Source organism: Homo sapiens, chromosome X, assembly GCF_000001405.40.
Source record: "Homo sapiens chromosome X, GRCh38.p14 Primary Assembly".
Taxonomy (NCBI): domain Eukaryota; kingdom Metazoa; phylum Chordata; class Mammalia; order Primates; family Hominidae; genus Homo; species Homo sapiens.
In genome coordinates, this window is record NC_000023.11 from 52727139 (window position 1) to 52798923 (window position 71785).

The window sequence follows — 71785 nt, forward strand, 5'->3', positions numbered from 1 at the left end:
GGTTCTTCTAGTCCTTCCCCCTATCCCAAATCCTCAAATTGTCCATTTCCTTATTGGGATAATTTTCCTCTGCCCAGATCTGGGTCCTCCACAACACTTAACCCTGTCTTCGGGTGTTTGAATGCCCATTGTTTTAGCTCAGGTTCCCAAGGAAACAGGCTTTGGGCCATACAGGACACATCTAGGCAGACTATACTGAGAAACCATGCCTGGAACGGTGCAGGGGGAGAGGAGAGGAGAGGCAATTTACGTACCTGACTCTCACTCCTGGTTCCTATTCTTATTGGTCAAAATTTACCGCACAGGCACGAGCTCCCCCACACTTCTAGATTGCATTAGCTGCCCCTTTGGCAGCTGTCTGGGAGCCCAGATCCCACACTTTGAAGTGTAGTGTTTCATACAATCCAAAAGTGGTAGCAGAGGCCAGGCATGGTGCCTTACTCTGTAATTCAATGCCATCCCCATCAAGCTACAAATGACTTTCTTCACAGAATTGGAAAAAACTACTTTAAAGTTCATATGGAACCAAAAAAGAGCCCACATTGCCAAGTCAATCCTAAGCCAAAAGAACAAAGCCAGAGGCATCATGCTACCTGACTTCAAACTATACTACAAGGCTACAGTAACCAAAACAGCATGGTACTGGTACCAAAACAGAGATATAGATCAATGGAACAGAACAGAGCCCTTAGAAATAATGCCACATATCTACAACCATCTGATCTTTGACAAACCTGACAAAAACAGGCAAAGGGGAAAGGATTCCCTATTTAATAAATGGTGCTGGGAAAACTGGCTAGCCATATGTAGAAAGCTGAAACTGGATCCCTTCCTTACACCTTATACAAAAATTAATTCAAGATGGATGAAAGACTTAAATGTTAGACCTAAAACCATAAAAACCCTAGAAGAAAACCTAGGCAATACCATTCAGGACATAGCATGGGCAAGGACTTCATGTCTGAAACACCAAAAGCAACGACAACAAAAGCCATAATTGACAAATGGGATCTAATTAAACTCAAGAGCTTCTGCACAGCAAAAGAAACTACCATCAGAGTGAACAGGCAGCCTACAGAATGGGAGAAAATTTTCGCAACCTACTCATCTGACAAAGGGCTAATATCCAGAATCTACAATGAACTCAAATAAATTTACAAGAAAAAAACAAACAACCCCATCAAAAAGTCGGCAAAGGATATGAACAGACACTTCTCAAAAGAAGACATTTATGCAGCCAGAAGACACATGAAAAAATGCTCATCATCACTGGCCATCAGAGAAATGCAAATCAAAACCACAATGAGATACCATCTCACACCAGTTAGAATGGCAATCATTAAAAAGTCAGGAAACAACAGGTGCTGGAGAGGATGTGGAGAAATAGGAACACTTTTACACTGTTGGTGGGACTGGAAACTAGTTCAACCATTGTGGAAGTCAGTGCGGCAGTTCCTCAGGGATCTAGAACTAGAAATACCGTTTGACCCAGCCATCCCATTACTGGGTATATACCCAAAGGATTATAAATCATGCTGCTATAAAGACACATGCACACGTATGTTTATTGTGGCACTATTCACAATAGCAAAGAGTTGGAACCAACCCAAATGTCCAACAATGATAGACTGGATTAAGAAAATGTGGCATATATACACCATGGAATACTATGCAGCCATAAAAAATGATGAGTTCATGTCCTTTGTAGGGACATGGATGACACTGGAAACCATCATTCTCAGTAAGCTATCACAAGGACAAAAAACCAAGCACCGCATGTTCTCACTCATAGGTGGGAAGTGAACAATGAGAACACATGGACACAGGAAGGAGAACATCACATTCCGGGGACTGTTATGGGGTGCGGGGAGGGCGCAGGGGGGAGGGATAGCATTAGGAGATATACTTAATGAGAAATGACAAGTTAATGGGTGCAGCACACCAACATGGCACATGTATACATATGTAACAAACCTGCACATTGTACACATGTACCCTAAAACTTAAAGTACAATAATAATAAAATTTAAAAAAATGTTTTCAAGGATCAATTCTTAACAGTAGAGGAAAATAGGAAAGCGTGTCAGTGGTCCACCAGAAATATTGAGGCATTCCTGGGAGATAGAGTAGATGGGGTCAGACTGATAGAGAAACCCAAGGAGACAAGACCACAGCTCAAATCACTGTAGGCGAGAGATGCTGTTTGTTTTTTGAGACGGAGACTTACTCTGTCGCCCAGGCTGAGTAAGTTTTAGGGGATCCTCTAGAGACGACGGGCATGCATGCACCCCATACCAGTCCCCGGAATGTGATGTCTTCCTTCCTGTGTCCATGTGTTCTCATTGTTCACTTCCCACCTATGAGTGAGAACATGCGGTGCTTGGTTTTTTGTCTTTGTGATAGCTTACTGAGAATGATGGTTTCCAGTGTCATCCATGTCCCTACAAAGGACATGAACTCATCATTTTTTATGGCTGCATAGTATTCCATGGTGTATATATGCCACATTTTCTTAATCCAGTCTATCATTGTTGGACATTTGGGTTGGTTCCAACTCTTTGCTATTGTGAATAGTGCCACAATAAACATACGTGTGCATGTGTCTTTATAGCAGCATGATTTATAATCCTTTGGGTATATACCCAGTAATGGGATGGCTGGGTCAAACGGTATTTCTAGTTCTAGATCCCTGAGGAACTGCCGCACTGACTTCCACAATGGTTGAACTAGTTTCCAGTCCCACCAACAGTGTAAAAGTGTTCCTATTTCTCCACATCCTCTCCAGCACCTGTTGTTTCCTGACTTTTTAATGATTGCCATTCTAACTGGTGTGAGATGGTATCTCATTGTGGTTTTGATTTGCATTTCTCTGATGGCCAGTGATGATGAGCATTTTTTCATGTGTCTTCTGGCTGCATAAATGTCTTCTTTTGAGAAGTGTCTGTTCATATCCTTTGCCGACTTTTTGATGGGGTTGTTTGTTTTTTTCTTGTAAATTTATTTGAGTTCATTGTAGATTCTGGATATTAGCCCTTTGTCAGATGAGTAGGTTGCGAAAATTTTCTCCCATTCTGTAGGCTGCCTGTTCACTCTGATGGTAGTTTCTTTTGCTGTGCAGAAGCTCTTGAGTTTAATTAGATCCCATTTGTCAATTATGGCTTTTGTTGTCGTTGCTTTTGGTGTTTCAGACATGAAGTCCTTGCCCATGCTATGTCCTGAATGGTATTGCCTAGGTTTTCTTCTAGGGATTTTATGGTTTTAGGTCTAACATTTAAGTCTTTCATCCATCTTGAATTAATTTTTGTATAAGGTGTAAGGAAGGGATCCAGTTTCAGCTTTCTACATATGGCTAGCCAGTTTTCCCAGCACCATTTATTAAATAGGGAATCCTTTCCCCTTTGCCTGTTTTTGTCAGGTTTGTCAAAGATCAGATGGTTGTAGATATGTGGCATTATTTCTAAGGGCTCTGTTCTGTTCCATTGATCTATATCTCTGTTTTGGTACCAGTACCATGCTGTTTTGGTTACTGTAGCCTTGTAGTATAGTTTGAAGTCAGGTAGCATGATGCCTCTGGCTTTGTTCTTTTGGCTTAGGATTGACTTGGCAATGTGGGCTCTTTTTTGGTTCCATATGAACTTTAAAGTAGTTTTTTCCAATTCTGTGAAGAAAGTCATTTGTAGCTTGATGGGGATGGCATTGAATTACAGAGTAAGGCACCATGCCTGGCCTCTGCTACCACTTTTGGATTGTATGAAACACTACACTTCAAAGTGTGGGATCTGGGCTCCCAGACAGCTGCCAAAGGGGCAGCTAATGCAATCTAGAAGTGTGGGGGAGCTCGTGCCTGTGCGGTAAATTTTGACCAATAAGAATAGGAACCAGGAGTGAGAGTCAGGTACGTAAATTGCCTCTCCTCTCCTCTCCCCCTGCACCGTTCCAGGCATGGTTTCTCAGTATAGTCTGCCTAGATGTGTCCTGTATGGCCCAAAGCCTGTTTCCTTGGGAACCTGAGCTAAAACAATGGGCATTCAAACACCCGAAGACAGGGTTAAGTGTTGTGGAGGACCCAGATCTGGGCAGAGGAAAATTATCCCAATAAGGAAATGGACAATTTGAGGATTTGGGATAGGGGGAAGGACTAGAAGAACCAGTAGTAATATAGCTTAGGGGTACTATTTTTGGAGAAAAAGGCAGTTCCGTTGATTTTTGCAGTGAACTGCTTAGCTCTGTAAGATATATACTTCTTTCTTTCCATCAGTCTCTCCTGTGAAATCTTTCATAAAGTATCCTTTTATAGCTATCTATTGCCTGTGATGTGAATTTTCTTTTTTTCTTTTTCGTTTCTTTTTTTTTTTTTTTAAAGAGATAGAATTGCTGTCGCCCAGGCTGGAGTGCAGTGGCGTGATCTCGGCTCACTGCACCCTCCGTCTCCCAGGTTCAAGGGATTCTCCTGCCTCAGCCCCTGCAGTAACTGGAATTCACAGGAGCCCGCCACCACGGCTGGCTAATTTTTGTATTTTTAGTAGAGACGGGGGTTTCACCCTGTTGGCCAGGCTGGTCTCAAACTCCTGACGTCAAGTGATCTGCCTGCCTCGGCCTCCCAAAGTGCTGGCACTACAGCGTGAGTCACTGTGCCCGACCAGGAGATGCTCTTTGTAACAAAGCCTCTGAAAAACTCCAAACCCTGAATCAAAAAAACACGGAGGAGGAAACGGCCTTAGGATAATCATCATGTAGGTTAATTTAAAAGTTCATTTGAAACGTCTGAATCAGCCAGATTCCCCTCCAACACCACAGACAGATTGGCTGGCAGTAGCCACTTTTGCCTCTAAGATGAAACTCTGATAATTGTTCATTAAAGAAAGTGAAGGCCTGGCGAGGTGGCTCACACTTGTCATCCCAGCACTTTGGGAGGCCGAGGCAGGCAGATTACCTGAGATCAGGAGTTCGAGACCAGCCTGTCCAACATGGCAAAACCCTGTCTCTACTAAAAATACAAAAATTAGCCCGGTGTGGTGGTGGGCATCTGAAATCCCAGCTACTTGGGCGGCTGAGGCAGGAGAATCAGTTGAACCTGGGAAGCGGAGGTTGCAGTGAGCTGAGGTCTTGCCACTGCACTACACCCTGGGTGGCAGAGCAAAACTACGTCACAAAAATGAAAAACATAAAAAAAAGAATATTAAGACTGGGGAGAAGGCAGTACTTGAAGAAATAATGTTCTAGAATTTTCTGAACTGAACAAAGACACTTTGGGAGGCCGAGATGGGTGGATCGCTTGAGGTCAGGAGTTTGAGACGAGCCTGGCTAACATGGAGAAACACCGTCTCTACTAAAAATACAAAAATTAGCTGGGTGTGGTGACGGGTACCTGAAATTCCAGCTACTTGGGAAGCTGAGACAGGAGAATCGCTTGAACATGGGAGGCAGAGACAGCAGTGAGCCGAGATCACCCCACTGCCCTCCAGCTTGGGCGACAAAAGTGAGACTCCTTCTCAAAAAATGTATATGTAGCTAAGACAATTTTTGAAAAAGAAGAATAAGGTGGGAGGAATGGCTCTACCATATTTCAATACTTCTTGTATAGCTACAGGAATCAAGACTGTGTAGTATTGGGAGAAGAATAGACACATAGATCACTGGAACAAAACAGAGAACCTGGAAATAGTCCCACACTGATTTTCCCCAAGAGACAAAAAGAAGGAAGGATCGTCTGCTTAACAAATAGTGCTGGAGCAGTTGCATATCCATAGACAAGAAACAACAACAACAAAAAACAAACAACAACAACAAAAAAAAACACCTAATCTTCATATATATATACGTATATATATATGTGTATATATACACATATGTGTATATATGTGTATATACGTATATACACATATGTGTATATACGTATACACACACATATATACATATGTATATATGTACGTGTATATATACACATATATACATATGTGTATATATACACGTACATATATATGTATATGTATACGTGTATATGTGTGTAATATTTACGTGTATATATATACATATATGTGTATATATATACTATATATGTGTATATATATATATATATAAAACTCAAGTGGATCATAGATTTAAATCTAAAATATAACACTAAAAAAACTTTTACAAGAAAGCGTAGGAGAAACGTCTGAGATCTAGGCATGGTGAATGGTTCAAAAAACATAATCCATAAGGAAAAAAATAAATTAGATTTCATCCAATTTAAAACTTTTGCTCTGTAGAAACCGTGTTAAAAGGATGAAAAAACAGGGTGTAAACTGGGAGAAAATGTTTGCAAACCACGTATCCAAGAAAGGACTCACATCCAGAATATATAACGGATACGTATAGTACTCTCAAAACTCAACGGTATGCCAGGCGTGGTGGCTCACGCTTGTAATCCCAGCACTTTGGGAGGTCGAGGTGGATGGAGGGTAGATCCCTTGAGGCCAGGAGCTCGAGACCAGCCTGGGCAACATGGCAAAACCCATCTCTACTAAACATACAAAAATTAGACAGGCATGATGGTTCGCACCTGTAATCCCAGCTACACCGGAGGCTGAGGCACGAGAATCGCTTGAACCTGGGAGGCAGAGGTTGGAGTGAGCCAAGATCATGCCACTGTATTCCAGCCTTGGTAACAGAGCGAGACTCTGTCTCAAAAACAAAACAAAACAACGGTAAAAAAAAACAAACAAATAATTCAATTAGAAAATTATGAAGATATATGAACATACATTTCACTGAAGAGGAAATAAGCAAATAAGCACATGAGAGGCTGTTCAACACTTACTTGCTTCACTAGATGCAAATTAAGACCACGATGAGGCAGCACTACACACTTATTACAACAGCTAAAATAAAAGACATAGTGACAATACGAAATGCTGGAAAGGATGCAGAGAAACTGGACATCTAATAAAATGCTACTGGGAAGGTAAAATCTTACAGCCACTCTGGAAAGCAGTTTGGTAGTTTCTTATAAAACTAAACATGCAGTGACCATACAATTCATCAATTACACTTCAGAGAAATTAAAATGTATGCCTATCCAGAAACTTGTACATAATTGTTCATAGCAACTTTACTTGTAATAGCCAAATAGCCGGATATAATCAATATGTCCAACAATAGGTGAATGGTGAAACTGTGGTACATCCATACCATGTAATACTACTCAGTAATAAAAATGAACCATTGGCCGTGCGCGGTGGCTCACACTTGTAATCCCGGTATTTTGGGAAGCCGAGGCAGGCAGATCATGAGGTCAGGAGGCAAGTAGATCATGAGATCAGGAGTTTGAGACCAGCCTGGCTAATATGGTGAAACCCTGTCTCTACTAATAATACAAAAATTAACTGGGCGTGGCGGCGTGCACCTGTAGTCCCAGCTACTTGGGAGGCTGAGGCACGAGAATCGCTTAAACCCGGGAGGCAGAGGTTGCAGTGAGCCAAAACCGCGCCACTGCGCTCCAGCCTGGGTGACATAGTGAGACTCCATCTCAACAACAACAACAACAAAAATATGAACTATTGATACACAAATATTAATAGCTTGGATGAATCTCCAGGGAATTATGCTGAGTAGAAATAAGCCTCTAAAATGTTATATACCATGAGATTTCATTCGTATAGCATTGTAGAAAATATAAAATAGTAGAAATGAAAAATAGATTAGTGGTTGTCAGGGGTTAGGGATGGCGGATGGGAGGAGAGTGAGTATTACTAAAAATGAGTAGCACAAGGGATGGCACTGTGGTGATGGAAATGGTCTGTACCATTTTTTTTTTTAAATTCCAAGATTGAGTCTCACTTTGTCACCCAGGCTGGAATGCAGTGGCAGGATCTCTCGGCTCACTGCAACCTCTGCCTCCCAGGTTTGAGCCATTCACCTGTCTCACACTCCCATGGATCTGGGTATACAGGCACGTGCCACCACGCCTGGCTAATTTTTGTATTTTTAGTAGAGAGGGGGTTTCACCATCTTGACAGGCTGGTCTCGAACTCCTGACCTCAAGTGATCTGCCTACCTTGGCCTACCAATGCGCTGGGATTACAGGCGTGAACCACTGCACCTGGCCATGTTCTGTATCTTTTTTTTGTTTTTTCCTGAAATATAAGCCTTATTTTAAATTTAAAGAAATATTAAAAATAAACTTTTTTTACAAATTATAATCAAGCACTCAAAACAATTTAGGAATTTTAATCACTAATTCTTAATTCAAAATAATGACAACCATAGAATACATTCTGGTGTTTGCCAATATGAAGTTTACTTAATATTAGTATTTTACATATGACTAACCATTCGCCCTTCCTAAAATTTAATGATAGCAGTGATTTGACTTTACAAGATGAAGCCTTTTATGCAATACCCCAGAGATAACTTTTTCAAATACAAAAAATTTTTACCAGCAAGGAAATTATAAAAACATATATAAAGTATACTGAAGGACGTGATTTAAAGGCTGTTCTGTATACATAGATATGTTTTACCTTAGAAAGTACAGATGCACATCAAAACACTTTCACTGAATATAGATGCCACTACATTCTCTTACTTACGTTACGAAGCAAAAGGCAGGTTCATAAACGTTGTTCTATTGTGTATCAACTGAAAATAATGGATATTCCACACAAAGGCTTTGAAGACACATGGGAGTAGAATGTGCCTACATTTAGAGCAGAGCTTTTACAGGACCACCTGTCTCCAGCCGGCTCCCAGGGACCACTGAAAACAGCTGCTACCCTCAGAAAGACAAGATGGTCTTGTTAATGATTTCACTGGACTCTCGAATCTCATCCTCCTTGATCACCAGTGGAGGCGCAAACCTGACGATGTCACCATGGGTTGGCTTGGCCAGAAGTCCATTATCTCGAGTCTTAGAATCACCTTCCAAGCATCACGATCTTTGGTTTCTTTAATAACAATAGCGTTTAATACTTCTTTTCCTCACTGGGCATGGTGGCTCACACCTGTAATCCCAGCATTTTGGAAGGCCTAGGCAGGTGATCCATTGTTTTCTTAGTTGGACATGATCCTGGCATTTAGTGAGTACCTATTACTTAATCTAACATAACACAACTTTAATATTTCATCTCCATATGGTAAGAGCAAGAGAAAAAAACATTTCAAATTACATGAAAAGTTCACTTATAAACATGTATCTCACAGTTACCTCATTTATTCATTTTAACTATTATACCTAGATTACTTATGAAAACTGACATATTAAACAAAGCCAGTCGGCCGGGGTCGGTGGCTCACGCCTGTAATCCCAGCACTTAGGGAGGCCAAGAAGGGCAGATCACTTGAGGTCAGGAGTTCAAGACCAGCCTGGCCAACAAGGTGAAACCCCATCTCTACCAAAAATACAAAAATTATCCAGGCATGGGGGCGCACGCCTAGAGTCCCAGCTACTTGGGAGGCTGAGACAGGACAATCTCTTGAACCTGGGAGGCAGAGGCTGCAGCGAGCCGAGATAGCACCACTGCACTCCAGCCTGGGCGACAGAGGGAGACTCTGCTCTAAATAAATAAATAAATAAATAAATAAATAAATAAATAAAGCTAGTCATTTGGAGTTATTTTCCTATTAAAACATTTTTATAGCCTGTAAATGTCAGGTATCCACCTGAGCAAAAACCTTAAATATATGAGTATTTTGCCAATAACTCAGAAAATACAGCTGTTTTATTACACCCACAATATTAAATTAGTCTTACTTATCAAAGAATTGCACATAAAAGACCATTCTGTTTTTAGGTTAGGTTTATGTTTCATAACCTTAAAACATCCAACAGAGACAAATATAGAACCAGTAAACCCAGCCAAAAATGTGTGGTCACAATTTTGAAAACATTTCTCATTTTATTTTACCAACAATTTTAAAACCAGCTTATTTTTCAACTACTTAATTAAGTTGCATGAACTAAATGCGTTTTAGTTAATTACTGTGTATTTATATGAGTACCTAGTTAAGCCAATCTGAATAGGATTCTTTAAATAATTGTTTGCCAACGATTCCAGATTTTACCACGTAGACACATTTAACATAACACATGTACATACGTATGAATACGCCCAAACACAGATACGTACATAAACAAAGATAACTTTCATTTTAGAATTTTGATTATGGGACAGTAAAACATACAAACTCACCAATTTATAAAAGACGTTGGATCTAAATTATATTTCTGACAAAATGGAAGAAGGCTAAACTTTATTTAAGATTTTTCTCCTCAATAGGTAATCCTATGAAGGTGGTGACCCAAATTTTGGGTAAAGCAGTTTGAGTCAGTTACCAACATGTTGAATTAGACAAAGAATTGTTAACTGTAAAAATGTGACTGAATTATGTGAGAAGGCCCAAAAGATAAGTGGTATTCCAATAAGCTTTGTATAGTGTTCTCTTGGTCTCAATTCCTCATCCTTGAAGATAAGAGTGTTGTCTTCCCTTTTAGTATAGGAAGGAGATCTTTTACATGGGAATTTCATCTTTTGCTTTTAAGAAACACTACAAAGGTCAGTGATTTTATTTTATTTGTATCTGATGTCTTTCAACTGTCTTTATTTTAATAGTCAGTATGTCAGAGTAGCTGAGGAGTTTTGGAAAAAGAGTTTTGCTTAAAGAAGGATAAAGAGGAAGAGGTAAACAAAGGAGAGGGGAAGGCTTTGGAGAAGAAAATCTCAGCTAGCTTTAGACAGTATCTTGCAGTGAGGCAGCCTTTGAGTCTTGAATGTGTTCTGGAGCCTCAAGATACCAACTGAGATAGGAGTCCCATTTGGACTGTATTATTTTAGTTCAGTTTGAGGAAAACAGACTGCGTGAATGATCCCCATAATGTTGGCACATATTACCAGCTGGCGTCCCAGAAAGAGGGAACTATGTTGGCATGCCTTTGAACTTTGAGAGCCTGTGTGTAAATAAATTAATCTAGGTGATTCGGTTTAATGCCTAATACACAAAAGCCAAATTAAACTCTAAGCATGCAAACGATTCAGAAAATAAAGTACAAACTTACCAGGAAGCATGAGAAGCCTTCTCTAACAGAAAAATCTCTGTAACCAGGCCTCATAACCAGGAGGGAGAAAATCCCTCTTAAACAGGCCGTCTCTGGCTGGGTGTAGTGGCTCATGCCTGTAATCCCAGCACTTTGGGAGGCCGAGGCGGGCAGATCACTCGAGCTCAGGACTTCAAGACCAGCCTGGCTAACAGGGTGAAACCACATGTCTACTAAAAAACACAAAAATTATCCAGGCGTAGTGGCGCACACCTGTAATCCCAGTTACTCGGGAGGACGATGCACGAGAATCAGTTGAGCCTGGGAGGTGAAGGTTGCAGTGAGCCCAGATCACACCACTGCACTGCAGCCTGGGCGACAGAGCGAAACACTGTCTCAAAAAAAGAAGAAAAGAGAAAGACAAGATAAAAAAGACAAGACAAGAAAAGAAAGGAAAAGAAAAGAGGAGGTTTCATAACCAGGAGAGAGAGAAAGACCCTTCCTAACAAATTCCCAAATAAAACTGAACTCAACTCCTCAGCAAATGGCAGTTTGATCCAAGAAAGACTCACCAGGGGGGAAAGAGGCAACCAGAAAAGCAAAAGCTCAAGGGGACCAAGTGTGCAGACCTCACGCCATAGTTCCAGAGGTCATTGATATCTCCAAGGTGAGTCAGCTTCGGACCCCACTTCTGACACCACAAATATCAAAGTCAAAACCTATGGAGACGAGTCTCTTTTTTTAACTACAATATTAAGGATGTTATATTATGTTTTTGTTTTTGTTTTTTGTTTTGAGACCGGGTCTCACTCTGTCGCCCACCCCGGAGTGCAGTGGCACAATCTCGGCTCACTGCAACCTCTGCCTCCCCGACTCAGCCTCTGGAATAGCTGGGATTACAGGCATGCACCACCACATCCAGCTAATTTTTGTATTTTTTTGTGGTGACAGGGTTTCACCACGTTGTCCAGGCAGGTCACGAACCCCTGGGCTCAAGCGATCCACCGGCCTCAGCCTCCCACAGGGCTGGGATTACAGGGTGAGCCACCACGCCAGGCCATGAATCTCTAAACATTTTACTTGAGAATCACAGAATTGTGATGTGAGGCATACACCCAAACTGGCTGGTCTTTGGTATGTCCAAAGAACAAAGAGAAAGTTGAGAGTTTTATTAGAAACAGAAATGTTACCTATAGTTTTTAAAGCAAGTCCATTGGCACCAGAGAAGCTTTCAGGAGCTGGAAGCTCTGATTGGTGAGTGTGGACAATAGGTAAAACAAGCCTTAGAGTCATTGCAGGTTGTTTCAGCAGTTACTAGGTAAAAGTGCTCTTAGGGTGGCAGCAGGCCATTTCAGCCACCAGCCTTGTGGAAAATTCAATTCTTAGAGCAGGTGCAATGTGCCCTGAGTGCTTTTTCCCCTGGCCACACAACTCTGACATAGTTGTGTATGTCAAGAATGAGTCAATTCAGTGGGTTGCGGTGGAGCACGCCTGTAATCACAGCACTTTGGGAGGCCAAGGCGGACAGATGGCTTGAGGTCAGGAGTTTGAGACCAGCCTGGTCAACATGGCAAAACCCTGTCTCCGGTAAAAATACAAAATTAGTCGGGTGTGGTGGCACGTGGCTGTAGTCCCAGCTGCTCGGGAGGCTGAGGCGGGAGAATCGCTTCAACCCAGGAAGCTGAGGTTTCAGTGAGCCGAGATCACGCATGGCACTCCAGCCTGGGTGACACAGAGAGACTTCATCTCAAAAACAAAAAAAAAAACAAAAAAAAAAACAAAAAAACAAACAAAAAACAAAACAAAACAAACAAAAAAAACAACTAAGAGTGACTCACTTCACATAATCAACTTTCACAATGTTTAAAGCAGAGTCCTGTTTAGCAATGCACAAAAATTCTCCTTTGTGACCCATTCATTTTACTGCTGTTGGCTTTCTTGCTTTTGCTTTCAGACAGAGACACTCTCCTTTGACCAAACTTGAATCGGGCTCCTCTGAGTCCTGTTTCTGACTAGGTCCCAACCTCGGGCTCTGTCCTTCATCCAGGGACTCTGCCCATTTAGCCTGTTTCAGCAAAAATCCTGTCAAGTCAGTTTAGCCAGAATTCCCCTGCACCTGAGGTTTCCTCCAAGTAATTTCCCATCTTCTGACCCCCCGACCCTACTCCTTGACTACAAATCCCCACTTGTCCTTGTGGAGTTGAAGTCGATCCCAATATCACTCTCCCACCGCAAGACCCCATTACGGTGGTCCCTGTACCTATCACAGTAGTCCCCCCTCTGAGTAAAATCGTCCTTACGATCTTTTTTTTTTTTTTTTTTTTTTTTCAGAGACAAAGTCTCACTCTGTAACTCAGGCTGGAGTGCAGTGACCCAATCCTAGCTCACTGCAGCCTCAAACTCCAGGGCCCAAGCAATCTTCCTGCCCCAGCCTCCCGAATAGCTGGGACTACAGGTACGCACCACCAAATCCAACCATATATATATATATATATACACATATATTTTTTTTTTTTTTTAATTCTCTACAGACCCAGGAACTTGATATGCCCGTCTAATTTTTGAATTTTTTGTAGAGACGGCGTTTTGCCATGTTGCCCAGGCTGGTCTTGAACTCCCGGGCTCAATCAATCCTCTTGCCTCAGGCTCCCAAAGTGCTGGGATTACAGGCACGAGCCACTGCAGCTGGCCCTTCCTTACAGTCTCTAATAAGTGCAGTAAATACTTGTTTGCTTTAACATTTCCCTGTGTCTTCAATCTCCTGAAGTCATGTGGCTGACATTGTCTTTACTCCACCCGGTATAAAAATTCCTTTCTTTCGTCGGGTGCAGTGGCTTACGCCTGTAATCCCAGCGCTTTGGGAGGCCGAGGCAGGCAGATAACCTGAGGTCAGGAGTTCCAGACCAGCTTGGCCAACATGGCAAGACCCCATCTCTACTAAAAGTACAAAAATTAGCCGGGTGTGGTGGTGTGCGCCTGTAGCCCCAGCTACTCAGGAGGCTGAGGCAGGAGATTTGCTTGAACCCAGGAGGCAGAGGTTGCAGTGAGCTGAGATCATGCCACTGCACTCCAGCCTGGGTGAGAAAGCGAGACTCTGTCTCAAAAAAAAAATCATTTTTTTCAACAGCTTGGAGTTATTACACCATTGTATCCTTGCCTCCAGTGTGGTATTTGAGAGATCCGGTGTCAGTTTATTTTTCCTCCGTAAGTAACCTGCTATTTCTCTCTGATCGTTTTTAAAATATTTTTTCTTTGTCTTTCACAATTTTACATTTCACTTTTCCTGTGTGTATGTGTGTACTATAATACCTTTAAACCTTAAGTCATTTTTTTAAATCTGAGGAATTCTCATTGATTGCTTATTTAAGTACACTCTCCTTTTTAATAACTGTATTCTCTTCTTATAAGGCTACTATTAGATGTGTTTTGACATTTATTCTTCTATCCTCTCTATTAATTAACTTTTCTTTCATTTACTTCTTCTCTATCCATTACTGATTACTTTTATGAATTCTTTAGACGCATTTCCTCAGCTCAGTAATTGCTTTTTCAACTATATCGGTTTTAACATCCAATCTATTCCGCTGAATTATTTATTTGAGCAGTTAATGTTTTCATATCCAATCTATCCAATAGGTTTTCTATTTATTTATTTATTTATTTATTTATTTATTTATTTATTTATTTATCTGAGACAGAGTCTTCCTCTGTCGCCCAGGTTGGAGCACAGTGGCACGATCTTGGCTCACTGAACCTCTGCCTCCCGAGTCCAAGCAATTCTCCTGCCTCAGCCTCTTGAGTAGCTGGAACCACAGGCATGTGACACTGTGCCAGGCTAATTTTTGAATTTTTAGTAGAGATGGAGTTTCACCTTGTTGGCCAGACTGGTCTCGAACTCCTGAACTCAAGGGATCCACCTGTCTCGGCCTCCCAAAGTGCTGGGATTACAGGCTTGAGCCACTGTGCCTGGCCTTTTTTTTTTTTTCTTTTTCCAGAGTTTCACTCTTGTTTCCCAGGCTGGAGTGCAATGGTGTGATCTCACCTCAATGCAACCTCCACCTCCCAGGTTCAAGTGATTCTCCTGCCCCAGCCTCCTGAATAGCTCAGGTTACAGGCGTGCACCACCGCATTCTATCATTCATTAGCATCTGTATCCCTTCCTTGAACACCAAAAAAACTTATCTTTTCTTTCCTGTCCCTGCTCCCGTCTTCCAAGTTTATAATACTGGGAATTTTAGTTCAAGACTGTAATTTTAAAATTTTTCAATCTAAAGCTTACACTTTTCAATAAATTTTACTATTTTTCTGCTCGCCATTGCTTACTGAAATCACCTCCTTCCTCCTAAATTTAGTTTTCCCTTCTCACAGGACTGGATACCAATAATTATTTCTGAAGGGTATATGCGTCATGAATTTTCTGAAATATTTTTCCCCTCATTCTGGATTATTCTGGCTGTATATAGATATCTAGGTTCAACTTTTTTATTGTTTGTTCTTGTTTTGTTTTTTTGAGACAGTGCCTGGCTCTGTCACCCAGGCTGGAATGCAATGGCACAATCTCGGCTCACTGCAATCTCCACCTCCCGGACTCAAGCAATTCTCCTGCCTCAGCCTCCCAAGTAGCTGGGACTACAGGCATGTGGCACCACACCTGGTTACTTGTATTTTTTGTAGAAGTGGGTTTCGCCTTGTTGGCCAGGCTGGTCTCAAACTCCTGAGCTCAAGTGAGCATCTGGTCTTGGCGCCGAAAGTGCTGGGACTACAGGCATGAGCCACTGCGCCTGGCCCAAAGTTATTTTAAATCAGCTCCTTGAAAAACCTCTCCATTGCATTCTCTCTTCTCTTTTTCTCTCTGGGACCTTTCAGGATTTTATCTTTATCCTAGAAATTTTACCCCGAGGGGGTGTGTGTGTGTGTGCGCTCCTGCGTGCGCAGGTGTGTGTGCACATGTGTGTTAATCAGGCTCAGAACTAGGTGGCTCTTTTCAGGTTGAAGATTCATGTCTTTGTTCAACTGGGAAAATTCTAGAACATTATTTCTTCAAGTAGTGCCTTCTCTCCAGTCTTTTTTTTTTTTTTTTTTTTTTCATTTTTGAGATGGAGTTTTGCTCTGACACCGAGGTTGGAGTGCTGTGGCAGGACCTCAGCTCACTGCAACATCTGTTTCCCGGGTTCAAGTGATTCCCCTGCCTCAGCCTCCCAAGTAGCTGGGATTTCAGGCGCCCACCACCACACTGGGCTAATTTTTGTATTTTTAGTAGAGACAGGGTTTCACCATGTTGGACAGGCTGGTCTCGAACTCCTGACCTCATGTAATCTGCCTGCCTTGGCCTCCCAAAGTGTTGGAATAACAGGCGTGAGCCACCGCGCCCGTCCCAGTCTTTCTATTCTCTACCTCTGGATCTTCTACTGGATGAACGTTGAAAGTTCTTGGATCTCTTCTCCATTTCCTTTACTATTTTCCTTTCATAATTTCTATTCTGTAATTCTTTTCTGCTATACGATAAAGTAGTGCCATGCCTGAACACATTTTTTCATTTGGTTGTTCCAGTTTCTCTTATTGATATGGAAAAGCTTTGTTACATATTAGAGATGGTTACTGTTAATTTATTGGGGATGCTTCATTTTCCCCAAAATTTGCCTTTTTTTTTTTTTTTTTTTTTGAGACGGAGTCTCACTCTATTGCCCAGGATGGAGTGCAGTGGTGCAATCTCGGCTCACTGCAAGCTCCGCCTCCCAGGTTCACGCCATTCTCCTGCCGGGTTCATACCATTCTCCTGCCTCAGCCTCCCGAGCAGCTGGGACTACAGGCACCCACCACCACACCCGGCTAATTTTTTGTACTTTTAGTAGAGACAGGGTTTCACCGTGGTAGCCAGGATGGTCTCGATCTGCTGACCTCGTGATCTGCCCGCCTTGGCCTCCCAAAGTACTGAGATTACAGGCATGAGCCACTGTGCCTGGCCTAATATTTGCCTTTTTAAACAGTTTTTTTATGGTGTCTTTTGACTTAGATGATACTTTACTTTTTACATCTTTAAATATGTCAGATTCATTGTTTATAGCCTTGGTGTAATGTCAGGAAGTGCCTATGCCAACTCAAGATGTCTTACGCTGTAATATTTTCCTAAAATTTCATCTAGTTCTTTATGACTTCACGTTTTCACATTTAAGTCTCTGAATTTTTAGAATTTATTATTTTATGTGGTTGAAAGTAAGGATTTAATGTTTATTTTTCCAAATGGATAGACAACAATCCTTTATTATACAATCCTTTATTATACACCCCATCTTTTGCCCACTGTTTGGAAATGCATGCTGAAGTTTGTATATAAATTAGTCTGTTTCTTGACTTTTTATTTTGTTTCACTAATTAATCTATTTCTATGTGTATTCATTTTTGATTGCTGCTGTAACAAATTGTCAACAGCTAAGACAACACTGGGCCCCGTGTCTCACGCCTGTATTCCCAGCACTTTGGGAGGCTGAGAGGGGCAGATCGCTTGAGGTAAGGAGTTTGAGACCAGCCTGGCCAACATGGCGAAACCCTGTCTCTACTAAAAATACAAAAATTAGCCGGGTGTGGTGGCGTGCACCTGAAATCCCAGCTACTCGGGAAGCTGAGACAGGAGAACCGCTTGAACACAGTAGACAGAAGTTGCAGTGAGCCAAGATCACCCCACTGCCCTCCAGCTTGGGCGACAAAAGTGAGACTCCATCTCAAAAAATATTTATATAGCTAAGACAATTTTTGAAAAAGAAGAAGAATAAGGTGGGAGGAATTGCTCTACCATATTTCAATACTTCTTATATAGCTACAGGAATCAAGACTATATACCATTGGGAGAAAAATAGACACATAGATCGCTGTAACAAAATAGAAAACCTAGAAATAGCCCACACTGATTTTTTACCAAGAGACAAAAATAGGGAAAGATCATCTGCTTAACAAATGGTGCTGGGGCAGTTGCAGAGCCATAGGCCAAAAAAAAAAAAATAATAATAATAAGGCCTAGTCTTCATACCTTTATACAAAAAAGTAAGTCAAGTGGATCATAGATTTAAATCTAAAATATAAAACTAAAAAAGGCCGGGCACGGTGGCTCACGCCTGTAATCCCAGCACTTTGGGAGGCCGAGGTGGGCGGATCACGAGGTCAGGAGATCGAGACCATCCTGGCTAACACAGTGAAACCCTGTCTCTACTAAAAATACAAACAAGTTAGCTGGGCGTGGTGGCAGGCGCCTGTAGTCCCAGCTACTCGGGAGGCTGAGGCAGGAGAATGGGGTGAACCTGGGAGGTGGAGCTTGCAGTGAGCCGAGATCGTGCCACTGCACTCCATCCTGGGCAACAGAGCGAGACTGCATCTCAAAAAACAAACAAACAAACAAACAAACAAATGAACTAAAAACAAAGTTTTACAAGAAAATATAGGAGAAACGTCTGAGATCTAGGGCATAGTGAATGGTTCAAAAAGCATAATACATAAGAAAAAAATAAATTAGATTTTATCCAATTTAAAACTTTTGCTCTGCAAGAAATCTTGTTAAAAGGATGAAAAAATAGGGTACGATCTGAAAGAAAATGTTTGCAAACCACATATCCAAGAAAGGACTCACATCCAGAATATACAATGGATACGTATAGTACTCTCAAAACTCAACAGTAGGCTGAGCGTGGTGGCTCACGCTTGTAATCCCAGCACTTTGAAAGGTCGAGGTGGACGGAGGGCAGATCCCTTGAGGCCAGGAGTTCAAGACCAGCCTGGGCAACATGGCAAAAAACCCATCTCTACTAAAAATACAAAAATTAGACAAGCATGATGATGCATGCCTGTAATCCCAGCTACTCTGGAGGCTGAGGCACGAGAATCACTTGAACCTCGGAGGTGGAGGTCGGAGCGAGCCAAGATCGTGCCACTGCACTCCAGCCTGGGTAACAGAGCAAGACTCTGTCTCAAGAAAAAAAAAAATAATAAAAACCTCAATGGTAAAAAATACAAACAAATAATCCAATTAGAAAATCATGAAAAGATATGAACATACATTTCACTGAAGAGGAAATAAGCAAATAAGCACATGAAAAGATGTTCAACACTCATTTGCTTCACTAGATGCAGAATAACACCACGATGAGGTATCACTACACACTTATTACAATAGCTAAAATAAAAGACATAGTGACAACACCAAATGGTGACAAGGATGCAGAGAAACTGGACACCTCATTAAGTGCTGCTGGGAAGGTAAAATCTTACAGCCACTCTGGAAAGCAGTTTGGTAGTTTCTTATAAAACTAAACAATGCAGTGACCATACAATTCAACAATTACACTTCAGAGAAATTAAAATGTATGCCCATCCAGAAACTTGTACATAATTGTTCATAGCAGCTTTACTTGTAATAGCCAATAGCTGGAAATAATCAATATGTCCTAAAATAAGTGAATGGTCAAACTGTGGTATATCCATCCCCTGGAATGCTACTCAGCAATAAAAATGAACTATCGTCAGGGCACAGTGGCTCACCCTGTTATCACAGCACTTTGGGAGGTCGAGGCGGGTGGATGATGATGTCAGGAGTTCAAGACCAGCCTTGCCAGTATGTTGAAACCCCATCTTTACTACTGATACAAAAATTACCCGGGTGTGGTGGCGCGCACCTGTAGTCAGAGCTACTCGGGAGGCTGAGGCTGGAAAATTGCTTGAACCCGGGAGGCAGACAGTTGCAGTGAGCCGAGACACTGCACTCTAGCCTGGGTGACAGAGTGAGACTCTGTCTCAACAACAACAACAACAACAATGAACTATTGATACACAAATATCAATATCTTGGAGGAATCTCCATGGAATTACGCTGAGTGAAATAAGCCCGTAAAACGTTATATACTGTAAGATTTCACTTGTACAGCATTGTAGAAAAGACAAAATTGTGGAAACGAAAAACAGATTTGTGGTTGCCAGGGATTAGGGATGGCGGATGGGAGGAGAGTATTACTAAAAATGAGTAGCACAAGGGATAGCATTGCGGTGATGAAAATGTACTGTACATTTTTTTTTTCAAGAGGGATTCTCACTCTGTCTCCTAGGCTGTAGTGCAGTGGCACACTCTCGAGCTCACTGCAGCCTCTGCCTCCCGGGTTCGAGCTATTCTGTCTCAGCCTCCCATGTAGCTGGGACTACAGGCGGGTGCCACCATGCCTGGCTAATTTTTGTACTTTTAGTAGAGACGGGGTTTCTCCATGTTGGCCAGGCTGGTCTCAAACTCCTGACCTCAAGTGATCTGCCCACCTCGACCCTCCCAAAAGTGCTGGGATTACAAGCGTGAACCACTGCACCCGGCCCATGTTCTGTCTCTTTTTTTTTTTTTTCTGAAATATAAGCTTTGTTTAAAATGTAAAGAAATATTAAAAATAAACTTTTTTTTACAAATTATAATCAAGCACTCAAAACAATTTAGGGATGTTAAACACTAATTCTTAATTCAAAATAATGACATCCATAGAATATATCCTGGTGTTGGTCAACATAAAGTTTACTTAATATTAGTAATTTATAGGCCAGGCTCAGTGGCTCACACCTGTAATCCCAACACTTTGGGAGGTCGAGGCGGGCGGATCACGAGGTCAGGAGATCGAGACCATCCTGGCTAACACGATGAAACCCCGTCTCTACTAAGAATACAAAAAATTAGCCAGGCGTTTTGGTGGGCACCTGTAGTCCCAGCCACTCGGGAGGCTGAGGCAGGAGAATGGCGTGAACCCAGGAGGCGGAGCTTGCAGTGAGCGGAGATCGAGCCACTGCACTCCAGCCTGGGCGACAGAGCGAGACTCCGTCTCAAAACAAAAACAAAAACAAAAAACAAAAGAAAACAAAAGAACTAGTATTTTTTATATGCTTAACCATTGATCCTTCCTAAAATTCAATGAAAACAATGATTTGACTTTATAAGGTGCAGCCTTTTATGTAATACGCTAGAGATACTTTTTCAAATACAAAACCTTTATACCAGCAAGGAAATTATAAAAGCATATATAAAGTATACTGAAGGATGTGATTTAAAGGCTGTCTGTATATACAGATGCATTTCACCTTATAAAGTACACGTGCACATCAAAACGCTTTCACTGAATATAGATGCCATTACATTCTCTTAACACTACAAAGCAAATGTCAGGTTCATGAACATTGTTCCATTGTGTATCAACTGAAAAAAACATATATACACAAAAAGATTTTGACGGCACATGGGAGTGGAATGTGCCTACATTTAGAGCAGAGCTTTTACAGGACCACCTGTCTCCAGCCGGCTCCCAGGGACCACTGAAAACAGCTGCTACCCTCAGAACGACAAGATGGTCTTGTTAATGATTTCACTGGACTCTCGAATCTCATCCTCCTTGATCACCAGCAGAGGTGAAACCTGATGATGTCACCATGGGTGGGCTTGGCCAGAAGTCCATAATCTCAAAGTCATAGACACACCTCCCAAGCATTACAGTCTATGGTTTCTTTAATAACAATAGCATTTAATAATTATTTTCCTCCCGGGCACAGTGGCTCACGCCTGTAATCCCAACACTTTGGGAGGCTGAGGCGGGTGGATCGCCTGAGGTCAGGAGTTCGAGACCAGCCTGGCCAACATGGCGAAACCCCGTCTCTACTAAAAATACAAAAATTAGCCGGGCATAGTGGCGCGTGCCTGTAATCCCAGCTACTCAGGAGGCTGAGGCAGGAGAATCGCTAGAACCCAGCAGGCAGAGGTTGCAGTGAGCCAAGATCGCGCCATTGCACTCCAACCTGGGCAACCAGAATGAACCTCTGACTCAAAATAATAGCAATAATAATAATTCTGTTCCTCTTATGGCAGTTACAACATCAAAAGGTAGCTTCATGGGTTCACTTCTCACGATAATACCCATTTTTTTTTCTGCATTTTCAGCAAGATTTTCTTGTTCTAAAACCTCAAGGGCTGCGATGGTCACTCAGCAGCCTAGTGGATTGCCACCGTATGTGGACCCATGTTCCCCTGGCTTAATGGTCAGCATTATGCCATCGTCCCACAGCACTGCAGACACAGAGTATCAACCTCCAGAAAGGGCCTTTCCAAGGAGGACTATATCAGGACTGACATTTTCATGATCAACAGCCAGCCATCTACCAGTTCTGGCCAATCCTATCTGTATTTCATCAACAATGAACAGAACCAAGCTGGGAGCATGAGATGGGACGAGGGCAAGTAAAAATACCACAAAGCTCACTGTTCTTACGGAGATTCAGCTGGTCTCTCTCTCGCTCTTTCTTTCTTTCTTTCTTTCTTTTTCAGTCTTGCTCTGTCGCCCAAGCTGGAGTGCAGTGGTGTGATCTCAGCTCAATGCAACCTCCACTTCCCGGGTTCAAATCATTGAGTGAGCCCAGGAGGTCAAGACCAACCTGGGAAACATAGCAAAAGGCAGGGTGGTGCATGCCTGTAGTCCCAAGGCCGAGGCGGGAGAATCACTTGAGTCCCAGAGGTAGAGCCCAGCCTGGACAACATAGCGAAACTGTCTCTAATAGAAAAATTAAAAATATTAGTGGGGGCGGGGTGGTGTGAGCCCATAGTCCCGAGGCCGAGGCGGGAGGATTGCTTGAGCCTAGGAGGTCGAGGCCAGCCTGGCCAACATAGCGAAACCCCATTTCTGCTAACAACAAGAACAACAGAAAAATAGCGTGGGCGGGGTGGCTCACTCCTGTAGTTTTGAGGCCAAGGTGGGAGCATTGCTTGAGCCCAGGAGTTTGATACCAGCCTGGCCAACAAAGCGAAAGCCTGCCTCTCCTAAAAAATAAATAAATAAATAAATAAATAAAAATGAGCGGGGTAGAATGGCACACGCCTATAGTTCTGAGGCCGAGGTGGAAGCATCATCTGAGCCTGAGAGGTTGAGGCCAGCCTGGGCAACATATCGAAACCCGGTTTCCACTAAAACGAAACAAAACAAAACAAAAAATAGCTTGGGCAGGGTGGTGCATGGCTGTAGTCCTGAGATGGGAGGATCCCTTGAGTCCAGGAGCTTGATGCCGGCCTGGCCAACATAGGGAAACACGGTTTCTACTAAAAAAAAAAAAAAAAAAAAAAGCGTGGGCAGGGTGGTGCATGCCTGTCGTCTCGAGGCCATGGCGGAAGGATCCCTTGAGCCCAGGACGATGAGACCAGCCTGGCCAACATAGCAAAACCTGGTTTCTACTTAAAAAAAAAAAAAAAAAAAAGCGTGGGCTGGGTGGTGAATGCCTGTAGTCCCGAGGCCGAGGTGGGAGGATCGCTTGAGCCCACGACGTCAAGACCAGCCTGGCCAACACAGCGAAACCTTCTCTATTAAAAAATCAAAAAATAAAAAATATTAGTGGGGGTAGGGTGGTTCGCGCCTGTAGTCCCAAGACGGAGGCTGGAGGATTGGCCAAGGCAGATGTAACCAATACCACAATCACATCCCATAAGTAAATACATTTTCCTCTCTTCAGGGCTACAGGTAAAGGATGGTAATTGTGCGCACCATACTTAAGATTCCCTTTCAAAAATGTAAGCAGAGGTTGCGGGGCCTTGGACTGTTTTTTCAGTGGCAACAGACATAGAAGCCACTGAAGAATGAAAGCCACGACTAAGTATAGCAAACCTCCGCAAATGTGCTAGTTTGGAAAACATCGTGTCTTTCAAGTAGAAAAATCACAGATTGACTATTTTTTTCTTCCCACAGTTCAGACTAGAATCCAGATTTTTAACCCAAGATCCAGGAACGGTCTTCAGAGAGTTCAAAATCTGACGGCGCCTGAGGACCACCCACTTTTTCGCAGTGGCAACAAAGTGTGGCTGGAGGAGGAGACATTATTCTGCTATGTCACTGCCCAAGGATGATGGACCAATCAGGGCAGTTAGTGAACTCCATCTGGCCAATTAGAAGTCAGAACAGTAGGCGGAACAAGCGAAGCGGATGTGGCTTCTATCAGTCCCGGCTCCAGGGACGGAACCTTCTCAAAGTGGGGGTGGAGACTCTAATTTTCCCGCCTAAAGCATCCCCTGGGATTGGCTACTTTAAGTTCAGAGTACGCATGCTCTGACTTTCTCTCTCTTTCGATTCTTCCATACTCAGAGTACGCACGGTCTGATTTTCTCTTTGGATTCTTCCAAAATCAGAGTAAGCATACGCCGATTTTCTTTTTCCATTCTTCCTACCCCTCCCCTCCTCCGCGGTGCATTTGCTATCTAGTTTTAATAAGGAGTGTATATGAGGCAGGCCGCCATCTCGAATCTTTCCTGTCAGTTTCTAACTTTTTCAGGTACGGGATTTTTCCTAGGAACTCTGTAGTAACTTAAGAAATTTGGGCCGGGCGTGGTGGCTTACACTTGTAATCCCTGCACTTTTGGAAGCCACAGCTGGTGGATCGCCTGAACCTAAGAGGCGGAGGTTGCAGTGAGCCATGATCACGCCAGTGCACTCCCGACTGGGCAACAGAGCGAGACCCTGTCTGAAAAAACAAAAACCAAAAAAGCTCACTCAAATCTTTCCTCCTGGGCTCAAGTGAGCCTCTCGCCTAGGCCTTGGGGCTACAGGCGCGCACCACCCCGCTTCTGCTAAATTTTGTTTGTTTTTTTTAGTAGAGATGGTTTTGCTACGTTTGCGAGCCTGGTCTCAAGCTCCTGGGCTAAGGCGATCCGCCCACCTTGGCCTTCCAAAGTGCTGGGATGGTACAGGCCTGCTCCACCAACCCCAGCTAACTTTTTGTGTATTTTGTAGACGGGGGTTTTGCTGTGTTTCCCAGCCGGGTCTCGACCTCCTGGGCTCAAGCGGCCTGCACGCCTCGGCCTCCCAAAGTGCTGGGATTACAGGCGTGAGCCACGGCGCCTGGCTGATTGCTGCATCTTGAAATGCCCCACATTCTCTCTAAGTGATGGCGGGCTCTTGTAGTCTCAGAAATTCTAGCTCTCTTCCTTCTAATAATTTACAAATCACCGAGTAATAGCCTCTGAACACGTTCATATTAGCGATGCTCATTTCTCTTCAACAGAACAGAACCCCCCATCCCTCTGCCTGATCAGATCCATCGCCAAAGAGACCATGTTATCTCTGGGACTAACTTCCCTTCCTTTATTTATTGAGTGGGGGTGTCAGCATGCCCCCACTGAATAAAATTACACAGTCATGTCCCTGCCTCCCCAAAAAGGGTCCGTACATCTTTCAGGGTAAGCCTAGCTCCAGGGAAACTACTAACAACATTAGCCAACCCCCTCCCAAAGACTCAAGGCTGCTTTGCCCATAGGAAACCTGTCATTCCCTATCAATACTTCTCCCAGAGACCCCTGGTTCCCTGTTTTCATCTGATTTCTCCCCATATCCTTACTCAGGGACAGATAAGCCCCGGATGGAGAAATGCAGCAGCTGATTCCAGGTGACTGAGGGTGGCCGGCCTTCACTGACTTCTCCCTCCACAGGATCAAAGCTGCTGTGGCTGGAAAGACTCAGGCTATTTCTCTTGCAGGTCAGACTGCTCCCGGTGCCATGAACGGAGACGACGCCTTTGCAAGGAGACCCACGGTTGGTGCTCAAATACCAGAGAAGATCCAAAAGGTGAGGTGACCTGGAGGGAGCAGAGTAGTGGCCCAGGGGACAGTGTGGGGTGACCCGGTTTCTGAGGAGGGGAGGACAGAGATACTGGAGACAAGGAGCAGGGTCTCGGGGGAGATCTGGACCCTTGGGAGCCTCCCACCCTCGCTCTGTCATCACCTAGCATCCCTGGAGACAAGTCTGTGACCTTGCACTACATCTGGTGACTCTCAGTCCATTCTGGAAGGTGGGAAGAGAGCCAGCCAGCAGCATTAAAGCCCTACTGTGTGGCAGGGGTGAAGCTAGGGAAGGTCCCTCGTGTTCTGTCAGTTAGCCATGGCATCAACCAGGAAGGATTATCATCCCCAGTTCCCAGATCTAGCACACAGGAAGCGGCTCCAGCTGAATGGCAGACATGCCTAGCTGAGTCCCTGCCATAATTCCTTTTTTTTTTTTTTGTAGGCCTTCGATGATATTGCCAAATACTTCTCTAAGGAAGAGTGGGAAAAGATGAAAGCCTCGGAGAAAATCTTCTATGTGTATATGAAGAGAAAGTATGAGGCTATGACTAAACTAGGTAACAGAAAGTTCTGGGAACAGACAAGTCTGGGGACACATGAGCATCCCTTTTCCTGCTTTGGCTACTTCTTAGGCTGCAGAAAGTACCTCACATTTTCCTTTTGTGCAGGGAAAAATCGCAAGGCAGCTTCTGGGTGTTCTGCTCTTCTGTATCCTGTCAGGGCTGAGGGCAGGGACTGGCCACAGTGGAGCTTATACCTGGATCCTGCACGTTTCTCTCCCTTAGGCTTCTGTTCTGATGAGCCCAACTGTCTCTGTGGCATCCCGGCAACCCCCCTACCCCCACCCCACACACACCCACCCTACCTTCTCTCGGCTTGTCTCTTCCTTTTTTTTTTTTTTTTTTGAGTCAGTCTCAGTCTGTCACCTAGGCTAGAGGGCAGTAGTGCAATCATAGCTTACTGCAGCCTTGAATTCCTGGCCTCAAGCAATTCTCCAGCCTTAGCCTCCCAAAGTGTTGGTACTACAGACATGAGCCACCATACCAGGCCCAAGCTTGTCTCTTAAGGAATAAACATTTTGCTTCTTTCTAGGTTTCAAGGCCACCCTCCCACCTTTCATGTGTAATAAACGGGCCGAAGACTTCCAGGGGAATGATTTGGATAATGACCCTAACCGTGGGAATCAGGGTGAGTAGATGGGAAGGGGCTGGAAAGGGTCTCCTCAAGCCCAGCTGCTTTTCAGCTCAGCTACCTGAGAAAGATCCTCAGGCATTTGTTCCCTCATACACATCAGGGCTGAGTGAAAAAAAAAAAAAAAATTGCATGCAGAAAGTTAACTACAGAGGCCATTCATATAAAATTTTAAAACATGCAAAAGAAGAATATATATTTTATGGATAATAAGTAAATGGTAAATGTATACAAACATGAATGTGAATAAAAAGCCATCAAATTAAGGTGACTGGCTGTAAGTGGAGGAGGGAGGGAGGGCGGGCAGGGATTACTGAGTGCGGCACAGACAGCTTCAGCTGTGACTTGTTGATAGTGTGTTTTGTTTGTTTTTGTTTTTGAGATGGAGTTTCACTCTTCTCGGCCAGGGTAGAGTGCAATAAGGCAATCTCAGCTCACTCCAACTTTCACCTCCTGGGTTCAAGTGATTCTCCTGCCTCAGCCTCCCGAGTAGCTGGGGTTACAGGCACGTGCCCCCACACCCAGCTCATTTTTTAATTTATGGTAGAGACGGGGTTTCACCATGTTGGCCAGGCTGGTCTCAAACTTCCTGACCTCAGGTGATCCACCCGCCTCAGCCTTCCAAAGTGCTGGGATTACAACTGTGAGCTACCACGCCCGGCCTATTTGCAGTTTTTCTAATATTCTGAATAAATAAATCAGACCTAACATAGCTGTGGGGTAATGTTGAGATCCGACTGGACTCAATATTATTCCCCATACTTTTCTGTGTGTTTGAAATATTTCTTTTTTAAACGACATGTTGTTCTTCCTAAGCACCGTTAATGAATCAAAGGACTGCTAAAAAAATGCTACAAGTGAAAAAAAAAAAAGAAAGAAAGAAAGAAAGTGTTAAAACTGTAGATCCGCCAAAAACTTCCAGAGTTTGTTTCATTAACAGCATGTAGGTATTGGATAGGTATCTTAGGAGTGAGGGTGATGAACACATTATGTAATAAAGATCGCTGTTTCTCTGTATTGGTTTATCAAAACCAAATAGTCTTCTCATTCCCAAAGAACCCTGATTCTCCGTAATGAGCTTGGAAGAGAGTTTGAAGGAGTGATCCCTTATCCAACACACAGAGAGCTTTCCCACTTGTCAGAGAGCAGAGATAACATAGGGTGAAAAAAAGATAGGTTCTTGGGTAGAGAGCTTTGTACATTTCAGGAATATAAAGGGGACATATGTATTTACTTGCTCTTCTACTCTGACAACATAATTATAAGACAAGGTCAGAATGTCCAAACCGTCTCCAATAGACCTATTACTCGCCAACTAAACAGGCCAGATTCTACAATCTCCCGCAATCACTATAAGAGACCTGAAAAGCCAGTGCTTGAGTATCTGCCAAGTTTTGACAGTAAAGGAGTGTCTTTATACTGAAAATATTTCAGAGCCACTGGACCAAATCATCCATGGTTCATCACACATTTAACAGCTTAATTCACATACCATAAGATTCACCCATTTGAAGTGTACAATGATTTTCAGTTGTTGCACATCTTGAGTGGATACAGTTCAGATTCCTAACCAATCAATTTAATTATTTGGGAAAAAGTAAAAGATATGTAATGGAATAAGATGAGACTGTGATGGGGTGTAGTCCCCATGTGATAAACCATGAGATGGAAAATTCTGAATTGATGCCACAGATAAATGCACCAACCATGACTAAACATAATTCAGAAGCAAATCTGAAATAACTCCTCAACAATGAGTGGACTCATAACCCTCTGCTGCAGAATACCCTGATGCGACAGAAGTCTCTCTAGAGTTTGGAAACCTTTACCAACAAAGAAAAATTCTGATGTATTCTCTTTCAGTTGAACGTCCTCAGATGACTTTCGGCAGGCTCCAGGGAATCTCCCCGAAGGTGAGTGTCTCTCAGATCTAAAGGACCAGAGAACCTTTGTCCCTCCACGGATGCGAACACTGGTAAGAGTGGGAGAATATCAAAAATGCCCTCACTGCCTTCTTCTCCCCATGTCTATCACAACACCTGATGTCGCACCGACGGCTTGATAGTACCAACAGTTGCGATTGTTAATACTTCTTTTGTTTTCATAGTGATGCCAGATACTATTTCAAGCAGTTCACATGGATTAATTTATTTAATCCTTAAGAAGACATTGTTTCTATTATCTCCAAATAATAATGAGTCACACACTTCAGTTTTCATCCATATGAAAGCCATGTGACTTGACACAAATCTTCTAAGTTCTCTGAGCTCCAGATTCCTGGTCCATGAAATGGAAGTAAAGAATTATAGTTCATGTTTTAGATCATAGTTATCAGCAACATAATAATAAAATGAGGCTATCGTGGTACAGAGATGTTAAAGAATTTTCCTGGGGCGCAGTGGCAGTGGTAGTCTAATCCAGAGCTCCAAGCCATTTAAAGCTCATTCACATTTGCATTTGTCTATGAAGTTCAGATGTTGCTCACTAGGGCTTCACCCCATAGGGCCTGCTGGTGCTTCCAATGAGACACCCACTCTCTCAACAGGAAGGACCATCTGGTCTCTGCTGTGTTGCTGGGGCCACTTGCATGGCTTAGGAATCACTTTGATTGTTGGCCCCTCCCTACTGTGAGCTCCTTGAGTGCCTTGTCTGCACCTGGGGCATCTGGGAAGGCCCAGTCCCAGCCCAGGGGATCCCTCGGAGGCCCCTGAATGAGTGATCCCACAAGTGCAGATTCAACTCTGGTTTGGAGGGTAAAGGGATCTGGGAGTTGGGTTGCCAGTGTGGAGACTGAATTCAAAGAAGGATTGTGAAAGGTATTAATTGTTATTATTACGACATTTAAACAGTGTTTACAAGCTCAGAGAGGACTTTACTGTAGGCTATTTGACATGTATGGTTCACTATTTCATAAGGGAGGAAGCTGAATGAAAAGTAGCTTAAGAGCCGGGCGCGGTGGCTCACGACTGTAATCCCAGCACTTTGGGAGGCTGAGGCGGGCAGATCACGAGGTCAAGAGATCGAGACCATCCTGCCCAACATGGTGAAACCGTGTCTCTACTAAAAATACAAAACTTAGCGGGGCGTGGTAGTGCCTGCCTGTAGTCCCAGATACTCTGGAGGCTAAGGAAGGAGAATCGCTTAAACGCGGGAGTCGGATGTTGCCTTGAGCCGATATCATGCCACGGCACCCCAGTCTGGCGACACAGTGAGACTCCGTCTCAAAAAAAAAAAAAAAAAAAAAAAAAAAAAGAAAGAAAGAAAGAAAAAAAAAAGTAGCTTAAGATTGTTGGTCAGTGACACATCCCAATGCAACCAGAATTGGTATGGGTACCACCTCACTGAATTCCACATTGAATGTCGGTGCCCCAGTAGGGTAGTATGTCATATCTGGTACTGCTTTGTTTGCTGCCTAGATTAATTTCGGCAAACCATTTCTTTCCCTCTCCCTTCCCTGTATTCATCTCCCCACACCATCTTTCCCAGCAGTGTTTTGTCGCCTCCCTATGTTTTTACATTTACTCTCCCAGCAGCTGTCTAGAAGCTTATATGGGATCCCTTGTATTTTACAGAACCTCTTCCCTTTGTAGACCTTGTGAATTCTTAGAATGCTACTCTTCTCCAAATCATCTGTATATCACACTCTCAATTACATGGAGATTTTTGCTGTTTGCAAGAATGTCAGTCCTAAAAGAGTGGGAAGATAAGCATTCTATCCCTGGAAACCATATTCACTTAGGCCATTCCTTTCCCTTCTAACCTCCCCTCCCAGGTTTCTCCTAATTTAGGCCTGTGTAACTCTCCCAGTGTTGTTGAGAACATTGAATAAGCTAATGCATGTGAAGACCCTTTGTAAGCTCAAAAGCACTATAGATATGTCACTGATACTATTTATCTGTGATCTTCACATTATAAAGATCATGCCCAAGAAGCCAGCAGAGGAAGGAAATGATTCGGAGGAAGTGCCAGAAGCATCTGGCCCACAAAATGATGGGAAAGAGCTGTGCCCCCCGGGAAAACCAACTACCTCTGAGAAGATTCACGAGAGATCTGGTAAGAGGAAGCAATTCAGGAACAATCCCTCTGGCTTCCCTGGCGATGTTCAGGTATATGGACTGGGTGTGTGGCATGGATCCCAGATAACCCTGGGTCCAGACTGGGCTGAGGAGCTCGCCCAGCTCCAGATGAGATGTTAGACATGACTTCCAGAGATAGACTTGATTTGTCACCCATAGAAAAAACCATGTGACTTGGGGCAAGTCTTTCAGATTTTCTCAGCTCCAGATTCCTAGTCCGTAAGATGGAAATAAGGAATCATAGTTCATAAATTGTTTGGAGACATTAAATTTAATCTAGAAGGCCTGATGACATGAAAGGTGCTCAAGCAATTCTATCTGTGATTACCTGGGATCATTACCTGATTAAGACTCAGCTCAATGCCATGCCTGTTACCCAATACAGGTGTACTTCAGAGATACTGCAGGTTCAGTTCCAGACCACTGCAATAAAGTGAGTCACACACGTTGTTTTTTGGTTTGGCAGCGCATAAAAACATTATGTTTATACTATAGTGTAGTCTACTAAGTGTGCGATAGCGTTGTGTCTAAAAATGTATATACCTTAATTTAAAAATAATTCTTTGTTAAAAATGCTAACAATCTTCTGAGCCTTCAGTGAGTCACACTCTTTTTGCTGGTGGAGGGTCTTGCCTCGGTGTTGATGGCTGCTGGCTGATCAAGGTGGTGGTTGCTGAAGGGTGGAGTGGCTGTGGCAGTTTCTTAAAAGAACACAACAGTGAAATTTGCCACATCGATTAGCTCTCCGTTTCATGAAGGATTTCTCTGTAGTATGTGATGCTATTGGATAGCATTTTACCCACAGTAGAACTTCTTTCAAAGTTGAAATCAATCCTCTCTAGCTATGAAAGTCCTAGAAGGCATCTCCTTCCAATAGAAGGCTATTTTATCTACATTGAAAATCTGTTGTTTCATGTAGCCACCTTCAACAGTGATCTTAGCTAGATCTTCTGGATAACTTGCTGCAGCTTCTCCATCAGGGTTTGCTGCTTCACCTTGCACTTTTATGTTATGGAAACGGCTTCATTCCTTAAACCTCATGAACCAACCTCTGCTAGCTTCACATGTTTCTCCTGCAGCTTCTTCACCTCTCTCAGCATTCATGGACTTGAAGAGAGTTCTGGTCTTGCTCTGAATTAGACTTTGGCTTAAGGGAATGTTGTGACTGGTTTCGTCTTCTATCCTGACCACTCAGACTTCCTCTATTTGAGCAGTAAGGCAGTTTTGCTTTCTTATTCGTGTGTTCACTGGAGTATTAGTATTATTATTTCCTTCAAGAACTTTTCCTTTGCATTCACAGCTTGGCTGTTTGGCGCAATAGGCCTAGCTTTCAGCCTGTCTTGGCTTTCAGCATGCTTCCTCACTAAGCTTAGCCATTTCTAGCTTGTGATTTAGAGTGAGAGACATGCGACTCTTCCTTTCATTTGAACACTTAGCGGCCATTGTAAGGTTGTTAATAATCCTCATTTCAGTATTGCTGTGTCTCAGGAAATAGGGAGGCCCAAGAAAAGGAAGAGAGACGCGGAACAGCTCATCGGTGGAGCAGTCAGAACACACACAACATTGGTCGATTCAGTTTGTCAACTTCTATGGGTGCAGTTCATGGTACCCCCAAAACAATTACACACAACAGGGTGATTATAGTCAATAATAACTTAATTGTACATTAAAAAAAAAACTAAAAGTGTAAATGGATTGTTTGTAACACAAGGATAAATGCTTGAGGATGGATACCCTATTTTCCATGATGTGATTATTACCCATTGCATGCCTGTATCAAAGCATCTCATGTACCCCATAAGAATATACACCTGCTGCGTACCCACAAAATAAAGAACAAAAATTATTTTAAAACACTAAAAAACAATAAAATCAATTGCAGTAATAATATCAAAGCTCACCGATCACAGATCACTATAGCAGATATAATAATAATGGAAAAGTGTAAAATTGGTGAGAATTAAAAAAAAAAATTGCAGCATCTGCGAAGCAGTATGAACATGAGGTGCAACAAAACAAGGTACGCCTGTGTGGCCTTAACAAATACGTGCTGGATGAAAGGAGGTATGGGGGAATGTTCCCGTAAGTGAAGAGGTTGGGAATCTAAGCCTGAGAAGGGAAGGAGCCAGAAGCTAAAACTTTAATTGGCATTTGGCCTATGTTGGTGTGGATCTAAGGTCTCAGCCTCTCTAAGCCAGAGAATGTGAAAAACTGGATGAAGAAGGCCCATGGGCACTTGGGAGGAAGCAGGCATCTCCTTTTTTTGAGTAAACAGAGCCTAACACTCTCCAACCTTCCCAACCCTCACTTTCCAACTATTCTCCATCACAGGACCCAAAAGGGGGGAACATGCCTGGACCCACAGACTGCGTGAGAGAAAACAGCTGGTGATTTATGAAGAGATCAGCGACCCTGAGGAAGATGACGAGTAACTCCGTAAGAGAACCTTCCACTCATCCCCCACATCCCTGCAGACGTGCTATTCTGTTATGATACTGGTATCCCATCTGTCACTTGCTCCCCAAATCATTCCCTTCTTACAATTTTCTACTGTACAGCATTGAGGCTGAACGATGAGAGATTTCCCATGCTCTTTCTACTCCCTGCCCTGTATATATCCGGGGATCCTCCCTACCCAGGATGCTGTGGGGTCCCAAACCCCAAGTAAGCCCTGATATGCGGGCCACACCTTTCTCTAGCCTAGGAATTGATAACCCAGGCGAGGAAGTCACTGTGGCATGAACAGATGGTTCACTTCGAGGAACCGTGGAAGGCGTGTGCAGGTCCTGAGATAGGGCAGAATCGGAGTGTGCAGGGTCTGCAGGTCAGGAGGAGTTGAGATTGCGTTGCCACGTGGTGGGAACTCACTGCCACTTATTTCCTTCTCTCTTCTTGCCTCAGCCTCAGGGATACGACACATGCCCATGATGAGAAGCAGAACGTGGTGACCTTTCACGAACATGGGCATGGCTGCGGACCCCTCGTCATCAGGTGCATAGCAAGTGAAAGCAAGTGTTCACAACAGTGAAAAGTTGAGCGTCATTTTTCTTAGTGTGCCAAGAGTTCGATGTTAGCGTTTACGTTGTATTTTCTTACACTGTGTCATTCTGTTAGATACTAACATTTTCATTGATGAGCAAGACATACTTAATGCATATTTTGGTTTGTGTATCCATGCACCTACCTTAGAAAACAAGTATTGTCGGTTACCTCTGCATGGAACAGCATTACCCTCCTCTCTCCCCAGATGTGACTACTGAGGGCAGTTCTGAGTGTTTAATTTCAGATTTTTTCCTCTGCATTTACACACACACGCACACAAACCACACCACACACACACACACACACACACACACACACACACACACACACCAAGTACCAGTATAAGCATCTGCCATCTGCTTTTCCCATTGCCATGCGTCCTGGTCAAGCTCCCCTCACTCTGTTTCCTGGTCAGCATGTACTCCCCTCATCCGATTCCCCTGTAGCAGTCACTGACAGTTAATAAACCTTTGCAAACGTTCCCCAGTTGTTTGCTCGTGCCATTATTGTGCACACAGCTCTGTGCACGTGTGTGCATATTTCTTTAGGAAAGATTCTTAGAAGTGGAATTGCTGTGTCAAAGGAGTCATTTATTCAACAAAACACTAATGAGTGCGTCCTCGTGCTGAGCGCTGTTCTAGGTGCTGGAGCGACGTCAGGGAACAAGGCAGACAGGAGTTCCTGACCCCCGTTCTAGAGGAGGATGTTTCCAGTTGTTGGGTTTTGTTTGTTTGTTTCTTCTAGAGATGGTGGTCTTGCTCTGTCCAGGCTAGAGTGCAGTGGCATGATCATAGCTCAGTGCAGCCTTGAACTCCTGGGCTCAAGCAATCCTCCGTCCTCAGCCTCCAGAGAAGCTGTGACTACAGGCGTGCACCATCATGATCCACTAAGTTTTTTAAGGTTTTGTCAAGAAAGTCTCTCTATGTTACCCAGGCTGGACTTAAACTCCTGGGCCAAAGCAATCCTCCCACCTTGGTCTCCTAAAGTGTTGGGATTACAGGCGTGAGCCGCAGCACCTGTCCTCCAGTTTTTATTTTGATACAGACTATACACTTCAGTCCTGGAGCAGGATTCTGTAGCAGGTGGTTGGGCATCTTGGCCTTTGCTCTCTGAATGATTTTCGGTTTCAAGGTCTGGGACGGTCCATTTGGGTGGATGTGGGAGGAGACACAGATGAAATCGTCATCTGGGGAACGTGGAAGAATAAGGCAGATGCGTGCAATGTAGACCCTGTGATGGACAGGGAATAGAAGAGTCCACTTAGTCTCCATGCAGGGGAGCAATTGGTGGGAAAGTCTCCTGGACAGAAGCATGAGAGCGCCCATCAAGGGTCTCACCAACCAAAGGCCTGGGGGCTGGGGTGGGGATGATGATTTGGGAATGGGACAGTTCTTTCTCACAGGTACCATTGCACGGTACAGAGGTGAAACAGTTGTGGGGAAGGGAAGGGCAGAGGGGAGTCTATTTTAGAACAAACCATTGCGTGTCAATGGAGACATCAAAGCTCCATTCACACACAATGGACTTGAAACACCAGCCCCAGGTGGAGGCAGGATTGGAGCTGTTTTGCCCGTTCGTGGCCCATCACCTTGGCCTCCTGGTTCTCCCCAGCCTTCGAAGGAGGACACTATCATCATTATGCCAATATAATAGATGAGAGACGGAGTCCCAGAGAGATGGTAGGTGTCTTGTCAGAGGTCCTACAGCTGGCAGGTGCAGGAGGGGCTGAGTTTGGAGCTCACTGACTTCAGAAACTTTAAGGAGGACAGGTGTGTGTGGTGGAGGGAGGGGGAATTGAACAAGCCCCGGGCTCTGTCCCCAATCAAAATGTAAAGGCTGTGGGTTCATTTACCGAAGACAAGGAGCCCTAGGAGAGAGAGAGTGCAGGGAGGGAGAGGCAGTTGTGGTCACAGCAGGGACAGTGGGAGACAGAGATACGAAGGGTGGGCAGAAGAGGGGCAGGCAAAGAAGCAGGGGAGACAAAGCCACATGTGGGCTGTCACAGCCACCAGAGGGAGAGGGTGCCTGGAAGGAGATTGTGGAGCTCCAGGAGCAACAGAGGTTCCCCAGATCTGTGAGCATGCCCTGCCTGGCAGTGCAGGAAGAGATGGCTGCCACCCAGGTCAGTGTGGACGTACCTCTACCTGTGTCTCAGAGGGAACAAATTCTATTTTATCCCAATATAGTTCTGTATTACACAAATGTAACATTCGGCTACTAGATATTGAGTGCCATGTCCTCCATGCAAATAGAGGAGAGGATACCCTAAAAGAGATACCGAAGCATTTGATTTTTCTTTCTCCCTGGGACAATGGGATCCATAAGTTGGGTCCCCCAGCCCACAAGACAGGTGCAACGTAGTGTGGCAGGAAGATTGTGAGTTATGACAGGGAACATTTTTCCTTAGGTTACATGGGTATATAAAGCTCCGGACTATCTGTCTATCATGGATAGATAAAGAGTGAACATGGTCCCTTCTCCACAAATGTGTTTCTCTCCTTGATTATTACTGTAAAGGGCTGAAGTTACACCAAGTCCTGATACATTACTTTTTCGTGGTTTTTTGTTTTTGTTTTTTTGTTTGTTTGTTTGTTTGTTTGTTTTTTTGAGACAGTATCGCAGTCTGTCGCTGAGTCTGGAGTGCAGTGATGCAAGTACAGCTCACTGCAGCCTGGATCTCCCAGGCTCAAGGGATTCTCCCACTTCAGCTTCTGATCTAGCTGGAACTACAGGCACACGCCACCACACCCAGCTAGTTTTTGTATTTTTTTATAGAGACGGCATCCACTATGTTGCCCAGGCTGGTCTGGATCCCCTGGCCTCAGGCAATCCTCCTGCCTCAGCCTCCCAAAGTGCTGGGATGACAAGTGTGAGCCACCTCGCCAGGCCTTCACTTTCTTTAATGAACAATTATCAGAGTTTCATCTTAGAGGCAAAAGTGGCTACTGCCAGCCAATCTGTCTGTGGTGTTGGAGGGGAATCTGGCTGATTCAGATGTTTCTAATGAACTTTTTATTTTCATTATACTTTAAGTTTTAGGGTACATGTGCCCAACGTGCAGGTTTGTTACATATGTATACATGTGCCATGTTGGTGTGCTGCACCCATTAACTCGTCATTTACCATGAGGTATATCTCCTAATGCTATCCCTCCCCCCTCCCCCCACCCCACAACAGGCCCCGGTGTGTGACGTTCCCCTTCCTGTGTCCATGTGTTCTCATTGTTCAATTCCCGCCTATGAGTGACAACATGTGGTGTTTGGTTTTTTGTCCTTGCGATAGTTTGCTGAGAATGATGGTTTCCAGCTTCATCCATGTCCCTGCAAAGGACGTGAACTCATCGTTTTTGATGGCTGCATAGTATTCCATGGTGTATATGTGCCACATTTTCTTAATCCAGTCTATCATTGTTGGACATTTGGGTTGGTTCCTCTAATGAACTTTTAAATTAACCTACATGATGTGATTATCCTAAGGCCCTTTCCAGCTCCGTGTTTTTTTTGATTCAGGGTTTGGAGATTTTCAGAGGCTTTGTTACAAAGAGAATCTCCTGGGTGGGCGGGTGGGCGCGGTGACCCACTCTGTAATATCAGCACTTTGGGAAGCCGAGGCAGGCAGATCACTTGAGGTCAGGAGTTTGAGACCAGCCTGGCCAACAGGGTGCAACCCCCGTCTCTACTAAAAATACAAAAATTAGCCGGTAGTGGTGGCAGGCCTCTGTGAATTCCAATTACTGCGGGGAGTGAGGCGGGAGAATCCCTTGAACCTGAGAGACGGAGGGTGCAGTGAGCCGAGATCACGCCACTGCACTCCAGCCTGGGCAACAGAGTAAGTCTGTCTCACAGAGTAAGTCTGTCTCAAAAAGCAAACAGCATCTCTTTACTACAGTGATTTGAGCTGTGGTCTTGTCTCCTCGGGTTTCTCTATCAGTCTGATCCCATCTACTCTATCTCCCAGGAATGCCTCAATATTTCTGGCGGACCACTGACACGTTTTCTTATTTTCCTCTACTGTTAAGAGTTGACCCTTGAAAACATTTTCTTCTCAGTTCAATGGAATGTTGATTGAGTGGGGCACGGGATCTGTCTGCCATCTTGCTCCAATCGTCTGGTTTTAGATATTTTATGTACTTTTGTCACTATGAAAGTGTAATTTTTCTCAATTTGGTTTTCTAAATGGTTATTATCGGTATGTAGTAAACCTATCTATGATTGTATATAATATTTTGTTACCTGTCTGGGTGCAGCTTCCCCTGCATTTTGGCACAAGACTCAACTTGTTTTATTCTCCAAAGTAAATGTGACAGGCCGGGTACGGTGGCTCACGCCTGTAATCCCAGCACTTTGGGAGACTGAGGCAGGTGGAACACCTGAGGTCAGGAGTTCGAGACCAGCCTGGCCAAGATGGTGAACCCCCTTCTCTACTAAACACACAAATGAAAAAATTAGCCAGGCATTGGTGTTGCATGCCTGTAGTGCCAGCTACCAGGGCAGCTGAGGAGGGAGGATTACATAAACTCAGGAGGCAGAGATTGCAGTGAGCCGAGATCGGGCCACTGCACTCCAGCCCGGGCGACAGAGACTCTGTCTCTAAATAAAAAAGAAAAAGAAATAAAAAGAAAATTCACTTCACAGGCAGTAGATATCCCACAGGCACGAACTCCCCTACACTTCTAGATTGCATCACCCGCCCCTTTGGCAGCTGTCTGGGAAGCCAGATCCCACACTTGGAAGTGTAGTGTTTCATACAATCCAAAAGTGGTAGCAGAGGCCAGGCGTGGTGGCTCACACCTGTAATCCCAGCACTTTGGGAGGCCAAGGCAGGCGGATCATGAGGTCAGGAGTTGGAGATCAGCCTGGCCAGAATGGAGAAACCCCGTCTCTACTAAAAATAACAGCAATTAGTTGGGCATGGTGGTACGCGCCTGTAATCCCAGCTACTCGGGAGGCTGAGGTAGGAGAATCGCTTGAATCTGGGAGGCAGAGGTTTCAATGAGCTGAGATCACACCACTGCACTCCAGCCTGGGCAACAGAGGGCGACTCCGCCTAAAAAAAAAAAAAAAAAAAAAAAGCAAAACAAACAAACAATAAAAAGTGGTAGCAGAAATCAGAAAGTCCAGATATGTAGGTAATTGGCCTGGCTGTATGGCAGCAGCCAAGGGTGAACACTAAATGCTCCCAGGCAAGTCCTAAGTTCATCAGGTAACTGGAGTACCCATCTGTGTTAGTTAATTGCCTTTATCTGAAGGAAAAATAAAACTCATGTCTCTACGACAACCAGCTGCTTACAGCTTAGAGCAAGGCATCTAGGCTAAACTCCCCTGGTGACAGGGAGACAAGGACATCATCTTCCTCAGTGTTCACATTTCGAAGAGATGGCTCCAAGGCCCTGAAGAAAGACATTTCGGGGGCAGGGCGTGGTGGCTCACGCCTGTAAGACCAACACTTTGGGAGGCTGAGGCTGGAGGATCACTTGAGGCCTGGAGTTCAAGTTCAAGACATTCCTGGGTTCTAGGATGGCCAGAGGCTTACAGATCAAAGGAAGAATTTACAAATACAAATTTTCTCAAGGAAATGCTCTAAGGAAAGTGAAATGGAGACAGGTTTCTTCTTCCCTCTTGGCAACAGGAAAAATTCAGTTTTATGTTTAGTTACCCTTACAATTTCCCCCTTTTGTTAATTGTTTTATAGGAACACTACAATTTTCTAATTATCTCCACTGCTGTTTCTATCTTTCTCTGCGTAGTTTACAGCCACCTAGATATCCAACAAGTCCATAGTAAGATGCAAAGCAAAGCAGTTATCAAGATTGTAATAGAATGATTTTTTTTTTCGGGATGGAGTTTCGCTCTTGTTGCCCAGGCTGGAGTGCAATGGTGCGATGTCGGCTCACTGTAACCTCTGTCTCCTAAGTTCAAGTGATTCTCCCGCCTCAGCCTCCCGAGTAGCTGGGATTACAGGCATGTGCCACCACGCCCAGCTAATTTGGTATTTTTTTAGAGATGGGATTTCACCATTTTAGCCAGGCTGGTCTTCAACTCCTCACCCTAGGTGATCCACCCACCTCGGCTTCCCAAAGTGTTAGGATTACAGATGTGAGCCACCATGCCCTGCCTAGAAAGAATTTTTAAATTCAGTATAATACTCACCCTGTCAGGGGGTGGGGCAACCTTTAAGCACATCATACTGGTTAATTGTGTCAAAGTCAAAATAAATTATAGAGACAAATCCCTAAATCAAATGCTGTATTTGGGAATCACAAAATTGCAATTCAGGGCATACACACAGACTAGGGTGGTCTTCAGTATGTCCAACGAGCAAACAGAAGTTGGAAGCTTTATTAGAAAGAAAAATGTTACATATTGTTTTGAAATGAGGCTCATTGGCCCTGGAGAAGCTGGTTCATTCGCACAATCAGCTTTCACATTCCCTCTTTTGATCAACATCTTTCTTTCAAAACCTCACCGATCAGCCATCTTAAAGTGAGGCTTCATTGTCACTCCATGCCAGGATGGACCTGTGCCGGTTGTCTTTATCCCATGCCAAGGGAAAGGTAAGGGAGTCTAGATCAGGGACATGGGCCATATTTGAGCAACAAAGAGGACAGAAGGAAAAAAAATTTCAGGCAGGTTTGCCTGGAGTTCAGCATCAAGTTCCATCTTGTTAGTCGCATCTATATTAGCAAACATCTTGACGCACTGGGCTAACATTATTTTCTTGGGAGAACTGGCTTAACAAATATTAGGCAACAAGTATGGAGCTCAAAGATCATAATTCTAAAATAATTAGCAATTGTTTATTTTATTTTATTTATTTTATTATTTTACTTTATTTTATTTTATTTTATTGCAATGGATTCTTGCTCTGTCGCCCAGGCTGAAGTGCAGTGGCGTGATCCCGGCTCACTGTAACCTACATCTCCCGGGTTCAAGCGATTCTCCTGCCTCAGCCTCCCCAGTAGCTGGGATTACAGGTGCCCATCAACATGACTGGCTTATTTTTGTCTTTTCAGTAGAGATGGGGTTTCACCATGTTGGCCAGGCTGGTCTCGAACTCCTGACCTCAAATGATCCCCCCTCCTTGGCATCCCAAAGTGCTGGGATTACAGGCGTGAGCCACCACACCCAGCTATAATTAGCAACAGTAGAATAAATTTAGTTTGTACAATGGTTTTGAACCAAGATCCCAAGCCTAAGGGCCACCAGCTAAACAAATCAAAAAGCTATGGGGGAATTGAATGAGACCTCTTGTAGTCTTTGAGTAGCATTTGAGGACTGGGTCGAATTAAAGCAGAGTGCCAACTCTAAAGGGACCACTAGGTGAGGTAAAGGATTTGGGCGTCGGGTTCTGTCAAGTGAAAAATGTAGACATTCAGGGGGTAAGAGTCTCATTACGATATGAAGACTTATTCTGACGTCTTGGGAAAAGCTGTCTATAGTGTGGAAACGTCAACTTCTCATCCTGATTTGTCGTTCGAATGTCTCCGGTTATGGCATTGGACAGTTTGGTGAACTTTTTGTGTGGTCCATACATCAGGCAGCAGACTTGTTCCTTAAAATGTATGCACTGTTATCTTACAGAACTTGTAGATCAAAAATAAAATCCTATCCCCCGCCAACCCGCAACCATTTGAATGGACTTCTTCCTCAGCCAGGGCTCTTTTAAAATTTAACCTGAGAGATGGTTTCAGGCCATGACAGGAAGTGGGGGTCAGGCATGCCTCATTATACCTCTCTGGCATCAACATCAACACAGACTTTCAGTCTAATAAGAAACATGTTACAACCTAGTCTCTCTGAAGCCTAGTACCTGAAGGCTTCCTCTGCAAATAAGAACTTGGGTCTCCACAATCCTTTATCTTAACCCAGGCATTCCTTTCTGTTGATCCTAGGGTTTTGTTTTGAGATGGAGTCTCTCTCTGTCGCCCAGGCTGGAATGCAATGGGCGGGATCTTGGCTCACTGCAACCTTTGTCTCCCAGGTTCAAGCAATTCTTTTGCCTCCTGTAGCTGGGACCACAGGCGTGGGCCACGACACCCAGCTAATATTTTGTCCTTTTAGTAGAAAAGGGGTTTTGCCATGTCGCTCAGCCTGGTCTTGAACTCCTGGCCTCAAGTGATCTGTCCGCCTCGGCCTCCCAAGGTGCTGGGATTCCAGGCGTGAGCCAACACGCCCAGCCTACTGATTAGGTTTCTTCTTGCTTAGGAAAACTGAGCTTTGAAAGGGTAAGTTTTTAAGTCCATGTAACTTTCTGTATTGCTTTTGAAGTCTGTGGACTATCACTCTGGTTAAATGAGTGACTATTATTTCACAGTGACCCGTGATCCTGTTTTGCACAAGTGTTTTGAGCCTTTTAACATCTTTGACAAACTTCCCCAAAATGCAATTCTTTTTTAATTTATCTATTGCTGTTGAACAAACTAATCAAATTCTAATTTAAGTCTTTTTAACCTAAAATTGACTTTGAGATTTACCAGTGAGGCCCCTGGAGAGCCTCAAAGAATGTGTCTCTCATTAGGCTTATTTGATATGTCACATTATATGAAAAACAATGTCAGATAATAAAAAATACTAATTGGTGTTTACATTTATATAGATATATTATTGATGTTAATGTTCAGAAGATCATATAAAATTTACAGAGGTCTGATGGTCCTGGTGTGATGCTGTTAGTCATGATTCTGGTTGTTATCTTAAAATTCTCTCTATAATAGAAATAACTGAATTTCCTTGTCAATTATTGAACTTTCATCGGATTTTAATCGTTACTATTCTAAGCTTTATCATCTACAGTGCTGATTCTTCTCTAAAGGCATCCAGAATCAGATTCATAAAAAATATTTTAACAAGTACTGTTGAATATAGATTTGTAATAACTTTCAGATCAATGAACGAAATGAATTATTTTTGAAAACTCTAACGAAAACTGATGGGTTCATGCAACTGATTATCAAGATCAAGCAGAACAAACATTAATTATATGAGGCTAAATAACCAATAATGTTTTTGTGACCTTTATTTAAAACTTTATTTATTCTTGGGCTGGGTGCAGTGGCTCACACCTCTGATCCCAGCACTTTTGGAGGCTGGAACAGGAGGATCCCTTGAGTGCAGGAGTTCAAGACCAACCTGGGAAATATAGGAGACCTGGTTTCTGAAAGAAATTAAGAAAATAAAACTTTATTTGTTTTTTACCTAAATGTTTTGTTTTCCACATTTAAGAAAATTTTCTGGTGGGATGTGGTGGCTCACTTTGGAAGCCAAGGCAGGAGGATCGCTTGAGCCCAGGAGTTCCAGACCCGATTGGGCAACATGGCAAAACCCTGTCTCTACAAAAACAAAAACAAAAATAAGAAGATTAGCTGGGCATGGTGGCACGCACCTGTGGTCCCAGCTACTTGCAAGGCCGAGGTGGGAGGATCACTTGAGTCGGGACGCAGAGGTTGCAGGGAGCCGTGTTTGCACCACTGCACTCCAGCCTGGGCGACGGGGCGCAATCCTTTCTCAAAAAAATGAAAAAAAAAAGAGAAAATTTTCTCTGTTAAACTATCTATAGTTTATAATAATTTTGTGAAGTATACTTTTGTAAACTGAGATGGAAATGTTTGCTTTTTCTTACTACTCAATTCCTCCAGAATTTGAAAACTATTTGTAAATATTCCTATGGCAATATGGTTATTTACACAGGTCCAGTAAAAACCTGCTCTTGGTGCCTCATTCAACTCCAACATGGCAAAAGTCTCCAGCCCTACAGAGAGTCCCTGATTGCTATTTTCCAGAAATAGGCTGGAAAGGATGGTTACGATAGCATTCACTCCAAGATGGAGTTCCCAAGCTTCATGAATACAGAACTGGATGCCTTCATGAAGAACCAGAGGCCCCCAGTGTCTTTGACCACATGATGAAGAAACTGGACCTCACTAGTGATGGGCAGCTGGATTTCCAAGAATGTCTGCATCTGATGGATGGCATGACTGTGGCTTACCATGACTCTTTTCTCAAGGCTGCCCATTCCAAGAAGCGGATCTGAGGATCCCCTGGGCCTGGTTTCCAAGCCACCCCCTTTCCTTCCAGCCTCACCATCACCATCTCCTCACAGCCCACACGTACCCTGGGCCCAGCACACCCACCACCTCATGCAGGCCCTGCCTGCAGGTAGTAATAAAACCATTCCCGCCTCCGTGCCGCTCCACCGCTCCCCCTCCCCTGTCCCCTTCCTCCCCCTCCCCTCGCCCTTCTCCCCCCCTTTCCTCCCCTCCCCTCTCCTCTCCTCCGTTCCTCTTCTCTTCTCTCAAGTACACCCACCACCTCATGCAGGCCCTACCTGCAGGTAGTTATAAAACCATACTTCTTTTCTCTTTTCCATCTTTCCTTTTTTTTTTCTTTTTCTTTTTTTTTTTTTTTTTTTTTTTTTTTTTTTTTTTAGCAATGGGGGTCTAGTTATGTTGCCCAGGTTGATCTTGAACTTCTGGGCTCAAGTGGCCTCCCAAAGCTCTGGGATTTTAGGTGTGAGCCATTGCACCTGACCCACCTTTTTTCTAAACACACACAAAAAAATCTGCTCTCTCTTTATAGACAGATACAATTAAAAACATTGGTTATAAGGCCGGGCATGGTGACTCACACCTGTAATCCCAGCACTTTGGGAGGCTGAGGTGGGTGGATCACCTGAGATCGGGAGTTTGAGACCAGCCTGGCCAACATGGGGAAACCACATCTCTACTAAAAATTATAAAGAAAAAATGTAGTAGGGCATGGTGGTGTACATGTGTAATCCTAGCTACTCAGGAGGCTGAAGCAGGAGAATTGCTTGAAACCAGGAGGTGGAGGCTGCAGCGAGCTGAGATCTCAGCAGTCTGGGTGACAGAGCAAGACTGTCTCAAAAAGAAAAAAAAATTGGTTATATTACCAAGGCTTTCATCAAAATGCATGGAATGCCTGACTTCAAGTGTTTTTAGCTTTAGAGTGGGTGAATAAAAACGGTCACTTTCTGTCAGGCCCAGGAACCTTAAGAAGGTAGGTGAAATCTAAAGTCGGCCTTGGTTTGACTTTCTATGCTCAAGAGGTTTTTAAATCTGAGATTCCTAAGTGATCAATGTATAGAGAAAAATTATGTTGCTAAAGAAAAGCTCTAATAGACCAGTTATTAGATTGTAGCTCTCTGCATTTTTTCGAGTTCTTGTGTTTTTTTTCTTTTTGTGTTGTTGTTGTTGTTTTTGAGACAGAGTCTCGCTCTGTCACCAGGCTGGAGTGCAGTGGCGGGATCTCGGCTCACTGCAACCTCTGCCTCCCGCATTCAAGCGATTCTCCTGCCTCAGCCTCCCGAGTAGCTGGGACTACAGGTGCATGCCACCACGCCCGGCTAATTTTTGTATTTTCAGTAGAGACGGTGTTTCACCATGTTGGCCAGGATGGTCTCAATCTCTTGACCGCGTGATCCGCCCGCCTCGGCCTCCCAAAGTGGTGGGAATACAGGCCTGAGCCACTGCGCCTGGCCGAGTTCTTGTTATCTACATACAGACTAGACTAGATCCAACTTTTTCCCATAAAATTACTAAAAACAGAAACTGCTCTGTTCCTGAAGCCTGCTGATGAAAAGAGTCAAACTCTGGAAAACACTTGAAGAGACTTATTCTGAGCCAAATAGGAGCGACCATGGCCCATGACACAGCCTCAGGAGGTCCTGAGTTGCCCAAGGAGGTTGGGGTGCAGCTTGGTTTTACAGATTTTATGGAGACTCAATCAAATACATTTAAGAAATACATTGGTTTGGTCCAGAAAGGCAGGACAACTCGAAGCAGGGGCTTCCAGCTTACAGGTAGATTAAAAAATTTTCTAGTTGACAATTGGTTGGGTTTTCTAAAAACCTAGGATCGGCCAGGCCTGGTGGCTCGTGCCTATAATCCCAGCACTTTGGGAGGCTGAGGCAGATGAATCACCTGAGGTGAGGAGATGGAGACCAGCCTGGCCAACATGGTGAAACCCCGTCTCTACTAAAAATACAAAAAAATTAGCTGGATGTGATGGCGGGTGCCTGTAACCCCAACTACTGGGTAGACTGAGACAGGAGAATTGCTTGAATCCGGGTGGCAGAGGTTACAGTTGGCAGAGAATGCACCATTATACTCCAGCCTGGGCAACAGATCTAGACTCTGTCTCAAAGCAAAAACAAACAAACAAACAAACAAACAAACAAAAATGCCTAGGATCAACAGAAAGGAATGCCTGGGTTGAGATAAAGGATTGTGGTGACCCAAGTTCTTATTTGCAGAGGAAACCTTCAGGTACTAGACTTCAGAGAGACTAGGTTGTAACATGTTTCTTATGAGATTTAAGTCTGTGTTGATATTGATGCCAGAGAGGTATAATGAGGCATGTCTGACCCACAAGTCCTGTCATGGCCTAAAACAGTCTCCCAGCTTAATTTTAAAAGAGCTCTGGCTGAGGAGGACGTCCATTCAGATGGTTAAGGGTGGGGGTGCTTAGGATGCTATTTTTGGTTTACAAATACTCTAAGACAAAAACTGCATAATTTTTTTTTTTTTTGAGATGGAGTCTCACACTGTTGCCAAGGCTGGAGTGCAGTGGTGAGATCTCGGCTCACTGCAACCTCCGCTTCCCGGGTTCAAGCGATTCTCCTGCCCAAACCTCTCGAGTAGCTGGGACTACAGGCACGTGACAACATCCCCGGCTAATTTTTTGTATTTTTAGTAGAGGCGGGGTTTCACCGAGTTACCCAGGATGGTCTCTATCTCCTGACCTCGTGATCTGCCCACCTCAGCCTCCCAAAATGCTGGGATTACAGGCATGAACCACTGCACCTAGCCAAACTGCATACATTTTAAGGAACAAGTCTCGTGTCTGATGCATGGACCACACAAAAAGTTCACCAAACTGTCGAATGCCATAACCAGAGACATTCGAACGACAAATCAGGATGAGAAGCTGACGATTCCACATTGTAGACAGCTTTTCCCAAGATATCAGAATAAGTCTTCATATCATAATGAGACTCTTATCCCCTTAATGTCTACATTTTTCACTTGGCAGACCATGACTCCCAAATCCTTTGATTCACCTAGTGAATCCTTTTTATAGAGTGGTCCCTTTTATAGAGTTGGCACTCTGCTTTAATTCAACCCAGTCCTCAAATGCTACTCAAAGACTATAAGAGGTCTCATTCAATTCCCCCATAGTCTTTTGATTTGTTTAGCTGGTGGCCCTTAGGCTTGGGATCTTAGTTCAAAATCATTGTACAAACTAAATTTATTCTACTATTGCTAATTATAGCTGGGTGCGGTGGCTCGCGCCTACCGTCCCAGCACTTTGGGATGCCAAGGAGGGCGGATCACTTGAGGTCAGGAGTTCGAGACCAGCCTGGCCAACATGATGAAACCCCGTCTCTACTGAAAAGACAGAAATTAGCCGGGCGTGGTGGTGAGCACTTGTAATCCAAGCTACTCGAGAGGCTGAGGCAGGAGATTCGCTTGAACCCAGGAGGTGGAGGTTGCAGTGAGCCGGGATCACGCCACTGCACTCCAGCCTGGGTGACAGAGCAAGACCGCGTTGCAATAAAATAAAATAAAATAAAATAATAAAATAAAATAACGATAGCTAATTACTTTTGTATTATGATCTTTGAGCTCCATTCTTGTTGCCTGTCTAATATTTGTTAAGCCAGTTCTACCAACAGGAAAATGTTGGCCTAGTGCTTCAAGATGAATGCTAATATAGATGGGACTAACAAGATGGAATTTGATGCTGAACTCCAGACAAACCTGCCTGAATTTTTTTTTTTCCTTCTGGCCTCTTTGTGGCTCAAATATGGCCCATGTCCCTGATCTAGACTCCCTTACCTTTCCCTTGACATGGGACAAAGACAACCGGCCCACGTCCATCCTGGCATGGAGTGACAGTGAAGCCTCACTTTAAGATGGCTAATCAGTGAGGTTTTCAAACAAAGATGTTGATCAAAAGAGGGAATGTGAAAGCTGATTGTGCGAATGAACCAGCTTCTCCAGGGCCAATGAGCCTCATTTCAAAACAATATGTAACATTTTTCTTTCTAATAAAATTTCCAACTTCTGTTTGTTCGTTGGACACACTGAAGACCACCCTAGTCCTTGTATATGCCCTGGATTGCAATTTTGTGATTCCCAAATACAGCATTTGATTTAGGGATTTGTCTCTATAATTTATTTTGACTTTGACACAATTAACCAGTATGATGTGTTTAAAGGTCCCGCCGCCCAAACAAGGGGAGTATTATACTGAATTTAAGAATTCTTTCTAGGCAGGGCATGGTGGCTCACGTTTGTAATCCTAATACTTTGGGAGGCCGAGGTGGGCGGATCACCTGGGGTAAGGAGTTCAAGACCAGCCTGGCTAAAATGGTGAAACCGCATATCTACAAAAAATACCAAATTAGCTGGGCGTGGTGGCACATGCCTGTAATCCCAGCTACTCGGGAGGCTGAGGCAGGAGAATCGCTTGAACTCAGGAGACAGAGGTTGCAGTGAGCCGACATCGCACCACTGCACTCCAGCCTGGGCAACAAGAGCGAAACTCTGTCCTGAAAAAAAAAATCATTCTATTATAATCCTGATAATTGCTTTGCTTTGCATCTTACTATGGACTTGTTGGATATCTAGGTGGCTGTAAACCACACAGAGAAAGATAGAAACAGCAGTGGAGATAATTAGAAAATTGCAGTGTTCCTATAAAACAATAACAAAAGGGGGATATTGTAAGGGTAACTAAACATAAAATTGAATTTTTCCTGTTGCCAAAAGGGAAGAAGAGACCTTTCCCCATTTCACTTTCCTTAGAGCATTTTCTTGAGAAAATTTGTATTTGTAAATTCTTCCTTTGATCTGTAAGCCTCTGGCCATCCTAGAACCCAGGAATGTCTTGAACTTGAACTCCAGGCCTCAAGTGATCCTCCAGCCTCAGCCTCCCAAAGTGTTGGGATTACAGGCGTGAGCCACCACGCCCATCCCCTAGGAATGTCTTTCTTCAGGGCCTTGGAGCCATCTCTTTGAAATGTGAACATTGAGGAAGATGATGTCCTTGTCTCCCTGTCACCAGAGGAGTTTAGCCTAGGTGCCTCGCTCCAAGCTGTAAGCACCTGGTTGTCACAGAGACATGAGTTTTACTTTTCCTTCAGATAAAGGCAATTAACTAACACAGATGGGTACTCCAGTTACTCGGTGAACTTAGGACTTGCCTGGGAGTATTCAGTTTTCACCCTTGGCTGCTGCTTTACAACTAGGCAAAGTAGCTACATACCTGGACTTTCTGACTTCTGCTACCACTTTTGTGTTTGTTTGTTTGTTTGTTTGTTTTGTTTTGTTTTTGAGATTGAGTCTCGCTCTGTCCTCCAGGCTGGAGTATAATGGTGAGATCTCAGCTCAGTGCAACCTCTGCCTCTCGAGGTCAAGCGATTCTCCCACCTCTGCCTCCGGAGTATCTGGGATTACGGGTGCACGTCACCATGCCCAGCTAAATCTGTACTTTTAGTATAGACGGGGTTTCACCATGCTATCGAGGCTGGTCTCGAGCTCCTGACCTCACGATCTGCCTGCATCGGCCTCCCAAAGTGCTGGAATTACAGGCGTGAGCCACCACACCTGGCCTCTGCTACCACTTTTGGATTGTATGAAAAAACTACACTTCCAAGTGTGGGATCTGGCTTCCCAGACAGCTGCCAAGGGGGCAGATGATGCAATCTAGAAGTGTAGGGGAGCTCGTGCCTGTGGGATAAATTTTGACCGTTAAGAAAAGGAACCAGGAGTGAGAGCCAGGTATGTAAATTCCCTCTCCTCTCCTCTCCCCCTGCACCGTTCCAGGCATGGTTTCTCGGTATAGTCTGTCTAGAGGTGTCCGGAATGGCCCAAATTCTGTTTCCTTGGGAACCTGAGCTAAAACAATGGGCATGCAAACACTCGAAGAGAGTGCTAAGTGTTGTGGAGGACCTAGATCTGGGCAGAGGAAAATTATTGCAATAAGAAAATGGACAATTTGAGGATTTGGAATAGAGGGAAGGACTAGAAGAACCAGTAGTAGAATAGCTTAGGGGTAATAATTTTGGAGAAAAAGGCAGTTCTGGTGATTTTTGCTGTGAACTGCTCAGCTCTGTAAAATATACACTTCTTTCTTTCCATCAGTCTTCTCTATGAAATCTTCCATAAAGTATCCTTTTATAACTCTCTATTGCCTGTGAAGTGATTTTTCTTTTTTTCTTTTTCTTTTTGTTTAGAGATAGAAACTCTGTCGCCCAGCCTGGAGTGCAGTGGTGCCACCTTGGCTCACTGCAATCTCTGCCTCCCGAGTTCAAGTGATCCTCCCGTCTCAGCTGCCCTAGTAGCTGGGAATACAGGCGTGCGCCACCAGGCGTGGCTAATTTTTTTTTTATTTTGTATTTTTAGAAGAGATGCGGTTTCACCATCTTGGCCACCCTGGTCTCGAACTCCTGACCTCAGGTGATCTACACACCTCGGCCTACCAAAGTGCTGGGATGACAGGCATGAGCCACCGCACCCAGGCTATCAGGTTTTGTTTTGTTTTGTTTTGTTTTTGTTTGTTTTTTTTTTTTTTTTGAGAATAAAACAGATTGAGTCTTGTGCCAAAATGCAGGGGAAGCTGCACCCAGACAGGTAACAAATTATTATATACAGTAATAGATAGCTTTTCTACATACCAATAATAACCATTTAGAAATCCAAATTGAGAAAAATTACACATATATAGTGACAAAAGTACATAAAATATCTAAAACCAGATGATTGAAGCAAGATGGCAGATAGATCCCGTACCCTACCCAACATTCCTTCGAACTTGGAAGTGCAGTGGGAGATCTCGCCACTGCGCTCCAGCCTGGGTGACAGAGTGACATTCTGTCTCAAAAAAAAAAGGAAAGAAAAAAACAAATAATAATAATAAAAGTAATGTATCAGAACTTGACGGAACTTCAGACCTTCACTGTAATAGTGAAGGAGAGAAACACATTTGTGGAGAGGGGACCATGTTCACTCTTTATCCCTGATAGACAGATAGTCGGGAGTTTTATATACCCATGGAACCTAACGAAAAATGTTCCCTGTCATGACTCACAATCTTCCAGCCACCCTTCTTTGCACCTGTCTTGTGGGCTGGGGGACTCAACTTATGGATCCCATCTTCCCAGGGAGAAAGAAAAATCAAATCCTTCGGTATCTCCTTTAGGGTATCCTCTCCTCTATTTGCATGGAGGGTAAGGCACTCAATATCTAGTATTGGAATGTTACATTTGTGTAATACAGAACTATATTGGGATAAAATAGAATTTGTTTCCTCTGAGACACAGGTAGAGGTATGTCCACACTGACCTGGGTGGCAGCCATCTCTTCCTGCAGTGCCAGGCAGGGCATGCTCACAGATCTAGGGAACCTCTTGCTCCTGGAGGCCCACAACCTCCTTCCTGGCACCCTCTCCCTCTGGTGGCTGTGACAGCCCACACTTGGTCTTGGGTATCCCCTGCTTCTTTGCCTGCCTCTCTTCTGCCCAGGCTGCACATCTCTGTCTCCCACTGTCCCCACTATGTCCACGATTGCCTCTTCCTCCCTGCACTCTCCATCTCTAAGGGCTCCCTGTCTTGGAAAATGAACCCACAACCTCTACCTTGCGACTGGGGACAGAACCTGGAGTTTGTTCAATTCTCCCTCCCTCCACCACACACACCTTTCCTCCTTAATATTTCTAGAGTCAATGAACTCCAAACTCAGCCCCTCCTGCACCTGCCAGCTGTAGGACCTGTGACAAGATGCCTACCATCTGTCTGGGACTCCCTCTCTCATCTATCATATAGGCATAATGATGATAGTGTCCTCCTTCCAAGGCTGGGGAGAACCAGGAGGCCAAGGTGATGGGGTATGAATGGTCAAAAGAGCTCCAGTCCTGCCTCCACCCGGGGCTGGTGTTTCAAGTCTGTTGTGTGTGAATGGAGGTTTAATGTCTTCATTCACACACACTGGTTTGTTCTAAAACGGACTCCCCTCTGCCCTTCCTTCCCCACAACTGTTCCACCTCCGCACCGTGCAGTGGTATATGTGAGAAAGAACTGTCCCATTCCCAAATCATCGTCCCCACCCCAGCCCCCAGGCCCTTGGTTGGTGAGATCCTTGATGGGCAGTCTCACGCTCCTGTCCAGGAGACTTTCCCACCGTTGCTCCTTTGCATGGAGACTAAGTGGACTCTTCTATTCCCTGTGCATCACAGGGTCTACAGTGCACGCATCTTCCTCATCCCTCTGCGTTCCCCAGATGACGATTTCATCTGTGTCTCCTCCTACATACTCCCAAATGGACCGTCCCAGCCCTAGAACCCGAAAATGGTTCAGAGAGCGAAGGCCAAGATGCCCAAACACCTGCTGCAGAATCCTGCTCCAGGACTGAAGTGTATAGTCTCTATCAAAATAAAAACTGGAGGCCAGGTGCGGTGGCTTACGCCTGTAATCCCAATATATTAGGAGGCCAAGGTGAGAGGATTGCCTGAACCCAGGAGGTGGAGACCAGCCTGGGTAACATAGTGAGACTCTCTAGACAAAACCTAAAAAAATCAGTGGGGCGTGATGGCGCATGCCTGTAGTCACAGCTACTCTGGAGGCTGCTGTGGGAGGATCACTTGAGCCCAGGAGTTCAAGGCTGCATTGAGCTATGATCATGCCACTGCACTCTAGCCTGGATAGAGCAAGACCCCATCTCTAGAAGAAACAAACAAACAAACCAAGAAACCCAACAACGGGAAACATCTTCCTCTAGAATGGGGGTCAGAAACATCTGTCTGCCTTGTTCCCTGGTGTCTCTCCAGCACCTAGAACAGCGCTCAGCATGAGTATGCACTCATTAGTTTTTTGTTGAATAAGTGACTCGTTTGACACAGCAATTCCACTTCTAAGAATCTTTCCTAAAGAAATATTCATACACATGCAGAGAGCTGTGTGCACAATAATGAGAGGAGCAAACAACTGGGGAACGTTTGCAAATGTTTATTAACTGTCAGTGACTGATAGAGGGGAATCGGATGAGGGGAGTACAAGCAGATGGGAGATGCTTATAGTGTTACTTGGTGTTTGTGTGTGTGTGTGTGTGTGTGTGTGTGTGTGTGGTGTAAATGCAGAGGAAAAAATCTGAAATTAAACACTCAGACCTCCCCTCAGCAGTCACATCTGGGGAGAGAGGAGGGTAGTGCTGTTCTATGGAGAGAATACCTGACTATACTTGTTTTCTAAGGTAGGTGCATGGATACACAAACCGAAATATGCATTAAGTATGTCTTGCTGATCAGTGAAAATGTTAATATCTAACAGAATGGCACACTGTAAGAAAGTACAACGTAAACTCTAACATCGAACTCTTGGCACACTAAGAAAAATGACGCTCAACTTTTCACTGTTGTGAACACTTGCTTTCACTTGCTATGCACCTGATGACGAGGGGTCCACAGCCATGCCCGTGTTCATGAAAGGTCACCACGTTCTGCTTCTCATCATGGGCATGTGTCGTATCCCCGAGGCTGAGGCAAGAAGAGAGAAGGAAAGTAAGTGGCAGTGAGTTCCCACCACGTGACAACTCAACCTCAACTCCTCCTGACCTGCAGACCCTGCACACTCTGATTCTGTCCTACCTCAGGACCTGCACACGCCTTCCACGGTTCCTCGAAGTGAACCATCTGTTCATGCCACAGTGACTTCTTCGCCTGGGTGATCCATTCCTAGGCTAGAGGAAGGTGTGGCCCGCATATCAGGGCTGACCTGGGGTTTGGGAACCCACAGCATCCTGGGTAGGGAGCATCCCTGGATATACAGGGTAGAGAGTAGAAAGAGCATGGGAAATCGGCCGGGTGCGGTGGCTCACGCCTGTAAACCCAGCACTTTGGGAGACCGAGGCAGGTGGATCCCGAGGTCAGGAGTTCGAGACCAGCCTGACCAACATGGTGAAAGTTCATCTCTACTAAAAATACAAAAATTAGCCGGGTGTGTGGGGTGCACACGTGTAATCCCAGCTACTCAGGTTGCTGAGGCAAGAAAATTGCTTGAACCGGGATGCGGAAGTTGCAGTGAGGCGAAATCGGGCCACCACATCCAGCCTGGGCGACAGAGCAAGAATCCCTCCAAAAAAAAAAAAGAAAGAAAGAAAAAGAAAGAAAGAAAGAAAGAAAGAAAGAAAGAAAGAAAGAAAGAAAGAAAGAAAGAAAGAAAGAAAGAAAGAAAGAGAATGGGAAATCTCATCATTCAGCCTCAATGCTGTACCCTAGAAAAGGGAATGATTTGGGGAGCAAGTGACAGATGGGATACCAGTATCATAACAGAATAGCACATCTGCAGGGATGTGGGGGATGAGCGGAAGGTTCACTTACGGAGTTACTCGTCATCTTCCTCAGGGTCGCTGATCTCTTCATAAATCACCAGCTGCTTTCTCTCACGCAGTCTGTGGGTCCAGGCATGTTTCCCCCTTTTGGGTCCTATGATGGAGAATAGTTGGAAAGTGAGGGTTGGGTGGGTTGGAGAGTGTTAGGCTCTGTTTTCTCAAAAAAGGAGATGCCTCCCCACCACCAAGTGCCCATGGGCCTTCTTTATCCAGTTTTTCACATTCTCTGGCTTAGAGAGGCTGAGGCCTTAGATCCACACCAATACACCACAAATACCAATTAAAGTTTTAGCTTCTGGCTCCTTCCGTTGTCAGGTTTAGATTCCCAGCCTCTTCACTTATGGGAACACTCACCCATACCTCCTTTCATGCTGCACGTATTTGTTAAGGGCACAAGGCAAACCTTGTTTTATGGCACCTCATTTTTATCCTGCTTCGCAGATACTGCAATTTTTTTTTGAAATTCTCACCAATTTTACACTTTTCCATTATTATTATATCTGTTATAGTGATCTGTGATCAGTGAGCTTTGATATTATGATTGCGATTGTTTTGTTGTTCTTTAGTCTTTTAAAATAATTTTTTTTTATTTTTGTGGGTACGCAGTAGGTCTATATACTTATGGGGTACGTGAGATGTTTTGATACATGCATGCAATGCATAATAATCACATCATGGCAAATAGGGTATCCGTCCCCTCAACCATTTATCCTTGTGTTACAAACAATCCATTTACACTGTGTTAGTTTTTTTAAATGTGCAATTAGGTTATTACTGACAATAATCACCCTGTTGTGGGTAATTGTTTTAGGGGTAACAGGAACTGCACCCACAGAAGATGACAAACTTAATTGATCAATGTTGTGTGTGTTCTGACTGCTCCACCGATGAGCTCTTCCTTGCCTACCTTCCTTTTCTTGGGCCTCCCTATTTCTTGAGACACAGCAATACTGAAATTAGGACAATGAACAACCCTACAATGGCCACTAAGTGTTCAAAGGAAGGGAAGAGTCGCATGTCTCTCACTCTAAATCACAAGCTAGAAATGGCTAAGCTTAGTGAGGAAGGCACGCTGAAAGCCAAGACAGGCTGAAAGCTCGGCCTCTTCCACCAAACAGCCAAGCTGTGATTGCAAAGGAAAAGTTCTTGAAGGAAATAATAGTATATAATGCAAAGGAAAGGTCTTGAAGGAAATAATAATACTAATACTCCAGTGAACACACAAATAAGAAAGTAAAGCAGCCTTACTGCTGAAATAGAGGAAGATTGCGTGGTCAGGACAGAACATGAAACCAGCCACAACATTCCCTTAAGCCAAAGTCTAATTCAGAGAAAGACCTGAACTCTCTTCACGTCCATGAAAGCTGAGAGAGGTGAAGAAGCTGCAGGAGAAACACGTGAAGCTAGTAGAAGTTGGTTCGTGAGGTTTAAGGAAAGAAGCCATCTCCATAACATAAAAGTGCAAGGTGAAGCAGCAAACCCTGATGGAGAAGCTGCAGCAAGTTATCCAGGAGATCTAGCTAAGATCACTGATGAAGGTGGCTACACTAAACAACAGATTTTCAATGTAGATAAAATAGCCTTCTATTGGAAGGAGATGCCATCTAGGACTTTCATAGCTAGAGAGGATTGACTCCAACTTTGAAAGAAGTTCTACTGTGGGTAAAATGCTATCCAGTAGCATCACACACTACAGGGAAATCTTTCATGAAAGGGAGAGCTAATCAATGTGGCAAATTTCACCGTTGTGTTCTTTTAAGAAACTGCCACAGCCACTCCAATCTTCAGCAACCACCACCTTGATCAGCCAGCAGCCATTAACACCAAGGCAAGACCCTCCACCAGCAAAAAGAGTGTGACTCACTGAAGGCTCAGAAGATTGTTAGCATTTTTTATCAATGAATTATTTTAAAATTAAGGTATGTACATTTTTAGACAATGCTATTGCACACTTAGTAGAGTACACTATAGTGAAAACGTAATGTTTTTATGCACTGCGAAACGACAATAACAAAAAAAATGTGTGACTCACTTTATTGCAGTGGTCTGGAACCGAACCTGCAATATCTCTGAAGTACAACTGATTGGGTATCAGGCATTGAGCTGCGTAAGACATGATCCCAGGTAATTAATTACAGATAGAATTGCTTGAGCACCTTTCATGTCATCAGGCCTTCTAGACTAAATATAATGTCTCCAAACAATTTGTGAACTATGATTCTTTACTTCCATCGTATGGACTGGGAATCTGGAGCTGAGAAAATTTGGAAGACTTGCCCCAAGTCACGTGGTTGTATATGGATGACAACTCCACTCTGTGTCTCTGGAAGTCATGTCTAACATCTCTTCTGGCGCTGGGCAAGCTCCTCAGCTCAGCCGGGACCCAGGCTTGTCTGGGGTCCGTGCCACACACCCAATCCACACACCTGAACATAGCCAGGAAAGCCAGAGGGTTTGTTCCCGAATTGTTTCCTCTTACCAGATCTCTTGTGAATCTTCTAGAGGTATTTGCTTTTCCTGGGTGGGCACAGCTGCTTCGGATCGTTTTGTGGGGCAGATGCTTCTGGCACTCCCTTCTAATCATTTCCTTCCTCTGCTGGCTTCTTGGGCATGATCTTTATAATGTGAAGGTCACAGATAAACAGAATCAGTGCCATTTCTATAGTGCTTTAGAGCTTACAAAGCGTCTTCGCATGCATTACCTTAATCAATGTTCTCAACAAAGCTGGGAGAGTTACACTTGCCTAAATTAGGAGAAACCTGGGAGGGGAGGTTAGAAGGGAAAGGATTGGCCTACATGAATGGGGTTTCCAGGGATAGAATGCTTATCTTCCCACTCTTTTAGGACTGACATTCTTGCAAACAGCAAAAATCTCCATGTAATTGAGAGTGTGATATACAGAAGATTTGGAGCATAGCATTCTAAGAATTCACAGGTCTGCAAAAGGAAGAGCTTCTATAAAATACAAGGGATCCCATATAAGCTCGTAGACAGCTGCTGGGAGGGTAAATGTAAAAACATAGGGAGGGGACGAAACACTGCTGGGAAAGATGGTGTGGGGAGAGGAATACAGGGAAGGGAGAGGGAAAGAAATGGTTTGCTGAAATTAATCCAGGCAGCAAAGAAAGCAGTACCAGATCTGGCATACCAGCCTACCGAGGCACCAACATTGAATGTGGAATTCAGTGAGGTGGTACCCATATCAATTCTGGTTGCACTGGGATGGGTCACTGACCAACAGTCTTAAGCTACATTTATTCAGCTTCCTCACTTATGAAATAGTGAACAATACATGTAAAATAGGCTAAGGGAAAGTCCTCTCTGAGCTTATAAACACTGTTTAAATGTAGTAATAATAACAATTAATACCTTTCATGATCCTTCTTTGAATTTGTCCTCCATACTGGCAACCCAATCCCAGATCCCTTTACCCTCTAAACCGGAATTGAATATGTAGTTGTGGAGTCACTCGTTCAGGGGCCTCCAAGGAAACCCCTGGGCTGGGACTGGGGTTTCTCGGATGCACCAGGTGTAGAGAAAGCCCTCAAGGAGCTCACAGTAGGGAGGGGCCCACAGTCAAACCTATTCCTAAGCCATGCGAGTGGCCCCAGTAACGGATCAGAAGCCAGCTGGTCCTTCCTGTTGCGAGAGTGGGTGTCTCCTTGGAAGCACCAGCAGGCCCTATGGGGTAAAGCCCTAGTGAGCAACATCTGAACTTCATAAACAAATGCAAACGTGAATGAGCTTTAAATGGCTTGGAGCTCTGGATCAGACTACCACTGCCACTGCACCTCAGGAAAATTCTCTAACATCTCTGTACCACGATAGTCTCATGTTATTATTATTTTGCTGATAACTATGATCTAAAACATGAACTATGATTCTTTACTTCCATTTCATGGCCCAGGAGTCTGGAGCTCAGAGAACTTAGAAGATTTGCGCCAAGTCACATGGCTTTTGTGTGGATGACAACTGAAATGTATGAGACATTATTTGGAGATAATAATAGAAACAACGTCATAGACGTATTCTTAAGGATTAAATAAATTAATCCATGTAACCTGCTTAGAATATCTGGCATCACTATGAAAACAAAAGAAGTGTTAAGGATTACAACTGTCAGTGTTATCAAGCCGTCAATGCTACATCAGGTGTTGTGATAGACATGGGAAAAAGGAGGCAGTGAGGGCATTTTTGATATTCTCCCACTCTTACCAGTTTTCGCATCCATGGAGGGACAAAGGTTCTCTGGTCATTTAGATTTGAGAGATACTCACCTTCGGGAAGATTCTCTAGAGTCTGCCGAAAGTCATCTGAGGACATTCAACTGAAAGAGAATACATCAGAATTTTTCTTTGTTGGTAAAGATTTCCAAAAAGTGCTGGGATTACAGGCCTGAGCCACTGCGCCCAGCGTTGTCTAAGCTATTGAAAATTTGTTACAGCTGCAATAAAAAATGAATGCACATAGAAACATTTATTAGTGAAACAAAATAGAAAGTCAAGAAACAGACTAATCTATACGCAAATTTCAGCATGCATTTTCAAACAGTGGGCAAAAGATGATGGGTTGTATAATAAATTATTGCTTGACAAGTGTCTATCTATTTGAAAAAATAAAGAGTAAATCCTTACTTTAAACCACATAAAATAATAAATTCTAAAAAATCAGTTACTTAAACGTGAAAATGTGAAGTCATAAAGAACTAGATGAAAATTTAGGAAAATATTACAGTGTAAGACATCTGGAGGTGTCATAGGCACTTCCTGATATTACACTAAGGCTATGAACAATGAATCTGACATAACGATGTAAAAATTAAAGTATCATCTAATTCAAAAAACACCACAAAACTGTTTAAAAAGGCAAATGTTGGGGAAATTGGTGAAGCATCCTCAATAAATTAACAGTAACCATCTCTAATATACAACAAAGCTTTTGCATATCAGTAAGAGAAACTGGAACAACCCAATGAAAAAATGTGTTCAGGCATGGCACTACTTCACCGTATAGCAGAAAAGGATTATGAAATAGAAAGTATGAAATGAAAATAATAAAGGAAATGGAGGATAGAGCCCAGAGGTTTCAACGTTCATCCAATAGAAGTTGCAGAGGTAGAGAACAGAAAGACTGGACCAGGCGCCGTGGCTCACGCTTGTAATCCCAGCCCTTTGGAGGCTGAGGCAGGCCCATCACCTAAGGTCAGGAGTTTGAGACCAGACTGGCCAACATGGCGAAACCCCGTCTCTACTGAAAATACAAAAATTAGCCCGGTGTGGTGGTGGGCGCCTGAAATCCCAACTATGTGGAAGCCTGAGGCAGGAGAATCACTTGAACCCGGGAGGCAGAGGTTGCAGTGAGCTGAGATTGTGCCACTGCACTCCAGCCTGGATGACAGAGCAAAACTCCGACTCGAAAAGGAAAAAAAAAAAAAAAAAAAGAATAGAAAGACTGTAGAGAAGGCGGTACTTGAAGAAATAATGTTCTAGAATTTTCTCAACTGAACAAACACATGAATCTTCAAACTGAAAAAAGTCACCTAGTTCTGAACCTGATTAACACACAGGCGCGCGCACACACACACACACACACACTCACACATATACGCACACACTCCCTAGGGGTAAAATTTCTAGGATAAAGATAAAATCCTGAAAGGCCCCAGAGAGAAAGAGAGAAAAGAGAATGCAATGGAGACGTTTTTCAAGGAGCTGATTAAAAATAACTTTGGGCCAGGCACAGTGGCTCACGCCTGTAGTCCCAGCACTTTGGTAGGCCAAGATGGGAGGACAGCTTGAACTCAGGAAATTGAGACCAGCCTGGCCAACAAGGCAAAACCCATCTCTACAAAAAATACAACAAGTAGCCAGGTGTGGTGCCACGTGCCTGTAGTCCCAGCTACTTGGGAGGCTGAGACAGGAGAATCACTTGAGTCCGGGAGGTGGAAATTGCTGTGAGCCGAGATGGTGCCACTGCATTCCAGCCTGGGTGACAGAGCCAGACACTGTCTCAAAAATTAAAACAAAACAAGACAAAAACAAACAAAAAAGTTGAACCTAGATATCTATATACAGCCAGGATAATCCAGAATGAGGGAGAAAATATTTCAGAAAATTCATGACACATATACCCTTCAGAAATCATTGTTGGTATACAGGTCTATGAGAAGAGAAAAGTAAATTTAAGAGGAAGGAGGTGATTTTAACAAGCAATGATGAGAAGAAAACCAGTAAAATTTATTAAAAAGTGTAAACTTTTGATTGTAAACTTAAAAAATTATAGTCTTGAAATAAAATTCCAGGTATTATAAACATGGAAGATGGGAGGAGGGACAGGAAAAAAAAGAGAAGTTATTTCGGTGTTCAGGGAATGTATACAGATGTTTATGAATGATAGAACGGTAGAATGGTAAAAGGCACTAGCATTAAATTTTGTTTTATTTTAGACAGGGCCTCACTCTGGTGCCCAGGCTAGAGTTCCATAGCACAATCATGGCTCACTGCAACCCCAGCCTCCTCAGCTCAAGTGACCCTCCTGCCTCAGCCTCCCATGTAGCTGGGACTACAGGTGTGCACCACCATGCCTGGGTAACTAAAAAAAATTTTTTTTTGGTAGAGACAGGGTCTTGCTATGTTGCCCAGGCTGACCTTGAACTCTGGACCTCGAGCAATCCTCCCACATCAGCCTCTCAAAGTGGTGGGATTATAGGAGTGAGTCACTGTGCCCACTTAACGCTAGTATTTTTGAGTACAAACTATGGAACCAGACAGCTTGGGTTCAGTTTCTGGCTTCTCAACTTATTAAGCTATGTGACCTTGCGTAAGTCATATAACCTTTCCGTGTTTCAGGCTACTCAAGAGTAAACTGGGGATAACCACACTATCTAGCCCATTTGATTGCTATGATTAAATGGGCAAGTACCTGTAAAGCACTTAGAATAGTGCCTGTCATGTGGTTAAGTTAGTATATATCTTTTACTTGTTGTTAGTAATGACTTCAAATTACTTTTAAAATGTAAAGGCATATCTGGTTCAAGAAGAAGATGGTGAACCAGGAATAGCTGCTGGCTTCCTTCCCAAACCAAACCCTGCAGATGCCACAGAAGAGGTGGGAAGTGGTTGGAGTTCAGAACAGTTCCTGTAACAAAACCCTTGATGGTTTGGCCCCACTGGGGGATGAGACGGCTTAGAGTGGGAAAAGGTCAGAGGCCACAGATGGAGGATCAGCCCAGGTGGAGCTTTCTAAGTTGCATTCTTGTTTTCTCCTTGTTTTCTGGAAGGCTTATTACCTGTTCTGTAAACATATAGAGCAGACACTTGGCAGGGCTGGCCCAGTGCTAGCCCAAAGTGGCCTGATAACATTAAAGAATAAGGGGCCTGGCAAGCTCCTAGAAAAAGTGCAGACTCATCAAAGCTGGCCAGTAACTGAACATTTCTTTCCTACCTCTCCCTCTGCCCTCTGAGCTGGGCGATTACAACCAATATCATCCACCTGTAGACTCCCTCCACACTGTAAGGCAGAAATCCTGTAAGGGTCTCCAGGGGCTCATAGGCTAGGGACTGGAAGAAGAATTGGCTCAGCTCAGCTCTAGAGGCTCCGTATCCTACGACCTATCAATCCAGAAACCCTGAAACTCATGTGGAGTGTCTGGACTGACACACCTTCCCAGGAACAAAGAGTTATACAGAAAAATTATCGGATAGGCTGGGCGTGGTGGCTCACACCTGTAATCCCAGTACTTTGGAAGGCAGAGGTGGGAGGATAACCTGAGGTCAGGAGTTCGAGAACAGCCAGGTATTTTTGGTAGAGACGGGGTTTCACCATGTTAGCCAGGATGGTCTCGGTCTCCTGACCTCGTGATCCACCCGCCTCGGCCTCCCAAAGTGCTGGGATTACAGGCGTGAGCCACCACGCCTGGCCTTCCCAAGCTCTTTTTACCCCTGCCCTGTATATCCAGGGATCCTCCCTACTCAGGATGCTGTGGGTTCCCAAACTCCAGGTCAGCCCTGTATGTGGGCCACACCTTTCTCTAGCCTAGGAATGGATAACCCAGCCAAAGAAGTCACTGTGGCATGAGCAGATGGTTCACTTCAAGGAACCATGGAAGGCGTGTGCAGGTCCTGGGGTAGGGCAGAATCAGAGTGTGCAGGGTCTGCAGGTCAGGAGGAGTTGAGATTGAGTTATCAGGCAGTGGGAACTCACTGACACTTACTTTCCTTCTCTCTTCTTGCCTCAGCCTCGGGGATACGTCACATGCCCATGATGAGAAGTAGAACGTGGTGACCTTTCACGAACATAGGCATGGCTGCGGACCCCTCGTCATCAGGTGCATAGCAAGTGAAAGCAAGTGTTCACAACAGTGAAAAGTTGAGCGTCGTTTTTCTTAGTGTGACAAGAGTTCGATGTTAGTGTTTCCATTGTATTTTCTTACAGTGTGCCATTCTGTTAGATATTAGCGTTTTCATTGATGAGCAAGACATGCTTAATGTGTATTTCGGTTTGTGTATCCATGCACCTACCTCAGAAAGCAAGTATAGTCAGGTATTCTCTCCATAGAACAGCACTACCCTCCTCTCTCCCCAGATGTGACTACTGAGGGCAGATCTGAGTGTTTAATTTCCGATTTTCCCCTCTGCATTTACACACCAGACACACAAACACACACACACAGACACACACACACACAGACACACCAAGTACCAGTATAAGCATCTCCCATATGCTTTTCCCCATTGCCATGAGTCCTGGTCAAGCCCCCCTTCAATTTGTTTCCTGTTCAGCATGTACTCCCCTCCTCTGATTCCCCGTATCAGTCACTGACAGTTAATACACCTTTGCAAACGTTCCCCAGTTGTTTGCTCCTCTCATTAATGTGCGCACAGGTCTCTGCACCTGTGTGAATATTTCTTTAGGAAAGATTCTTAGAAGTTGAATTGCTGTGTCAAAGGAGTCATTTATTCAACAAAACACTAATGAGTGTGTTCTCGTGCTGGGCGTTGTTCTAGGTGCTGGAGAGACATCAGTGAACAAGGCAGGCAGATGTTCCTGACCACCATTACAGAGGAGGATGTTTCCAGTTGTTGGGTTTCTTTGTTTGTTTCTTTTTTCTAGAGAAGGGGTCTTGCACTGCCCAGGCTAGAGTGCAGTGGCATGATCATAGTTCAATGCAGCCTTGAACTCGTGGGCTCAAGTGATCCTCCCACCTTAGCCTCCAGAGAAGCTGTGACTACAGGAATGCACCATCATGACCCACTAAGTTTTTTAAGGTTTTGTCAAGAAAGTCTCTCTATGTTACCCAGGCTGGACTTAAACTCCTGGGCCAAAGCAATCCTCCCACCTTGGTCTCCTAAAGTGTTGGGATTACAGGCGTGAGCCGCAGCACCTGTCCTCCAGTTTTTATTTTGATACAGACTATACACTTCAGTCCTGGAGCAGGATTCTGTAGCAGGTGGTTGGGCATCTTGGCCTTTGCTCTCTGAATGATTTTCGGTTTCAAGGTCTGGGACGGTCCATTTGGGTGGATGTGGGAGGAGACACAGATGAAATCGTCATCTGGGGAACGTGGAAGAATAAGGCAGATGCGTGCAATGTAGACCCTGTGATGGACAGGGAATAGAAGAGTCCACTTAGTCTCCATGCAGGGGAGCAATTGGTGGGAAAGTCTCCTGGACAGAAGCATGAGAGCGCCCATCAAGGGTCTCACCAACCAAAGGCCTGGGGGCTGGGGTGGGGATGATGATTTGGGAATGGGACAGTTCTTTCTCACAGGTACCATTGCACGGTACAGAGGTGAAACAGTTGTGGGGAAGGGAAGGGCAGAGGGGAGTCTATTTTAGAACAAACCATTGCGTGTCAATGGAGACATCAAAGCTCCATTCACACACAATGGACTTGAAACACCAGCCCCAGGTGGAGGCAGGATTGGAGCTGTTTTGCCCGTTCGTGGACCATCACCTTGGCCTCCTGGTTCTCTCCAGCCTGAGAAGGAGGACACTATCATCATTATGCCTATATGATAGATGAGAGACAGAGTCCCAGATAGATGGTAGGCGTCTTGTCACAGGTCCTACACCTGGCAGGTGCAGGAGGAGCTGAGTTTGGAGCTCACTGACTTCAGAAACATTAAGGCGGACAGGTGTGTGATGGAAGGAGGGAGAACTGAACAAGCCCCAGGCTCTGTTTCCAATCACAATGTAAAGGCTGTGGGTTCATTTACCGAAGACAAGGAGCCCTAGGAGAGAGAGAGTGTAGGGAGGGCAGGCAGTCGTGGTCACAGCAGGGACAGTGGGAGACAGAGATATGCAGGGTGGGCAGAAGAGGGGCAGGCAAAGAAGCAGGGGAGACCCAAGGCCAAGTGTGGGCTGTCACAGCCACCAGAGGGAGAGGATGCCAGGAAGGAGGTTGTGGGGCTCCAGGAGCAAGAGGTTCCCCAGATCTGTGAGCATGCCCTGCCTGGCACTGCAGGAAGAGGTGGCTGCCACCCAGGTCAGTGTGGACGTACCTCTACCTGTGTCTCAGAGGAAACAAATTCGATTTTATCCCAATATAGTTCTGTATTACCCAAATGTAACATTCGGCTACTAGATATTGAATACCGTATCCTCCATGCAAATAGAGGAGAGCATACCCTAAAAAAGATAATGAAGGATTTGATTTTTCTTTCTCCCTGGGACGATGGGATCCATAAGTTGGTTCCCCAAGCCCACAAGACAGATACAAGGAAGGGTGGCTGGAAGATTGTGAGTTATGACAGGCAACATTTTTCCTTAGGTTCCATGGGTATATAAAGCTCCGGACTATCTGTCTATCATGGATAGATAAAGAGTGAACATGGTCCCCTCTCCACAAATGTGTTTCTCTCCTTGTGAAGGGCTGAAGTTACACCAAGTTCTGATACGTTACATTTGTGTGTGTGTGTGTGTGTGTGTGTGTGTGTGTGTTGTTGTTGTTGTTGTTGTTGTTGTTGTTTTCTTTCTTTCTTTTTTTTCTTTTTTGACATGATCACACTCTGTCGCCCAGGCTGGAGTGCGGTGATGCAAGTACAGCTCACTGCAGCCTGGATCTCCCAGGCTCAAGGGATTCTCCCACTTCAGCTTCCGATCTAGTTGGGACTACAGGCACACGCCACCACACCCAGCTAGTTTTTTATTTTTGGTAGAGACAGCATCCACTATGTTGCCCAGGCTGGTCTCGATCTCCTGGCCTCAGGCAATCCTCCTGCCTCAGCCTCCCAAAGTGCTGGGATGACAAGTGTGAGCCACCTCGCCAGGCCTTCACTTTCTTTAATGAACAATTATCAGAGTTTCATCTTAGAGGCAAAAGTGGCTACTGCCAGCCAATCTGAGGATGGTGTTGGAGGGGACTCTGGCCGATTCAGATGTTTCTAATGAACTTTTAAATTAACCTACCTGATGATTATCCTAAGGCCCTTTCCAGCTCCGTGTTTTTTTGATTCAGGGTTTGGAGTTTTTCAGAGGCTTTGTTACAAAGATCATCTCCTGGGCAGGCACGGTGTCCCATGCTGTAATGTCAGCACTTTGGGAGGCCGAGGCAGGCAGATCACTTGAGGTCAGGAGTTGGAGACTAGCCTGGCCAACAGGGTGAAACCCCCGTCTCTACTAAAAATACAAAAATCAGCTGGCCGTGGTGGCAGGCCTCTGTGAATTCCAGTTACAGTGGGGAGTGAAGCAGGAGAATCCCTTGAACCTGGGAGATAGAGTGTGCAGTGAGCTGAGATCACGCCACTGCACTCCAGCCTGGGCGACGGAGTAAGTCTTTGTCTCAAACAGCATCTCTCGTCTACAGTGATGCTCTTGTCTCCTTGGGTTTCTCTACCAGTCTGATCACATCTACTCTATCTCCCAGGAATGCCTCAATATTTCTGGTGAACCACTGACACGTTTTCTTATTTTCCTCTACTCTTGAGAATTGACCCTTGAAAACATTTTCTTCCCAGTTCAATGGAATGTTGAGTGGGGCACGGGATCTATCTGCCATCTTGCTCCAATCATCTGGTTTTAGATATTTTATGTATATTTGTCACTATATAAGTGTAATTTTTCTCAATTTGGTTTTCTAAATCGTTAATATTGGTATGTAGAAAAAACCTATCTATATATATATAATATTTTGTTACCTGTCTGGGTGCAGCTTCCCCTGCATTTTGGCACAAGACTCAATATGTTTTATTCTCCAAAAGGAAAGTGACAGGCTGGGCGCGGTGGCTCACGCCAGTAATCCCAGCACTTTAGGAGACTGAGGCGGGTGGATCACCTGAGGTCAGGGGTTCAAGACCAGCCTGGCCAAGATGGTGAACCCCTTTCTCTACTAAAAATACAATAAAATAAAAAAAATTAGCAAGGCATTGGTGGTGCGCACCTGTAGTCCCAGCTACTAGGGCAGCTGAGGCGGGAGGATCATTTGAACTCGGGAGGCGGAGATTGCAGTGAGTCGAGATCGCACCACTGCACTCCAGCCCGGGCAACAGAGACTCTATCTCTAAATAAAAAAGATAAAGAAAAAAAGAAAATTCACTTCACAGGCAATAGAGAGTTATAAAAGGATACTTTATGGATGATTTCATAGGGGAGAATGATGGAAAGAAAGGATATAAACATATATATATATATAACAGAGCTGAGCAATTCACTGGAACAATCACCAGAACTGCCTTTTTCTCCAAAAATAGTACCCCTAAGCTATACTACTACTGGTTCTTCTAGTCCTTCCCTCTATTCCACATCCTCAAATTGTCCATTTTCTTATTGGGATAATTTTCCTCTGCCCAGATCTGGGTCCTCCACAACACTTAACACTGTCTTCGAGTGTTTGAATGCCCATTGCTTTAGCTCAGATTCCCAAGGAAACAGGCTTTGGGCCATACAGGACACCTCTAGACAGACTATACTGAGAAACAATGCCTGGAATGGTACATGGGGAGAGGAGAGGAGAGGAGAGGGAATTACGTACCTGACTCTCACTCCTGGTTCCTTTTCTTATTGGTCAAAATTTACCCCACAGGTGCGAACTCCCCTACACTTCTAGATTGCATCAACTGCCCCTTTGACAGCTGTCTAGGAAGCCAGATCCCACACTTTGAAGTGTAGTGTTTCATACAATCCAAAAGTGGTAGCAGAGGCCAGGCGTGGTGGCTCACGCCTGTAATCCCAGCACTGTGGGAGGCCAAGGCAGGCGGATCATGAGGTCAGGAGATCGAGACCATCCTGGCCAGCATGGTGAAACCCCGTCTCTACTAAAAATACAGAAATTAGCTGGGCATGATGGTGCACGCCTGTAATCCCAGCTACTCGGGAGGCTGAGGAAGGAGAATCGCTGGACCCTGGGCGGCAGAGGTTGCAATGAGCTGAGATTGCACCATTGCACTCCAGCCTGGGCAACAGAGGGCGATTCCACCTCAAAAACAAACAAACAAAAACAAAACAAAAAATAAAAAGTGGTAGCAGAAATCAGAAAGTCCAGATATGTAGGTAATTGGCCTTGTTGTACAGCAGCAGCCAAGGGTGAACACTAAATGCTCCCAGGCAAGTCCTAAGTTCATCGAGTAACTGGAGTACCCATCTGTGTTAGTTAATTGCCTTTATCTGAAGGAAAAATAAAACTCATATCTCTATGACAAGCAGGTGCTTACGGCTTGGAGCAAGGCACCTAAGTTAAACTCCCCTGGTGACAGGGAGACAAAGACATCATCTTCCTCAACGTTCACCTTTCAAAGAGATGCTCCATGGCCCTGAAGAAAGACATTCCTGGTGGCGGTGTTTGGTAGCTCACACCTGTAATCCCAACACTTTGGGAGGCTGAGGCTGGAGGATCACTTGAGGCCTGGAGTTCAAGTTCAAGACATTCCTGGGTTATAGGGTGGCCAGAGGCTTACATATCAAAGGAAGAATTTATAAATACAAATTTTCTCAAGGAAATGCTCTAAGGAAAGTGAAATGGGGAAGGTCTCTTCTTGCTCTTTTGGCAACAGGAAAATCTCAATTTTATGTTTAGTTACCCTTACAATTTCCCCCTTTTGTTATTCTTTTATAGTAACAGTACAATTTTCTAGTTATCTCCACTGCTTTGAAATGAGGCTCATTGGCACTGGAGAAGCTGGTTCATTCACACAGTCAGCTTCACATTCCCTCTTTTGATCAAGATCTTTCTTTGAAAACCTCACAAACCTGAGGTGATCCACCCACCTCAGCCTCCCAAACTGCTGGGATTACAGGCGCAAGCCACTGTGCCCGGCCCTATAACCAATGTTTTTAATTGTATCCCTCTAGAGAGAGTGAGCAGAGGTGTCTGTGTATGTCTGTATTGTGCTTTGTGTTTTACAGAACATTAACTCTTTATAAAGCATATATTTCTAACCTAGGAAAATATCAAATGGAAAAGGGATGGGAATACCTTTGATATGTACATTCAGCAGAACTATGTGCTGCCGGGTACAGTTGCATGAACATATACACATCTCCACTTCCTGTGGGAGGAAATTTTAAGAAGAAAATTTTCTTTAGGAATCAGTGCTCCCCCAGGCCTTATTTACAATGTCTGGCTTACTGTCAACCTGTGAGTCTGTCCACCAACCCTACAGGACCTCATATCCCTCCCTTCTCAAATGCCTACCTCTTCCCTTCCCTTCTCCCCCACCATCAGAAAACAGGCATAGATATATGCAGCCATCAGCTTCTCAAACTTGATTTTATTGTAATCATCACCGTTGGTGGTGAGGATTTGTCCAATTTGGTTTCTCCATGTTTAATTAGTCTTCCTCACCCTCCTCTGACGATCCTTCAGATGAGTCTGGGTCTTCTTCCTCCATCAAAGATCCTTCAGATGAGTCTAGGTCTTCATCCTCTTGTGAAGATCCTTCAGATAACCCTAGGTCTTCATCCTCCTGTGAAGATCCTTCAGGTAATTGTAGGTCTTCATCCTGCTTTGAAGATTCTGCAGATGAGTCTAGGTCTTCGTCCTCCTGTGAGGATCCTTCGTCCTCCTCCTCTTGGACTGGATTGATGGAGTTCTCTCAGGACTGGTCATTCTCGAGTTGATTTGAATGTATTTTCTTAGTCTTCCTGTAGCACAACACTAATACTGTTGAATATTCTGATGTTTTCATCTTTTTCAAACTCGGTTCGAGGACTAAGTCCCTGTTTGGTGTCTCCTGCATCTGTTAAGAAAACAGGGAGAGGCCAGAAAGACATTATTTTGGGTGAATAGGATAGAGACTGGATAGCAAGGGGGGCTTTATGAGAAGGAATGCAGGTTGAGGAAGGGGTTCGATCCAGAGAAGAACAAGGTTGACTCACAGGGTAGGGATCTATGGGGAAGAAGAGGAGCATGGGTAGGGTCATCTGTTAGTCCAAACTGCACCATTTTGTAAGTTCTTTGCTATTTTGCAGACCTTGGTCAAAGTGAAACATCCCATGGGGGTTCAGGCCGTGAGAAACATCCTGCCTAACCACCTGTCCACAAGGCAGACAAAGGCCCAACTAAAGAAACATCCCTATCATATCTTGCTTGGCAAAGTTCTAAGGAACACCACAACGATATTCCACCAGAAAAAGGGCCAAACCACCTGATCATAAGAACATCTTATCAATATCCTGCTGGGCAGCAAGCCATGCTGCCCAGATCCCTCCCACCCATACCTGTAAGTACCCCAGGCTGTAAGCGGTGGTGGGATCTGGCATTAAGCTGGTCCCCCACTTCCACAAGCGTCTGCAGTATTCCTGTGTTGCTGTTTGAGCTGCCCCCTCTCTGTGTGTCTTTCTTTCACCCTCGCCTTCACTTCAAAACCTAACAATCTTACCTCATCATTTTTGCTGTTGGAGTCACAGGGGCTCTTCCTCTTCTCCCCATTGGTGCTTGAAGTGGGCTTTTCCATGATTCTGGTTGGTTGTTGAATGTCTACAGCAGGATCTTGTAGAGTCCAGACTTCCACAGCTATATTGAAGCTTCCCAGTGGCCCAGAGCTCTTGCCCTCCCTATATATACCCTCCTGGTGACAAGGCAAAGCCACACCCTTGAGCTTTGTTTGATCATACAGGCAGTGTCCCAGCCAATGGCAGTCCAAGGGTGGCTTAGACATCACAAAGCACCACTGCTGACCACTCCCTGGGCTTGTGGGGGAGGGGTGACAGGGGTGTAGAGGAAACCAAATGCTGCTGTTGTTTCAGCATCCCCTGAAGACGCATCCCAAACTGATCTGCTGCCGCTCCTCATTTCTCCATGTTTAATGTTCATGGTTCACATGGAAGTGAGAGGTTGATTCTGTCAAGCCCTTCCCCACAGCCATTCCTATTAAGTGATTCATTCTTTTGTCTTCCAGCCCTCACCATGACTTAGTATTTTAGATGTCTCACCTCAAATCCCCCAAGCTAGTGTGGCTACATTTAATTATTGGTGGAGATGTGAATTATCCCATTTCCCTCTTACAGTTCCTTCATATGCACCTTGAAGACCATTTACTCTTGGGCTACTGCCAGGCAAATTTCAACCCATGTTCTTTTACCCAATGTCCATGTAGTTCTTTTAAGTTTCCTATTTCCAATCTGAAACAATGGCCTCAGTCTGTCAAAACTTTAGTGAATTAACATTCTTTACCTTGCATCCTAGTCTTGTTTCAAATCAGGGGTGTATGTTCATAGTAAATGTAGTATCCCAACATGAATTCTACCAGTATGTGGGGTGGGGGAAGGAGTAAATATTCAAGTGCTGGAAGTTGTCCTGAGTATTTACCTGCAGGATACTGCAATCTAAGACTAATATGTGCAAGAATGTGGGCATAGCTAAGCTTTGCACTGGAGATTGTGTCCAGTGACAAAAAAAAATGCATTCAGATTGGAAGGGAGAAGTAAAAGTATCTTTTGTCAAAGACTACATGAGAGTGTATGTAGAAAATCAATCTAAAAAAAATGCTTCTACAATAATTGAGGTTAGCAAGATTGCAGAGTAAGCGATCAACATATAAATCAATTGTATGTTTATCTAGTAGAAGTTATATATTAGAAATTTGCATCCAGTTTTCACCTATAGTCATCATGTCAATATGAATAATGACACATTTTTCACCGGAAAGTATTCCCATTTGTATAATTAATTAAATGGTAATATAAGTTTTAAGGTATCACTATCATTATTGGCATTAAGACGTGAAAGAGTTATACATCATAAGCAGTGAGGCAAAGAAAAAGACATGGAGAGGGAAACAAAATCGGAGAGTAACACATCTGGAAAGCTAAATATTTGCTTCTAAAAGTGACTGTTTTTGGCTGGGCGCAGTGGCTCACGCCTGTAATCCCAGCACTTTGGGAGGCCGAGGCAGGCAGATCACCAGGTCAAGAGATCAAGACCATCCTGGCTAACACGATGAAACCCCGTCTCTACTAAAAATACAAAAAATTAGCCAGGCGTGGTGGCTGGTGCCTATAGTCCCAGTTGCTCGGGAGGCTGAGGCAGG

General features: G+C 44.2%; 2 protein-coding genes and 3 pseudogenes across 4 annotated transcripts; 2 read left to right on the forward strand and 3 right to left on the reverse strand.

Annotated features, from left to right (window-relative positions):
- LOC102723585 (ornithine aminotransferase pseudogene) lies at positions 20384 to 22219 on the reverse strand (annotated as a pseudogene).
- Positions 24114 to 34398, forward strand: SSX2B (SSX family member 2B). 3 transcript variants are annotated; one of them, NM_001278701.2, is made up of 9 exons: positions 24114 to 24180; positions 25523 to 25611; positions 26050 to 26164; positions 26700 to 26795; positions 28662 to 28711; positions 30716 to 30851; positions 32363 to 32508; positions 33206 to 33310; positions 33776 to 34398. In NM_001278701.2, exons 2-8 carry the CDS (start codon positions 25543 to 25545, stop codon positions 33263 to 33265), a joined length of 672 nt encoding a protein of 223 aa, NP_001265630.1. In that variant the 5' UTR covers positions 24114 to 24180; positions 25523 to 25542; the 3' UTR covers positions 33266 to 33310; positions 33776 to 34398. The 3 variants fall into 3 exon arrangements, with proteins under 3 accessions (NP_001265630.1, NP_001265631.1, NP_001157889.1); NM_001278702.2 differs by having other exon boundaries at positions 32363 to 32440; NM_001164417.3 differs by lacking the exon at positions 32363 to 32508.
- A 9246-nt stretch (positions 34399 to 43644) lies between these two features.
- On the forward strand, positions 43645 to 44007 carry S100A11P8 (S100A11 pseudogene 8; annotated as a pseudogene).
- Positions 54314 to 58648, reverse strand: SSX21P (SSX family member 21, pseudogene; annotated as a pseudogene).
- Positions 69006 to 70289, reverse strand: SPANXN5 (SPANX family member N5). The gene is made up of 2 exons (NM_001009616.4): positions 70136 to 70289; positions 69006 to 69493 (listed from the first exon to the last, which is right to left on the reverse strand). The coding sequence occupies exons 1-2, from the start codon at positions 70208 to 70210 to the stop codon at positions 69350 to 69352; spliced, it is 219 nt and encodes a 72-aa protein (NP_001009616.1). The 5' UTR covers positions 70211 to 70289; the 3' UTR covers positions 69006 to 69349.
- Between the last annotated feature and the right edge of the window lie 1496 nt (positions 70290 to 71785).

What these genes read in the sequence shown, in the direction of transcription:
- SSX2B (NM_001278701.2), top strand. Translation starts at nt 25,543, where the DNA reads ATGAACGGAGACGACGCCTTTGCAAGGAGACCCACGGTTGGTGCTCAA. An exon ending in TGAGGCTATGACTAAACTAG is followed by an intron (nt 26,165 to 26,699) that starts GTAACAGAAAGT and finishes GCTTCTTTCTAG; the next exon opens with GTTTCAAGGCCACCCTCCCA. An exon ending in GAAGATTCACGAGAGATCTG is followed by an intron (nt 30,852 to 32,362) that starts GTAAGAGGAAGC and finishes GCTGTGTCTCAG; the next exon opens with GAAATAGGGAGGCCCAAGAA.
- SPANXN5 (NM_001009616.4), bottom strand. Translation starts at nt 70,210, where the DNA reads ATGGAAAAGCCCACTTCAAGCACCAATGGGGAGAAGAGGAAGAGCCCC. An exon ending in CCAACAGCAAAAATGATGAG is followed by an intron (nt 69,494 to 70,135) that starts GTAAGATTGTTA and finishes TTTTCTTAACAG; the next exon opens with ATGCAGGAGACACCAAACAG.